This window comes from Strix uralensis, chromosome 2 (genome assembly GCF_047716275.1).
Source record: "Strix uralensis isolate ZFMK-TIS-50842 chromosome 2, bStrUra1, whole genome shotgun sequence".
Classification (NCBI taxonomy): Eukaryota; Metazoa; Chordata; class Aves; order Strigiformes; family Strigidae; genus Strix; species Strix uralensis.
Window position 1 is genome coordinate 39,659,733 of NC_133973.1, and position 70,832 is coordinate 39,730,564.

Below are 70,832 nucleotides of genomic sequence, written 5' to 3' on the forward strand. Positions count from 1 at the left end.
CACGCGCTGGCGCAGCAGCGGCTCGGGTGACCCCGGGACAGGCCCGCAGGGCTGCACGGGGTCAGGGTCGTCCCTGCAGAGCAGACGGCGTCGGGCATGAGCAGGGCGGCTGCTGCGGGGCCCGGCTGTGCCAGCGTGTCCCCGAGCCGCTGGGGGAGCTCACCTGGAGCCACGGCAGCAGTTCAGCTGGCCCATCCCGCCGAGGACACCAGAAGTCTCAGGTAGCACACACTCTGGGGCTCCAATGGCCCGAGAAAGGCTGTCGAGGGGGTCTTAGCGCTCTGCAATGCTGCTCGGCGAGACCCCACTACGACTCTGTGCTGCAGGCACACTGTCGCTGCAGCACTGGGGCCGTTGCCGGGGCAGCGCCGGGTCAACACAGTGGGGCATTGTGACCCCAACGGTGGTGCTGGGGGGTGCTGGGGGGGGCGGGGCACTGAGGGGCTCTCCCCAGGGTGCCCGTGCCCCTCTCGTCCCGGGGAGGCCACCTGGGCACAGCACCGCAGGCATGGCCTCACCAGCGCTGAGCAGAGGGAAGGCTCACCTCCCTCCAGCTGCCGGCAAGGCTTTGCCCAGTGCCGCCCAGGGTGCCGCTTGCTGCCGCCTTTGGGCAAGGGCACCTTGCTGGCTCCTGGTGAACTTGGTCTCCAGCAGGACCCCCAGGGCCTTTTCTGCCATGTTGCTTTCCAGCAGCTTTGTCCAGGTGCTTTTGGTCAAAGAGGGGTGTCGGAAGAAGGACGTATTGTATGGCTGGACAGCTAGGATGGGCCCGTCACAAATCTTTGCTGTAGGAGAGGAAGTGGTTTTGTCTGTGGCAAAAATCCCAGATTACTGATTAGGCCTAATTCCTCATTATTATTTAGTAGTAATTAGGCCGAGTTACGTGCACTCCTCGGCTTGGATCAGGACCTTTGGCCACACGCAGGTGGCCAGGTTTTCTCGTCAAAGTCCAAGAACCAGAAATAAATAAAGTGTTAGTGAGGCTCTTCATATGACTCTGTAGGCTCACAAATTTGAATGAGTTCTGAGGCAACTCTTTTATTTGTTGAGATTTCTGAAAATGGTCATGTGTGTTAAAGGAAATGACCTTCAGTCAGCTCATTGGGTTAACATCAGAGTGTACCAAGGCTGCCTGGGCACATATTTCTAGCTCTTCATTTGCTTCTGTTAAATGACATTAAATATCTGAAAATGCCTGGAATATGATGGGTTTTAAGTGTTATTCAAGCAGTCATCATAATGCTGCTGTAAGATGATAAATGATGAGAGCTTGTGTCCAAAAACTCCTGCAACATGCATGTTTGAAGACAACGGGTTTTATGATGTATAAACATTTCAGTAAAAATAAGAACTGTTTTAAAAAGGACGTGTTGAAAAACACTTAGTCTATGAGTGTTGGTACTGTGTACTATGCATAAAAAATGCTTCATCTCAGTATTTTGTAATTTAGACAGGCTGCAGTATCAGCTGCTAAAAGCAGGCACACTGCTACCCTTTTCTTGAAGGCAAGACCTTAACTGAATGAAAGTTAAATAAAACATGTGGTTCTTTACCATGAGCAGAGCACTTATCTTTTAATTTATTCTTTTCTTTCCTGACGTGAAAATAACCATTATAGGACTGGGATGCATTCCTGACATTGTTCTTAATGCTGCTGATATAAAACAGTATAATAAGCTTTTAGGTAATCAAGACAAATTTCATTATGCACAGGAAAGCCAATACAGTTTTTCAGTGTGTCCTTCCATATTCATAGGCAGAATAATGAAAACTAAATATCAGGTTTTAAGTCTGGTAGGTCTGAAGTTTGGCTTGATCCCTGTGCTTGTTGGCATTACCTGTGAGTTTGACAATTGCCCATGGGGGCTGGGGTGAGGCTCTGAAGCGGCATCATTTCCCTACTGTCCTCTGGTGCAGGCTGAGACCACATCTGCAAGCTTGCGTCTTGTCGTATTATATCTGATCATATATATATGTCTACAGGTATTTCTACAGGACTGCCTTTCTTTGATATAGCTTGTTTCTTTAATAGAGGATTTTTTTAAAAAAAGCTTTTTATCAGGGGAAGAAATTAAACAGCGCCAACTTTCATCACCGGTAAATGTTTCTTGTATCCTTCTCTTCTAAAAGCACTACACTATTTCACAACATCCTAGAAAGAAAGAAGGGAAGCCGTCCCTGTATGGTGGTTTGTTGATCCTATTAACGTGTAGTCTCAGTAGCCTCTTGGTGCTGAGCTGTGCCCCAGTGCTCGGGCTGTGCCCACCTTCTGAGTACCCCCTCTCACTTGCACAAGGAGCCTGGTGCTGCTAGGCTTATGTTCAAAATAAGTCCCAAGGATTTACTTCCATGCGCGTTTTACTTTTTTTACTGCTATTATCACTAAACCAAGGGCCTGTAGGCCGCAGCGCGGACGGGCGCTGCCCCTCCCCGCCTCCAGGGGGCGCTGCCACGGGCGCAGCGGCCTCACAGCACGGCGCGGCCTGCCCCCAGCGGCCCGCCCGGCCCCCCGCTCCGCCGCCGCCCCTTCGCTCCGCCGCCGGCTCCCCGCTCCGCCGCCGGCTCCCCGCTCCGCCGCCGGCTCCCCGCTCCGCCGCCGGCTCCCCGCGGCCATGCTGGCCTCCTGCGGGCCGGCCCTGCGCACCGCGCTGCGGCGGGCAGCGCCCGGCGGCCTCGCCTCCTTCCACTGCTCCGCTCGGCGCCTCCGCGCCGCCCGCGTCGCTGTGGTGAGTAACGGCCGCGCCAGGAGGAGGCCCCGGCAGCCGCGGGCTGGGAAGGGGGGGGCAGCAGTTCCCAGGAGAAAGGGGTTTTTGTACTGCCTGGCTGTTCCTCTCCACTGTAAGGGCGGCTCTGCAGCTGGGTTGGCTCCGGCGGTGGGGCTGGAGTGGGTGGGAGGGTTTGGCGTCGGACCGCGGAGAGACTCGGCCGGTGGCTGCGGCAGCTGGGAAGCCTTGGGAGAAGCTGAAACTGAGAAGATAAAGCTGTTTAGAATTGAGTAACTTGGAGCAAGCCAGAGCAGGAGTGGGAGACGCGTAAAAACTGGCTTCTCTATAGTTGTTTCTGGCCTAGAGTTGGCTGGAGTTATAAGGAGCTGAACTTGCAATAATTTAGAGTGCAAGTGGGGGACGTATGGGCAGAGTTCAGGTGTTGCGGTTTAACCTGGCAGGCAGCGGAACACCCCACAGCTGCTGCCTCACTTCCCCGCCCCCCCCCCCCCCCCCGCGGGACAGGGGAGAGAATCGGGAGAAAAAAGTAAGTAATGAATTGAGCTAAAAACAGTTTAATAGGACAGAAGAGGAAGGGAAAATAATAATGATAAAATAATTAGAATATATAAAACAAGCGATGCACAATGCAGTTGCTCACCACTCACTGACTGATGCCCAGCCAGTTCCCGAGCAGCAGTCCCTGGCCAGCTTTCCCCCCAGTTTATATACTGGGCATGATGTCCTATGGTATGGAGTATCCCTCTGGCCAGCTGGGGTTAGCTGTCCCAGCTGTGTCCCCTCCCAACTTCTTGTGCACCCCCAGCCTGCTTACTGGCAGGGCAGGATGAGAAGTTGAAGAGTCCTTGACTTAATGTAAGCACTGCTCAGCAGCAGCTAAAACACCTGTGTGTTATCAACATTATTCTCATCCTAAATCCAAAACAAAGCACTGTACCAGCTACTGGGAAGAAAATTAACTCTATCCCAGCCAAAACCAGGACAACAGGAAAATTTTTTAACTGGGTTATGCCCTTCTACACAAAGGAGGTAGAGCATGTTAAAAATATAAAAGAAGATGAGATGAAGGACCTACAGGTTGCGAAAGGAAAATTTAGGCTATATATAGCATCTCAAATGGATATACAGTTTTGGAGCTCAATGACAGTCTTTGAAGCTCAGGTTTTACATAATCTTGACAGCATAAAACGTGAATAAGAAGGCATTATCTGCATGAAGAAATTTGTTTGGGGCAGAGTTGGCTCAGGAATGGGCAGAATGCTGGTCCAGATGTCTAAACGGTAACTTACCGGGAATGCTGACATTTCAGCAAATCACAGCTTTTTAAATAGAGAGTGGAAAACAAATGTTACTGTTGACATTTGTGACATAAATTTCTGACTATGGTAAAAGACAGATTTGTCACCAAGTAGGTACTGAAATAAGAGGATAGTGTTTTAGTACTTCGGTTTCAGTGAGTTTCAAAAACATTTAAAAATGTTCTTCTGCTAACAGAAGATAACTTTAGCACAGTTGCTTCTATGTTTATTCAGACTGAATTAAAGATAAAATAAAAAATTGAAAGGTAGAAGGCCGTTTTTAAATATCAGAGCAGCAAAACTGTAGTTAGGGTTAACAATGGTCAGGAGAACATTCATGGATCTTACTAATTCGGTGAAGTGATGGTAGGATGTCATGTCTGTGAGAGCAGAGGACTGGGTGTTGTGATCTGAAAGGCCCTTTGAGTCCAGTGTTTCTAACTAAGACAGTTTCAGTTTTGAGTTTCTGTTCATGTGTCTGTGATTAAAAACTTTCAAGCTGCTAAAAACTGAGATAAAACCAGGAGGGAAGAGAGTAAAGTTAATAAATTGATCCTCTTTAACTGGATTTTTTTCTTTCAAAACAAACAACCAAAGAAGAAAAACCCACAGGAGTTCATATATATACTTTCAGGAACCAGATAATTCTTTGGATTTTTTTGGTTTTGTTTTGTTCTTATAATCACTTTTTTTTCTGGGTTTTTTAAAAATGTTATTTCTCCTTTCTTCTACTTTGTGAAAGACTCTCTCCACCCACATAAGGATAGCTGATTGTGCTTTTTATTCTCCAGTGTGTATAAACAAACTGAAAGTATTTTTACCATGGTGATAAGGCAAAGTATGGCTAGCATAACTGTATCAAAAGTGATTTAGCTATTGATGTCTGAGGTGGATCCTCAGACAAAACACAGCAGCAGGTAAGATAGTTTTATCTGAAGAGCCACCTCAAAGTGCACTTCTATCCTACTTCTGTTTGGTGTGTACCTGGATGAGAAAGTATTTCACATGGATATGGACACTTCATAAATAGACATATGACACCCATTGTGTGCACAGTAAAAACATACCTACAGATATCATGTCAGTTTATTAACTCTGAGGAAAACATGCAAAAGCAAATAAATAAATACTAGTTATTTCTGAGACCTGTCTGTGATGGATAGCTATAAATAGGAAATTCCAGTTCTGCAGTATGTCAAATGGCAACACCAGTGTTAATAGCATGATGTTGACTGGCTTAGCAAGGAGCTTGTTGCTAAGTTGTTTTTTGGGGGAGATGGAGGGAGGTTTGTTGTTTGGATTGTTGTTTGTTTTTTTTTAATCTTACAAGGCTTGTGAAAGATCCTGTAGGAAGTTTTATATCACCTGAAATATGTTCTTGATTTTCTTACTGCAGGTCCTGTCTGGTTGTGGTGTTTACGATGGCACAGAAGTCCATGAGGCCTCAGCGTAAGTTGCCTTAGGAAACTGTAGGCTCCAAAAAAGTCTCCTTTACATTACAGCAGTCTGCTGAACTCAGTTTTGCACTCTCTGGCCGTCAAAATTGCCCTGAAAGACGTATGATGAAGCTTCACAGTTTTCTCACAGCATAGTTGGGAGCTCAGGCCATGTTTTTGCAGTACTTAGTGATTGTCCAAAGATGCAGCACAGTGCACGCGATGCCAGAGCAGTGAGTTTGAGAGAGACTGTCTTTCCTTCAGAAACAGAATTTCAGAGTTCCAGAATCAAGAGAGTTAAGTAAAGACTTCATTTCATAGTCACTTTGAGTTTCTGTTCCTGGGGCTAAATCTAACATCAGAATTCTAATACTCAAGTTGAATTATTAAATTTCAGTGTTAATTGCTAAGAGATGTTTCACGTAGACCTAGATTAAATGTACACATAGGTAAGTTAATCGTGGGACTCTTCCATAACACCTGGGGACTTGCAATGAGAAAGGAAGTTTTTTATTGTTCCTGGTTATGGCATAATGCATAAGAGCACTGAACAAAGAAACTTGTCTCTAACTTACCTGACCCTGCCTCCAAACGGACTTTCTGTTCTGTGTTGCACATTGGTGTTACAAACAGGGATTTTGCTGCTGCGTGCTCATTATGCTTTGGTAGGATGTGTAGTTTTCTTCTTTCAAAATCAGGTGGTAGAATATTTGTAGCAAGAATTAGGGGCCAGATAAAGCCTCTCTTCTAAGGTTTTCAGCACATTTTGTCTCTGTTTTTACAGCATACTGGTACACCTTAGTCGTGGGGGTGCTGAGGTTCAGATGTATGCTCCAGATGTTCCTCAGATGCATGTCGTTGACCACAGTAAAGGGCAACCAGCTGAAGCTGAGTCAAGGTAAAGTCTGTGTTTAATGTGTTTTCCATGACTGCTGAGTCTCAGTCTCTTAGGCATTCTTCAGACACAGCAGCCTGTTACTGCACTTGTTGCACTTTACTGACTGGCTTTAGTAGCTTTATGCTGGCTGGTATTTAATTGGAGAGAAAATACTAAATGAGATTTCTGGACTTGATTGTATACAGTCTCTTAATGCCTGTGTTTCCCAGTAGTATTTCAGAAGCATCAACAGCTTCACTTATTGAGAACCACTGTTCTTCTTGCTTCCACCCTTCCTATCCCTCCTCTTCCTCTGCCAAAAACTTTCTTTAAACTCTTCTGTGTTCAAATGCTTAACTCATCTCTTTGTTTTATTTCTGGTTCTTCAAGGAACGTTTTAGTGGAATCTGCAAGGATTGCTCGTGGTAAAATTGCAAGCCTGGCTAAGCTTACTACAGCAGACCATGATGCTGTGATATTCCCTGGTGGATTTGGAGCTGCTAAGAATTTGTGAGTGGCAACTAAGCATTAGTTGATCATGACTAAGCATATTCATGTTCAACTATTCATAATCAACTGATTCACATAATAAAATCAGGAAGCAATAAATGGCCTTGTTTACTATGTATGTAGCCACTACTTAATAAGGAAAACTCCTTTCAAAGTGTTGTGCTGTTCTTGATGGTTTCCAGTCATAATTCTTAGTGGCATTGTCATGTTTTAAATTTTCCAAACTATGTTGGTGAGAATTCTGGAGTTTAGATAATGCACAAGAAATCCTTTTTCCCCCACCCTTGTGGTGACTCTTTCTGGGCCTGTGAAGGGGAAGTGAAATTAAAACTTCAATAGTTTTAGGCGTTCCTAGTGTTATTATTCTGTTTCTTTCTGTCTGCCTACCAAAAAGTCCCCTCTTGCATTAGAAACAATAAAACAACAGCTAGTTTAAAAAAAAAAGTTAAAAAAAAAAAAAGTGTTAGCCTTGTGGAATACTGATTATCTTGTTGACCTGGCATTTTGTTGGCTTTGAGAAACCTGAATGTTATTTCCCTTTTCTTCTTATGTATTTTTCTTCTTTGAAAACATTGTTGTTCCACTTCTTAGTAATCCTAGAAAGCTGATTTGATAATTCTTATTTCTAGATGTTTATATCAAGTAAGGAGCTTTGTGACATACCAAAGCCTTAAAAGTGAGGCATTTTGGCTAAAGCATTGATGGTGAACTACAGGCATTTTAAGTATATATAATAAGCTATTAAGTTTGTTATGACCCTTGAGAAGCAGTTTCAGGGGAGACAGGCATCTCTATTTGTAGGTTCATACTGAGGTACGTATAAAGTTTCTTGTTGTGGCAGATCTACCTTTGCTGTTGATGGGAAAGATTGCAAGGTGAACAGAGAAGTTGAACGTGTCTTGAAAGACTTCCACAAAGCAGGCAAACCTATTGGGTATGTATGTTAGTTGGAGGGGCATTTGTTTGATAGTGTGTGCATGGAGACAAAGTATGTTTTGTGGAAATGTGCAGCTGTTATTGTTGGAACTAGAAAAAGTGTCTTCTGTTTTGATCAGTTGTAGCTTATTTTTTTAAATGTGTTTTTTAAGATGTGTGTGTGTGTAGGTGTTTGTCAAAGAAGAGGCTAAGAAAATGCTGAGTGGAAGTTGCCTTGTGATGTCTTTTAGATTTGTAAGACCATGTCCATTTGAATCTTTTCAATTCTAACCAATTTTTGAAAGAGTGCCATTGTAGAATTGCTCTTATAATTCTTTTTGTTGCAGTCTTTGCTGCATTTCACCAGTGTTGGCAGCAAAGGTTCTCCCTGGTGCTGAAGTAACTGTGGGCCACGAAGAAGAGGAAGGTGGCAAGTGGCCTTATGCTGGGACTGCAGGTGCCATTAAAGAACTGGGAGGAAAGCACTGTGTGAAAGAAGTAACTATATCCTTTCCTGTTGATTTCCATGTTGAGAGACAATTTAGTAATATGTCATTACAGTAACGAATGCATGCAGGATCTGTGCTTTTCCACTTCCAGTTTAGTGGGAATATACAGTGTATCACGGGTGGCATGTAATACGGTGGGTGATTAGAAACATTGTCTTCTGTACTGTGAAGTTAGAAGCCATTCTCAGTCGTTGCCATAGAACTCCCTTGGACACCCAGTAATGCAGTAAATGCTGAGTGAATTTGCACATAAAACTGGCATTAGTTACAATTGGTCAGTTCTCTGAGATTTTTTTTCTTTTTGTGAAGTCTAATGCTATAATTAAACTGTACTCAGAGACATGTTATTATGGTCAGTAAATTTTGTAGGTTTTCTTGTGCTTCTGAGTATTCCCAGAGATTGCTCTTGCAGTGTTTGTATTGCTGGAAAAAATAGCTTCTAGTATCTTGGATTATAGGTTGCAGCTGTCTTTACAGCTGGATGGTATAATATATTTGGAGGTGTTTTCTTATAGGATAGTGAAATTGCGAGGTTTTGTCAATGGTGATTTATTTTGCAGACAGCATCTGCAAGTGAGACATAGGCTGTGTTTTCCTTAACTCCCTCCTACGAAGCTCATGTGGATACGAAAAACAAGGTCGTGACTACCCCAGCGTTTATGTGTGAAACAGAATTACATAATATCTTTGATGGCATTGGGGCCATGGTAAAGAATGTGCTAAAATTAACTGGCAAATAAAAAAAAAAAGAATTTTTAAATGTAGGATGTAGTATCAAATATAATATGGATCAATGGAAACATTTTTACCTGTGTGTCCTATTCGCACTCCAGTAAACGCTGATATGAAGCTGATTGATTCCCAGCTGCAGGGTTTTCCATGCCCTTTCTGAGAGAGGAGCCTGCAGAAGAGCTTACAGAGTGCAAGCAGTCTGACCTGAGATACAGAGCATTTTCTTGAGTTTTTTCAGTTGGAGAGAGCTATGCAGACATTTTCTGAAACCAGTCCTCCTAATGCACCAGTGTCAAATCATTTCTAGGGGAACAAAAAGAGACTAAAGGTCCTTTCAGAAGCTGAAGGCAGATGTGTTGTAGGGATAGCAGGTGCAGTGGCACTATATGTAGTGGACGAAGAATGGGAGCAAAGAGGAATTAGTGTGTAGTTCAAGGTTTATGTGCTCAGGCCTGTATCTGTGAACTAAAAGCCAGGATCAGCTGTCAAGGAAATAGGTATCTTCCACATCTTAATTTAGCTTGGTATTAATTAAAAGATTAAAATTTTGGTTTTGCATTTCAAAGAATCCTGTTTTCACAAAGGAGACATTCTGAGTATCAATCATCAGCAGGATACATCTTAACTGTCACAACAGTAGCACTTTGAAAAATTCATCCATTGGCCAATTATAGCTAAAAAGGTCTTGAAATGAAGGAGAAAATATCTGCTGATGTGACGCACAACTTTTAAGGATAATATCCATGTTAAAGTAGTTGCATGACTAGCAGTGGATGGAAAAAACAATCTCAAATTATCCTTACTTTCCCTGCCTTAGGGTAATAAAGCTTTCTCCAAAGAAATACTGAATGTCTGGAATAATGATGTATAAATAAATTAATTTCTGCCTTTAACTCATACTTGTCCCTTCACTTTTGTTTGACAGCTGTCTCTCGTAAGTTACACTAGTTGATATATTCTAGCAGTTTTTTTGCTTTTTGGTTCTCTTCACATCTGAGACATTTTTTCTATATAGAATCCATCAGAATCTCCTTCCCTCTTCCAAGTTATTTGTCAACTTTCTATTCAGCAGGAAGCAACATTTCTCAAATTAAACAAAATGACACCACTTACCTTGTATTAAAGTTCCTTTTACATGACAGACATGCTGAAGGGAACATGTATTTTTAAGGGGGAATTGTGTGTTTCATAAATGAAATCTACAAGCCTTAGATTGGGTTGGAGTATGGTAAATGCTGTCTGTGGCTGAAGACTTGCTAGGAATGTGGAATTACTTTTTTTTTTATTGGGGGTAGCAAAGGGGAGGAATGAAACTTGAATATGAGTGGTGAGCATGCTCATCTTGCTCAGTCAGTGTTCAGGGAATAACGTGGTTTTGCTTCTGGAGCCTCTTAGTATGTGATTTATTTTTTTTTTGTCACTAAAAATCATGTTAGGATTTGGAAGATCTGAATTTGTACTTCAAAGATGGCACTGTTTTCTTGGAGGATTTCATAGGGATCTCTTGTGCAGGTCATGAACTCTGGTGTAGGTACACAGAAATAATACACAGAAACTAAGTTATCATGGTAGCAGGCATGGTTCATAAAGTAGATTTTGGACATATTCTGCAACATTTTTCTCGGGCATCAAATTCTTCAGGAAATTTTCAGTATTATGTTGGTAGGAAAGAGAATTTCAAATACTGTCACTGTGTAATTCAGTGCAAATAAAGCCTTTCTTCCATGAACTTTTCTTGTACCTAAGTGGATGTTTTTCATATCAATTTTATACGCAGTTGTTCAGCAGATTATGGGAGGTCATTATTCATATAAAATCTAGCGACATTTTAAAAGTCTGTCTTTCCTACATCTGCAGGAATTTTTTAAAAAAATTGGTAACATAAGAAAGTATCACGAAACAGAGGTGGTATTGAAATCCCTGGAGCAGAGGGAGAACAGCTGCTGCCTGTGTTAGCAGTACCTTCCTCTGCTATTAGAATCATCTACTGAATTGAGCTCAACTCTTCCTGTCAGGGACTGCGAGTTAAATCTTTCCATTAGCTCCCCTCACCGCAGCAGGTTGTGTGTATGTGTTTAGGGTTTCTCATATCTACAGTTCCTAGTAGATGCAGCTGTGGTGGCATAAAGCTTTCTTAGATTCTGCATCTTAGATTCAGGTGTCCTGAGCAAAAAGATGATTTTTTGAAGAAGGATTGCTATTATCTTGCAGCGACCAGCTGTTGCAAGTTGGTTGGTAGATCATCCAGATGTTGCCTCTTTTCACAGTCCTCTGACATGCTTTCTTGAATCCAGATACCCAAATAATAAAGACCACTAATAATCTACTGTGTTCCTTTCTAAGCAGATGCAGTGGTGGTCGTGTGGATCCCTGACCTGGCGACTTCCCAGTTGGATTATCACAGTAGCACATGCTTAGAATCAAGTATGCAAATTAAAAATCTCCCTAATTTGACATGACATCTCATCTGCTAAATAACAGCAGTACTCTGAAATGATGGTCTCAATATCAGAGACTGTTTGAGAGCTAGGGCTGTGAGTTGTAACAAGAGTGAGTAAGGAACCAGCTCCTCCTCGGTGCCTGAAACGTTTTTCAAGGTAGTTACAAAAAGCAAGCTACCCATACGGTGTTGTCAGTGCTGGAAGCTTGGGCATTTAGTGGGGATGGGACAAACAGATATGCACTGAGGAAATCAAAGACAAAATTTTATTTTCAGAAATAATCACATTTTGGAGCATCTTTTTACCTTTTTTTCCATCATTCAGAGAACTTTTTTAAGAGAGAAGGAATCATGCACCAGAATTGCCTTTCATTTTTTTTAATTCTAATTTCACAGTAATGTGCTGAGTGCAAACCTTTGCTACACACATTTTAAAATATTTTTTTATTGATAAAAGATCTTTTAACTTTGGTGGAAGACGTAAGATTGTCATCTTGGCTTTTGGACAGTGTAAATTTGGAGGGAAATTCCATGTGCGTTTAGAGATTAATAGAGACATTTATCTGCCAAGCTGGGTTTTTCCTTTCCTTCCATAGGGCTGTTTGGAGCTGCTGAGGGGTTTGCTAGTTTCAGCCAAGTGGATGGAAGTTTATGATTGATGTGTTTTGCTAAACACTATCAGAAATAAGAAGTGAAAGAATGTGTATTCTTCAAGCCTCCGCAAGGAGGCATGCAGTATCTGGCTTATGGATCTTGCCGTTTTTAATCTTCAGAAAGCATTTAAGAACTTTGTCCTGCTGAAAGGAAGTGGTAATAAATGCCCCTCGTGCTTCTGTTGGTTTTCTAGTGATGTGATGGGGTTAACTTGTGGGGTGTGGGGAGGAGTTGTTACCTCAGTTGTGTTTCTGCCTGCCCCATTTTGCCCTCATTAATGCTTACACACAAAAACCATTTCATAGAACATTTCTCTACAGATTGTTGCAGTGTTCACAAATTTGACAGTGGTGCTTTTTTCTTCTGAAAGCAGAAATGAGAGTTACGGATTGAGATGCATTTTCCGTTTTTACCCTTCAGTTTGTGGCTACAACAGACAGGTTTTGGGTGAATAAAATGTCAGTAGGGGGCACTTTGTGAGCAATGTTCTGTGCAGGTTTTCACTTACCCAGGCACAATATTCTAGCTGTTGTTTTCTGTATGTCATTTTTATGGTGACATTTTGGGTGCATAGAGGGAACCAAATAAATACTGCTTCCTACTTGTTTAACAAAAATAAATAGGAAATCCCGTTCCATTGCAATGGATGCATTTGTCCCGCTGTCTTGTCAAGACTCATTTCTTCAACACGGTAACTTCTTATTTATCCCCCAGAAATTATAATAACAAATATACTTGCTTTAAGCTCTGAAGTCTTCCCATGATATAATTATCACTGAAAAATGAGGACAAGTGTATATAAAGTATTAAAAGTACACAGTGGAGAGTTTTTTGTTGATGGGTTTTTTGGGTTTAGTCTTTGTTTTGTTTCGGGTTTTTTAAAATAATAATGCTATTATAGCCAAGGTGACCTAAACCCGAGGTTTGTAGGGAGAGACTTTTATCAGGCCAAGAAATACTCCTAGTAGGAAACACACTGTTTCTTGAAGGATTTGTGTATTTGTAAGCTTGCAGTATCTTATGTGTGTGTGTGTATATGTACATATTACATTATTTTTTCACATGGGAGCTTAGATAGTCCCCCATCTGCAAATAATTGAGAGCTCTCTGCATTCCAGGGCTTGAATCTTTTGTTTGAACTTCCCCTTCCTTGGGCTTGCAGCGGCTGAGGGGAAGCTTGCTTGTTCTATGGGTCAGCCTTAGCCCTCAGAAAAATTAAGGAACTGATACTTGGTTATCTTTTCAAAGGTGATTTCAGTGGTGGTCAGAATCTCTGTGGAAAGAGATAGAGAAAGGAAGAGAAGAGGCTAAACTGGGACAATCCCAGAAGTTGAAACAGAAATTGCAGCGAGGATTTCATTACTGATAGCAACATGATTTTGTGGTGCATATGTAAAAATAATCATCTTCCATGCTTATTTTCACTATTTTTCAGTACCCTTTGTTCAGCTGCTGAGTATCACGCTATGTGAGTGACTGCCCTCAGGCTTAACTGAAATAACAGTGAAAATTCTGCATCAAATGTATTACATTCATTTCTTGCTAGTGATCGATAACGGACTATTTCTCCCACATCACATGGAACTGGAAGGAGCTCACCAGAAAGCATTAACCAGTTAAACTGGCCTCAGTATAAACTTAGATAAACCTCAAGATGCACAAACTTTTTGTCTCTTACTGGTGTCACTGTCAAACATGAAAAAATGAACTCACTTTTACAGTCATTCTTTTGCAAGAATAATGCACAAGGATCTCTTAAGAATTTCTGTAATGTAGCAGATTATCAGCTCTTGCCATATGAAATATGTAGATGTGGGCCACCAAGGTACTACAAGTGAGAGAAGTGGAGATTCCTCCTCCTTATATCTGTGAATTGTTACTGTGCTGCTTAGTTTTCAAAGCTATCCCTTCGTTTGCAATGAAACTCTGGAGAACACAAGCAGCATGCGCTGCTTGTGTTCTGCACATTGAGTGAACTTTAAGACATATGCTAGCTGTGTCATCACCCAGGCAAGGGAGGACAAATCAAGGTCTGCTAGTCATTCAAACCTTCCCTTGCAGTCTCCCGGGAAAACTGGGAGTAATAATATACTGGGAATGGCATTAAGTACAGCTCTGGGAAAATATAATGAATAGGCATGTTTAAATATCCCAAGTGCTGCTGCAAATCTGAGTCGTAAAAAAGTAGGGTTGTAAGCAACATTTAGAGGTCATCCAGCCTTCTTCCCCCCACCCTTCATTCCTCTTATCTGCTCATGTGCTTACTGTGATTCATGCCAAGTTTGCACAGGCAGGGAGAATCACTTCTGAGGGTGAAAGAGTCAGACAACTCAGAGGCACCAGCCAGCACGGTGCCCGCTCTTAGATGTACAACTGGGCTGTCCCTTCCCACAGCAGTGAGGCTCTGTTCTAGCCCTGCATGCCCACATAAAGGTATTTAAGTAATTATTCATTTGTTCACCCAAGAATTTTTTGCAGCTCTGTAGTCACGCAGCTTCCACTTGTGAGTGGAGGTGGTCATGTTGTTCATGTGCCTTGACACCTTTTCAAAAGTGGAGGGCTGCTTAAGTGGCTACTAGATTTTTAGAAGTCACATGGTCCTTGAGTCAAGGCCAAGCAGGTCAGACTTTTGGGACTGACAGACCCATACCTTTTGGACTTTCTGATTGTGCGGGTAGCCTAGCTAACTGGAATACAAATAAAGAACTCTTAGAGACCAACCAGTTGCTCTCATAATTTTTTTCAAAGTTTTTTTTTTTTTTGAGAAATACATGCAATCTGAGAAACATTTGGAGGGTAGGACACAAAAAGACAATCACAGTATATACAATTCTTATATTCAAATCTTTCTGTGAAGGGGGACCCCAGCTGTTACACTAAGCTGCTCTGTACCCAGGGTAACCTAAGTACCAACTGAGCTTCACTGCAGCAGCAGCAGCAGCACAGGCCATGCGTGGGATTTTGCTCTTTGCCCCACCAGGGGGAAAGGGCCCTTTGTTAAGAAAGTAAAAAGTAACCATCTCCTTTACCTCAATGGATACCATTTAAGCTCTATTTTATTCTGTTCCCTTCCTTGCAAAAACAATCTTGTCTTTCCTTTGGAAAGAGTGGCACTATTCCAAATCAAAACGACTTTATGTGAGTTGGTATGAGTCACTTCCCTCTGCCTGAGGGCTCAGCCAGAAGGAGTGCATTGCAGCCACCGCTGTTCACCAGCCCGGGTGAGCAGTTCTCCAGGTGCTTCTTGGTTCTGTAATAGGGCTGTTGCAGTAGCTCTGGCCTGAAATAAAACTTCTGCACTTTCTTGATATCATTGGTATACAGGATCCTTTCAATCTTAGTTTTACACACAACATCTATGCTATCTGAATTGAACATTTCCAGAACTAAACCAGTTTAATTTACATAGGTATCAGTTACAATTATTCTGACCAGTTTTTAATTCTTTTTTTCCTCCAAAGGTACCGTTTTTAAAGAAGTAACATTTTCACAGTAAAAATTTCTTAACGCACAGTTCTAGCTTAAGAATCCAGCTTTTCCATGATGATCACATTTACCTTGCTGAGTTTCATGACAAAAAGGGAAAATACTGAATTCAGCCTTCTAAAGCTTTTGGCTTATTTAGAAGTGGATCTTGTAGTAATATATCACTTCCTTCCTCTATGTTGATGTTTTATGAACTTCCATCATCTTTCTTGGTCAGCTTCACCCTTCTGCTGAGGAAATGCTACATTTCTTGTGGAAAAGAAGTTGTAACTGATAGCCCATGATGCTTAAGAGTAAAAATAGAAGCTAAAGTTCCACAGGCTCAAGTTTCACAAGGTTTCCATGCTTACATTTCACAAAATGCGGACATCTTCCTACTTCCAGTTTTTCTGACACAGAAGGTAATTACCCCTTCTACTCCTTTCAGTTCCGTTGAAGGACAGCAGATGACATCTTAGGCAAAAGATCTCACTAGGGTCAATTACAATGTGACCTTGTAGTTTTGTGAGTCTTTTATCCTGTCACAAAAGCAAAACCACAAAATCCAAAATAAAATGTTCATACTGACAGCACTAAAACTAAGCTCCAAGAAACAAATGAAGGAGCAGACTTGCCACCTCTGAGTTTTGCTGCCTTTGGTTTTGTGGAACACCAAAATGCGGGACATAAACACCTAGTGCTACATCTGATTTCAGCTAGTGGTGTTTCTTTCATGTGGCTCTGGAACAGTTGTCACACTAACCCTACAGAGCTGTTCTGCCCAGCGAGGTCCTCTGGTGAGGAGAACTTCCCAAGGAGAAGGTTGGCTTCCCCAGTTACAAGTACCAAACCCCCAGTGTGACCAGGAGGTGGAAAGAGAGGGGAAGCATAGCCAGACATGGCACATCAGCTGGGCTTCTGGAGGAAATCTGGCTGTGTCCTGAAAAAAAAGAGAAAGTTCGCATATAACTGGTGGCTTGACAAGAAGTGTATTTGAAGTTTGTGTGACATATTTTACATGAATGCATTGATGGATGATTGTTTATAGATTTTGGCTCATTTTCAAAATTCCCCCTTTTGTGTGTCTGTGTACCATCCAGGAAAAATAGTTTTGAGGTACTGTGACAGATCATTTTTTCTTCTTCGTAGAAAAGGCACAGACACTCAGCCACAATGAATACAACTTCCATTTCTGGATGACTGAGAATACTTGTTTAAAATTCTGGCAGAACAACAACAACTAAAAGAATATAAAATACAATATCATTCTACCTATTCAGGGCCTGAGGTAGGCTTTGTGATCAAGAATCCATAAATAGTGGTAATAAGTATTAAAAAGTCTAGGCCACAGATGCTTAGGTGGTAGTAGCATGGCGTACCACTATCGGTACGTAAGCCACACTGTGGACACAGGGCACAGACTACCCTTGCCACAGATGGTACCATGCTGGATGTAGTACAGTAAAAGTAAAAAAAGTAAAAAAAAAGATTTTGAACCCCTGACTTAAGCAGTAGAGAAATTTTTCCTGTAAATGTTTAGGTCTTAAGTCCTTCTCTGGGAAGATCAGGCTGTATATTGTTTTCTATACCAATTCTTAGGCTGTTCCTACTGCTGTGGTATCAGCTTTCAGTATGATGCTGCAGTTAACTTATCACTAGTAGGGGTACTTCCTCCCTCTCTTCCTAGAAGGAGTATGTGGTATTAACATGTAAAGAGCAAGTAAACATCGGACAGTCCTCAGTAGTGTTTTGAAATAAATGTAGGATTATAGCGAGTCTCCTGGCCTCTTGTGACCTCTTCCAGGCCTAGGCACTTCTCATTTTTCCCAGAAAAAATTTAAAATGAGTTTTGATTGACACAGAAGGAGTCTTGCAAGATAGTGGCAGTAAAATTAGGCTCTTTAAAATAATTCGGAAAAATAATCGATGTAGCAAGTAAACAGAAATGAAGCAGAAGTGAAACAGATCAAAGCTGTTTCTGTTTTATACAAAAATAATAAATATCTGCTGATCTGGCTATGGTGACCGTGAAGTATGAGAGCTATTTCTGCACAGAGTGTCTTTGTTCTCAGCAGCTCATTTAGCTTTTCTAAGTCCCTTCCAAAATAACAACTAATACAAACCAGATTCTTTTCCTCCCTTTCTTAAGAAATTGCTGAAAATTTTAAAAAATGGGAACTGCGGCTGATGATTTTCTTTAAAAGAAGTTGACAATGGGAAATATTTTTTCCTTTTTGCAAAAAATTATGTCTCTAAAGTTAGGCTTTTGTTCTTTCCTCTGTCCCCAAGCCCCCCAAAACCCAGAAGTACAAGAACCTTCAGGTGTCTAAAGTGTGTGATTCAGTTTGTTTATCTATAGCAAAGCTGAAACACTGCTGCTTGTCCCAGTCACTTTTTTTTTTTTTTCCCAATGTAAATACCTTTTCATGGTAAGAAATAGTTTATATTAAGGAAAAGTTGTCACAGTTTTTGGCCTGGTCAAACATATATACAATTATCTCCTTTAAATACAGCCTACTTACCTTTTGGTTTTGAAAAACTTCTACTGCTACTGAACTAAAAAGTTTGACCCTTAATAATTTCTTATTTCTTGTGGAAAGTAACAGCTAGAGATGCTCTAGCTCCTGTTCTGTTTGCTTTTATAATGTTATAATGTGGTGCTGTGTCACTGAAGGCACGTGATACCATCTTGAATTTAACTTCATATTTTTTAAAGACCTTTAAGCCAGCTAGTGGAGCTGTCTTAGGTCTAAAAAGGATATTTCTTGTAATTTTTCAAGCTTTATTGCTCATGAAATACAGAGCTGATTTTTTTATTGTGTGGTCATGAAATAAAACACTGGAACATTTCCTTAGTTTCTCTTTGAGTTTATTGCTGTTTAATCTGGCTGTAATGTTGTATTGTGGCTGAACTTAACATGTTAACTGTAATATAATTATTGTTATGTAATGGATTATATCATTCGGCTACACTGAATAAAACGCAAATTGCAGCTATTGGTTTTTATATGACAAAATGCTACATGTTTGATACCAGTTTAAGATTTTGTAGAGCTAATAAGAATAATTTGGCTTACAAGCAGGATTTTTATGGGAGAATTTACTGACAATGGCATGTCGGAGCAGGACAGCACTTCTGTATTGCGTCCGCTCCAGAAGTGTATACAAATGACCCTAATGTAATTCTCTGTAATTATTAAACCTAGACATTAGCATTTGCACTGTACTTTAGAATTGCCTTTGGATGAGGTCTACTTTAATTTTCGCAGAAGAGCTTATGTGGAGTCATTAATCATGTATTTTTAGAATATTAATTACCTTGTTTACCCAAAAGGACCCCCCCAGATCTCTTGATCTGGTAGTTCATTCATACCAAGGTAATTTACAAAGGTCTTAACTCCCAGAACCGAATGGCTTCCATGTGACTTGTTTTTTATTGATTTTTATGATGCCCATAATGGTGAGTAGCTTTATGGACTAGTAACCACTGACACTTCAGTGTTTTTCTTTCTGCAGTCTAGGTCTGTCTTAGTGGTGGAGATATTTCTCCCTGTCTGGGACAGCTATATTTTGCTAGATTTAGTAAGAGAGATAAAGCACCGTAAGTCTATTGGACTTTCTCTATTCAGCACATTTTACCATCTTGCTAATTCAAATTAAAGTACTGGATGATCACTTAGACACATAGCAGGTTAAGGAGTATTGCCTTACCAGAAGGGGAAGGTGCCTCATCAGTGATAGGTGGAGCTGGAAAAAAAACACAATAATCAAAATCATTTGTTTGAGTCTAGAACAGAAAAAGGGTACTGATAATTGATCTGAGGGTTAGTGTTTTTTTCTGAGAAAGAATACATTTGTCAAGCAAATTGAAAGCTTAAATATGATCACAGAATTAAATCAGAGTAAAAGACACCTTACTGCTCCCCAAAATTAGATGATGAAAACATTTTGATTCTGTATTTTCAAAACCTGTTTTTTTCATTTTGAAAATTGCAAAATATCTCACTTTGAAATTTTCTGAACAAAAGTATTTTGCTTTATATTTTAAAAACATTTTTCTCTTGAGAATGATATGAATTATAACAAAGATATTAAAGGGTTTATATTACTTGAAAACAAAATTTTTCTATTTTAAGCAGAATTAAATGTGTGTGGTTGACTATAATGAAAGCTTCCAGCTGATTTATTCAAGCAAGACACCTTAAAAAACTATGATTTGTTTTGATGTGTAACCCCCCTTTTTAATTTGCTTTTTCAGTTGGTCAACTGGTCAAACCCAGTGCCCCGTCATTCTGCTGGCCATGCTTGTAGGTAGTTCAAACATGTTAGCTCGGTTGTTTGACATTATTTGAGCATGTGTTATGGTCTCACTCATTTTCCTAAGGAAGAAAAATAATCATTCTTGTTGCATGTGTCCAGCCTTGCCACCAGATCCAGATCTTCCAGCTGCAAGGGAAAAGGTAATTAGCAGCTGCCTGTCTTTCATCTGAAAGGGTATATGGCCTGGACTTTGGATCCAATTGCCAGAGATGAAACTAATCCTGCTTCACAGACCCAAGTGCAAACAATGAAATAAACTCTTCCATTCCTCTGGGACAAGGTGGATCCAGGACAGTACAAACCCATAAATAACCAAATGCTTAGAAGTCGGGGAGACCTCATTATTCATTAATGTCTCCTGCGAAGGGAGAGGGAAGAAGTGGGTGGCTCGCCTTCAGGAGTCCTGCTGCTTCTGTGGATATGTTGTGCTGAAGCTTAACAAAGATGCAGGGTTTTCTTCCTTCTCACTTATTCTTCCAAGAAAAGCAAGGAACACAGTGAAACTGAGTGAAGATTTGCTTTAAAAATGGAAGTCATGCCAGTCAATGGCCATATATGGCTTGTCAACAAGAAATGCTGCCCTCAGCTCCCTCTGAACTAAGAATAAATCTTACCTGATACAATGAGTTTAATTTTAGATTTCTGTGTTTCATTGGGATGATCCCCAGTCTGTTTGTAGATGCAATTATATACAGCTGTGTCCAGTAATTGGACATTGGAGAGCTTTAAGGAAAAGTTACCATGCTTCATCTGGTCCAAAAAAAGACTAGTTCTGCCATGGTAATGCTTGTCCTGCAATGTCAGTGAATCCTGCCCATTGTGAAAAAAGTGCACTAAGACAGAGTCTATCTGCCAGTAGAGCTTTGAATGGGAAAGGATCAGCTCCCCAGGAGAGGTGGTGGTGCAAGGCAAAATGACAGTTTCTCCAACAAATGCATGGCACGTTGTGTCTGGTTGACCTGGAATAAAAAATAGACAACTCTCTCAGTGCACAGCAGAGCTAGGGACACCAGGTTTCCTATAATTTGGCTTCATTGCATCATTGTTGCCTCTCTTCCTCCCCCTTCTGCCCATGTCCTCCTGCTCCCGGCCAGGCAGGAGGCAGTATGTGCTGTGCCAGGACTGAGGGCCATGTATGCTCAGTGCCCAGCCAGCTGTGCAGCAGGACAGATGTTGGTGCATGCAAGTTGCCTTCACTTTGTCAGTGTGGGTGCTGCTTGAACTTGTCTCCTTAGCAGGTGATTTTTCTCCCAGCTTCTGGGGATCTTAGTCTTGGAGATCAAGTGTCTGATTTCATTTTAATTAATTGGTCAGTTCACAAAAGGAAAAGGGGATGCAAGGAAGTGAAGACGGGCAGACATGATGAAGCAAGTTTTGGTTTTGTAGGAATTCTGGCTGAAAAAATGAGAAGTGTGAAAAGGGTGTTGTATCAGCAAGAGAAAAGTCCTGGATAAGTTTGATCTCCCCCAACTCCTATTGCTCGTGGCTCCATTTGTAAATAATGTGCTGGAGGCCCCTGTCTCCCTTCCTCTGTGACGTCTTGCAGAGCATCTGACAGAACAGGGCTTTTTTCTGCAGGTCTCTCTTGGTGCACCTGTCCCGTGGCCTCTCATACTCTTTGGTATAGTTATTCTCTCAGTACCCTAGAAAGAAGGTCTGTCATTCCCACTGCAAGTAAATGACTTTTCCAAGGCCTCAGGGAGACAGGTACTTTGTACGGGTGGCCGGGACATCGGGCAGAGATGTTCCAACCTTACCAACCGATTCCAGCACAAGGTAAGAACCGAGTGAGGGTAGCCTGCTGGTGAACAAACAGGCAGACAGGCATGGCAGGAAGCCAGATACATCTCACTTACACACACTGTTCATTTAATAACTTTGATACTAATTATTTTTATAAATTCTTCCAAGTTAGCTGAAAGTATACTAAAACTTGCACAAGTGGGGGAGTCTGCCACTATCACATAGGACAACTCATACTAGGTTGTGGTTTTATATTTTCTGGGGGAAGACTGGGTTACAGAAGAAGGTTTCTATGTGTTTATAAAGCATAGACAACTAGGTGTTTTCAGCACAGAATGTGGGCTTAAATTAATACTTCGACCAAGACTGTTTCATCAAATGTTTTTATAAATTAAAATGCAGATGAATTAATTTGGATGGAAAACTGATCCCCAGCAGGGACCAGAGCAAAAGCAGCATGAGTCTGTGATTGTGCCAAGAAGAAAAGCTAAAATTCACTCTGAAACAACTCAATTTGTTTTCATGGCCAAAGTTCTGTGAAACATCAGGCTAAATAAAGAAATAAATGTTCTTGGTTGCAGTGTGGTCATTCCTGTGCTCTAGGCCTGTACCAGCTCTGCATATATTGGGCTACAACCAAAGGGAGTCCAAGTTCCCCCTTGACAGGCCTCAATTTGTTACATGCTTGGGCCTCTGTTTCCATATTAATCAGTGTCTGTTTTGAGGCTTGTTTGGTGTCACATGTGTCCATCCAGACAGACATAAAAGCAGAAGGAAAAGTATAATTCGGAAAGCTAAATGGCAGAGCCAAGTAAATGTCTTCAATTATAACTCTATCACCAAACATCTGCTTCCCTTAGGTTTTCAGATTTTTCAGCTGAAAATCCCAGTCCACTTTTGCCCATCAATGTAAACTTTTAGCTGAAAAAACCCACATACCCCCAGTGCTCTTTCTGGCTGTGCTCAGCAGAGTCCTTCTGAAGCAAGGCGGTGTCTGAAAGTGGACTGTGGTTATGGCTGACCGTGGTTAGCTAACCATAATGGTGAGGTGAGTGTGCCTGAGGCTGCTGCAGGTGTTTTGTAAGCCCTGGAAGATGTGAGCCTCCAGAAGAGCTTTCTGGTGGGAAGAGTCCTGTCCACAGGATGCCATTAGGAGAGAGAGTGCTTGCAACATATGATGTTGCACATGGATGAAGAAAAGATAATCCTGAAATCAATGGAACTTGTAGCTCTATTTAGAAAAAGGGATGATCAGCATTTGCTTAATGAGCAAAAGAGGGAGGAATAGCATTGGTCCTATCTCCTGATTGCAGTCACTTCTAAATTTGACGTTGGTTTTAGAAGTGTATCTGTCTACTTTTTGGCTCTATTCTTTTTCTGAAGATGGACAGCGGTGCCCAGCATATCTGAGCCTAGCATAATCATTCCTTTCCTGCATGATACCATGTTCAAAGCTTGTAACAATTGTGTTGACTGTATAAATGCCCATGGGGCTTAATCCTCCCTGTCCTACACTGCTTTCAGCTGGTGAAACCAGGGCAGCAGGGGGCAAAAAAGGAAGCACTGCTGAAGTTGCCTGGGACAAGAACAGGTGTCTGAAATCTGGCTGTAATGAGTTATTTAACAGAGCCTACAGCTTTGTGAGGTCTTTTGTGGATGGGAAGAACAGACTTCTGGATACAAGTGAAATAAGTGCCCTTATGTAAGCCAGTCTTGAGAAGGAGAGTAAAGTCATGCTGAAGACTTGGTTAAGCTTTTCATAAAGGCTATTGATGTACCAGGAGGTGCGAAAGCAGAGACCTTCCTGGCCAGGACACTGAAGCAGCCATTTAGTGAGCTGTGGTGATGGTGGCAGCCGCTGCTGGAGTGTGCGAAGCAGGGCAAGTAGCGCTCATCTGATCTATCGGGTAAGCTTTGCACCTGGAAGGTGCGGTTCTCTGCCTTGGAAAAAATGCGTGTTGGCACACAGCTTTCACATGCAGTTGTAAGATTCAAATGTAAAGTGAAATGAGTTTATTTTGTGGATTTTTTTTAATTGTGCATTTTAAATATCACCTAAATGTTTAAGTCTATCAAGGTGAAGTTGAGTGTGCTAATTTAACCAATCTGTAAGATTCCTATAATGAGAAAACACTGCTGCTTCAGTATCTGAATTGTAGTGTAGGGAAGCTCATAAAGACTGGGCTTTTTGTGTGTGTGTGTCCCTGCTGAAGATGATCTAGGGTAATCATCTTTGTTTATTAATTATATATTGCTTGTACAACAAGAATCTGGGATGCCAGTAGGCAGTCTAGAGTTTATGCCTTGTGGAAATGGGCCTGGAAGTGGAAAGTTCTTGAGCATCTCCCAAGTTCACTCTGGTGACGTTAATGCAGTTCTGACAGTAAAGTAGTTTAATATTGGGATTTAAGCAGAAAAATGTTCTAGCGTTAGAAACAAGGCAACAGGGAATTTCTTGTGTTATGAGCTTAAACAGAAATATGTTACCCTGACAAGGTACTGTTGTGTGATTCCTTACAGGCTCATGTCTCACCTACATGCAGAAATATTTTGGGGAGGGCAGGTGGCTGTTTGCAATTCCAGTTGCTTGCTCAGAAACACTGAACTTGAATCCCCTTATTGGGGGGGGGAGTCAAATGGTAGTTACTTAGGTGACTCCTCATGCTTGTAGGTGTGCTCAGCTACCTAAAGAGCACTTCTTGAGTGATAATGGACTTTTCACACTGCTCTGTGGAGACATATGAAAGCTTTCCCTGAAAATGTCAGTTGTGCTTCCAGAAGAGAGAGGGAGACTACTTCCAGATGAAGTGTAACCTCCTGAACCACTTAGTAAATGTGAGGTGCTTCTGGGCAAACAGAGGAGTCTTGACCACACACAGAGGTCTTAATATTGCTGAATTTAGGCCTCAGATATGGAAATTACAGGGAGTTGCCCCTGTAGCTTGTAGAAAACTCCCTCGCCAGCGCACACTAGTGTGTCTTTTTCATAGGGAAGATCATATCTAATCTATATAATGTCAGAAACCCAACTCTGCTAGAACTTGGAAGAGCATGTACAAAGATTCAGGGAGAGAGAGACTGCTGCTGGGCTCATGTCCTTTCACTTGCCTGGTTATGCTTGTGGCAAGCTCAGCAACTTAATGAGTTTAAATACAAAAGTAGATGCAAGGCAGTCAGGGGTTGTAAAGGATGAGATTCCAAGTCATCCTTAACATTATGGAAATGGCAGGGTGTTTTTAAGGATGTGGGCAAGATAAACTTTATAGGTAAAGTTTTGTGGGCCTGAAACACCTTAACCTTGAAACCACTTCTTTTAGGTATAGAGGTTTATCTGAAGGTTATTACCTGTATTTGCAAACCTTGGACTGTGATGAAATATATTCAAAGTGAAGGATGTGTTTGTTTTGTTTTGCTCCAAGGTTCTCAGTTTGCAATTTGTGTATTCACATATAAATACTTCTACAAACTCCTAGATGTGTATTATAATATATTTACCTCTGGGTAGAGATGCAAACAGTAAGCAGGCAACCATCCAGAGAGCAGTCTCCCTAATAAAGTGAGAGAGAGAAATGCCAAATGCTTTGTTAAAATGCTAGAGCAGAGATCAAAGACCTTTTCTCTGGCATAATTTATGCTCTGTTTCACAAGTCCCTCTTATGTGAAGATAATTTGGACACAAAGCTGGATGGGTTAGAAACCCTGTCTTGTTTTGTTGTCTAGTCTTGTTGTGGCTTGTAATGAGATGAGGATTCAGTCACAAACACCAGACCCATACTTCCCACTTGCACTCTCATGTGTGCAAAGTTAATTGCATATACATAGTCACAGTTTGCTCTTGAGATTATTTTCTATTGGCAATTAAATTAAATTTCCTCTGCCCCCAAACTTCAGCTGCTTTGCAGCACAAGAAAAGCTTACCATTTCATTTCTGTGCCTTCGCAGCCCTTAGGAATCCTTCCCTGTTGCAAGCTTCGTCAGGCACTCCAGCTGCTACTTTTGTCTCTGCAAAAGAGTGAAAGGCTCCTAATTTTTGTTGCCATAAGCATTTCTCCAGAAGGGGATAGATTATTTACTAGTACTTCATTTGCTTTGGTTCAGTCTGTTTTCTTTCACTCTGTGTATATAATACAGAGAGTGTATACAACAGTGTGTATTTATGCTCTGAATACACTCTTACAATACACAGAGTGTATTTATTTTCATGTGTAGGATGGATGTGAGTCACAAGCCATGCACTGACTAGCCCTGGGCTTTCAACCCAGTGAAGGGATTCTTGTTCTATAGCCAGCTGAGATCAAAGAAGGTGGTGAAACCTAATGGGTATCATATTTATCAAGAGATATAGACACCATCCCTCAGACTACCAAATACCACCCAAGCTGCATATCTACCAACAAAATATAAGCCTATAAGGAAAATGCTGTTTACAAGAGCTGCTTCTCTGAGGAGGCTGTTAAATCTGGTACTTTCTCAAAGAGGAAAAAAAAAAGGGTGGAGGGGGGAAGAATGTGGGTTTTGGGCTTCCTCTCCCCATCCTCATAGCATCTCATAGCTTAATGAGTACAAATATCTGAGTGATTGTTCCCCTGCAGTGGGGAGGGAATCTCTCCAAAGGTGGAAGTGGTGGAAGTAGTGGTTTAGCCAAGGTCCTCTTCCCACTGAGTCAGCTCTGTCTGGGGAAAGTGCTGGTGCTGTTCTTCTGCCTGTTCTGTTGCTTCTGGTGCAATGGTGCTTCCTGGGGTGAGCAAGGCCTGGGAGTTGGATTTCTGTGTTTCTCCCCCTCTCCTTGTGGCCAGGCCCTGGTTATGCTTCATTTACCAGCCCCTTTCTCATACTCAGTGCAAGCCATCTGCCATTTTTGGCTTTTTTGACATTAAAACAAGTGTGTCCTGAATGTTGATGAACTTCTCCTGTGGTTGCCTCCCTCCCCATTGTAATGGTTATTGTTTTAAGCAAGGGTATAAATTTATGCAAAGTGAGTTTTTCATATGTGTTTTCTGCCTGCCTGCCTTTTGTAAGTGAAACTGAGGCACTGATGGCCACTCTTATCTGTCTGACTAGTTCTCCATGGTGCCCCACAGAGTTTATCCTCCCTCTCAGCTTTGTACAGATGTTTCACTCCACAGAACACTGCTCTGTAAAAATACCAGGAGCAAACTTATTCTGTGCTCTTGCCTGGCACTGGGGCAAGAACGAGATGGATCTGAAGTGACCAGGGCTCCACACCAACGTGCTGTTAGGCAGCAGCAAGGTGTCTCGCCATGCTGAAGGAGGGCAACCTAGCAGCTGGTAGTCTGCAGTGGTACTGTGGCCTTGCCCACTCTCTCAGTAGGTAAAGGAGGTCCTTATGATATCTCCTCACACAGAAAGAACAACAGATTTGGTAGATGTGGCCAGCTAACAGGTTTGTGTAAAGGTGTAATAACAGCAGACAGGAATGACCCAAAAGTCAGAGCTCCTAGAAGTGATGTCATTCTTCTGAAGAGTCAGTCACTTTCTAACAGTTTTGATTCTGACTCAAGAGCCACATGAAGGTGGTTGTTCCAGCCCAGCCGGCTGGTTTGAGCCTCTGGCTTTGGCTGGCTTACTCCTACAGAATCCCTGTGGGGTTTCTGGTTCTCACAAATGTCTACAAAAGTCTTGGACTGAGGGGGAAGTGGGATCAGACCTGAAATACCAAATTACATCCAAATTGCATGTGAATGTTGAGCTGTCTTGCCATCCACGTGCTTTTGTTACTTCCCTACTGAAGTTTAAGCTTGTTCATAAAGAAGGAGCAAGGCAGGTCTTGTTTTAGGAAGCAGTATCTAACAGCAGGGATGCTTCAGACTGGTCTAGGTGGAGCACTTGACTCTTAATTTAGCTTAATCCAGTGCTGTTTAGTTGAAATTACATTTCTTTCTGGGTTGAGCTGACTCTACTTGGAACAGAAATGTTCACGCTAAGCCTCCAGAAAGACTGTTCTTGGTACGCTAAAGGGGAGATATGTTTCTGTCTGTGCAGTTCAGCTGGTGTAAGATGTTTCAGTCACCACATGGATCAGCATTTAAAATAATTAGTTTCTACTTGATAGTTCACATCTTTTTTCTCCTTATTTTTAAGTGCTAGTTTAAATGAAATGGAAGCTTGCAAAATTAACAAATTTTTTCTTTGTAATTTTTTTCAAATTTAAAAATTGATCCATTTACTGTTCACTTTAATCTGACAAATAAGTTAGGACTTATTTTTCACAGATTAAAACAGTTAACTGAGTAAGGTTTTGCAATGAAGAATGACTTCCTGAAGAATTAAGGTACTAATAGCTTTCTTAACGCACTAACCTACCTGAAATAACTAAGGCATGTGACATAATTAAAGCGTATGATTAAATTGCAAAACTCTGAACTTCTTGGCAACATCTCTGTCATCCAACTTTTGTGTTGCGTGTGTGAGGCCATTTACTGAACATGTTAGCTCAGCCTGCAATAAAATTAAATTAATCAAGTAGGCAAGTAACTGAATGTTCCCAGTGCCTGTAGAATAGAAGGACTTTTGTGTCCTGAAGTAAATTAATTCAAGTTGTCTCTTTCTAATGCAGGAGGGATGTGGGTGAGAAAGGGTCTAAATGCTATTGTTGAAGGACTTATGCTCTTGGAGCACTAAACATATTTAAAATAAGAAAATGGTATTTTCCATAAGTGCTCTGTTAACCCTGGAAGTAGTGTTGCTGTGGTATGTTAAGGACATTCCCCTGTGAACAGCTCTTCTGATCAGGACATCTGGGGCAGCAGGAGGGGAAAATGCTGTGAGTAGAGCTACTATTGATGAGCCAGGGGCCCATGTTGTGTGCAGATTTTCTTTTGTTATTGTTTTGTGTTGGTTTTTGTTCTATTGCCATAAACCTTGCTCTGAATTCTGTGGGAAGCTGTTTGATCATCAGGAATGACACAGCTGGAGCGTGACCCACCTGTGATCATACAGGGGGCAGTAGTTCTGGTGACAGAACAGCCAGGTTATGGTACCAGAAAAAACAGCTGGTTTCAGTGATCAGTGACTTGTAGCCACGGTGCACCTGTATACTTTCACTGCAAAGAAGAATCAGTTTGGGGTCTAGAACAGAAAGGACCTGGGAATTGAAAATCTAGAGGAGGATTGTGAGAGGCTGTTATGGGACGATGGGCTGAAGTAGGGTGCTGGCCAGGGCAGAGAGGGAGATGCTGAGCTGGAACCCTTTTGACACAGAGGAGGTACCTCTGAGCAGTGACCAAGTGTGACACTCATTTAAAAGTCATTGTGAGCTAAGTGGATATGATAATTTGGATATTATATTGAAGAGATTGATTTGCTTGCCAGCTCTTCCACTTCATTTGCCAACCTCCAGTACTGGCTAAGTAACATAAGTAATCCAACTGGGCACTGAATGAATGGTGATACAAGTTGGAACAGGCACCAGCTGGAGAAGACACCAGTAATTCTAAAAGGATTAGCCAGAATCACCTAGCAGATGAATGAAGGTCACTGCCAAGAAGGAAACTGCTTGTTATGCACCTGGCAAAGCTTTGTAGCTTAGTCACCAATAATTTCAAGTTCTTCCTCCCTGCCCCTGTATGCTTTTGACTTTTGAGAACAGATTTATGCAAGCTGACTGTTGGAGAATGGAGGACCTTTCTCTGTATCTTCATGAAATTCTGAGAGCACCCTGAGCAGAGAAGTCTTGCCTTACTATTCCTTATCCATATCAAGGCAATTTTCTGTCATTTTTTTTAAAATGCTGTCTACTCATGTAACCATGCAGTCCTTTTACCTTTAGGTAAAAGCTAACAGGTAGTAGAAAGCTAATGAGTGAGCTTGCAAGTGGAAATTACGGTCTGACTTCTGAGAGAAAGTTCTTATGATGCAACAACCTGTACCGAAACTGGGTGATTACTTCTGATATTATCTGAAAGCAATCTGTAAACAACATGAGGCATCATTTAGAAACCTGTCCTATAATTAGTTCAGGGAAAGATATTTAAGAGATCTCAGTGAGGGACGTGCTGGAATGTGTCTAGAAATGACAGTGGCTTTCTCTTTTAGCATTTTAGAATTTGAAATAAATTACGCTAATTTGAAAGCAATTTTCTGGGGATTTGTGAGCAGTGGCAGGTAGTGTTTCTGTAGCTAACCACTGTGTGATTCACCCTGTCAGCTCAAGGCAGTGGAAAGAAGTGCCCTTTGCCTCCCGAGGGGCTGTCTGGAGCTTCAGGCTGCAAAATGTGCTGTGGTGGCAACTGAGTCTTGGATTGGGATCCTTATCTTCAGGTGCACTGTAGCAAACTTCATGCATTTGTGAGGGTGGCTGGTCTGGTTTTTGTGTGTGTGTGTTTTAGCAGTTTATAGCTGTTTAAAACTCTCTGAACTTGTCCTTATCTGCTTTGCACTCGGGTGTTGTGTACTCTGTCCATGCTACCTCTCTTCTCTGCCTGTGCTCCAGTCATACCACCTACGCTGTGGAGGTGGGTGGAGTGCTGGCTTTGGGCTTCCTTATGTTTCCCCGTGCTGCTGGAACTTCCCACTGCCTATTTAAGGCTTATCATGGGACACAGTCAGGCTCTGGGGACTGAAGGATTGTTACCAAATGCATATTTAATCTGAAAAGTTACTCCTTTTCAGGGATAAAGAATAAATGGGTGATGGTGCATGACTTGCTCCCAGTGGAAAGCTGTACCTCATACAGAGTACTGCAGCAGGAACTTACACACCTTCTCCTGGCTTTGAATAAATAGTTTTGGTAAGAAGGAATTTATCCACACATGTGGGAGAAATGGAAATTACAGTGTATATCTGATCAGAGTTTCCAGGATTCAAACACACAAACATCTTCCTGAAGGTCTGGAGAAAAACAACAAAGCTCTGGATGTGTCTGGCCAAAAAGGGGGTGTGTATGAGCTAACATGCTTGCTTAACTGAAATACTTGGGAAGTTGGACTGTATTCTTGATTTCAGAATAACCTTTCTAAATAGCTCTCAGACTAAACTGAAGTCACTGGCTTTGCAAAATGGGAAGGGTTTGGGTGGCTCAGGACTGATGCTAAATGTGGTATGTTTCATTTCAAGTTTCAGAAGGAAGGAAGAATGTTCCCGATATGCAAGTGAGCAGAATTCAGTGCTGATCAAATGCTACAGTCTTGTAGGTATTTAATGGTTTTATGTTACGTTTGGTCTGATTGAATTCTCAGGCAGTCATGATCCATGCCATCCATATTTCCACCTGTCATTTTTGAGGAATTTCATATCTGTCATCTGCTTGATTCTCTTGGGTGAAGGTCAATCCAGAGACTAGAAAAATGTCTGTATGCAGATCCCAGAGGGACATTGTGTCACTGCTGCTGGTGGGATTTGCGTTGGGTAGTTTGGCATGGAAACTGACTGTAATTTTCAGTAGTGGGCTCTCATCCCATTCTCTTAAAACATGCTTTATCCTCTATGTAACATAACATTTTTGCTAGATTTAGCAGTTAGGTTTTCATTTGCTTTCTTTCTGTTGGAAAGACTCTTGACTTGGGGAGCAATTCTGCCCTCTAAATCCCTAGCAACTGTTCCCAGCCTCACCTATCCCTGTCTTGCATGTCATAAGTCCTCCTGGGTTTGAGTGCTGCAGATTTGATGCTGTCTGGGTGAAAGCTCAGGAAGAACAGCCTAAGCAGCATGTGGTGTATTCCACCCTTTGCCCAGCCTTGTGCTTACTGAGTGAGACTTATTCCCTGTGACTAGTGGTGTGCGGTGGTCTCATGTCCTTTTATGAAACTTCTGAAGAGAAACCAAAAAGTCACTGTTCCTTTTTGTAATGTCTTTCTGACAACTCCCTGCAAAGTTCCTCTTTTTCTCAATTCCTTTTTGCTCTTCTGAGAGTTTCCACTGCTCTTTATCTGCCAGTTCCAACAAAATGTTTTTTGTCCTTGGATGAATAAATTGTTCTCAAGAATAAAAAGCTGGTCTTTCAAGATATTTCAGTTACATGAAAATGACATAGGTGTGTGGGGTTTTTTGTTTTGTCTCTTAGAAACCTGTAGCCTTAAAGAAGCAGCTCACAAGTGACAATGTAGAAAGAGGCAAGGGTTCATTCAGCTGAAACAATATTGTGTATATTTTTTTTCTGACTTTAGAGGCAGTTCCTGTCTGAATATCTGCTTCTAGTACTCTGGATGATGTTTTGCTTTACTGTTTAACCTCTGAAGATAGAGGTATTGTAGAGTAAAATGTTAAAGTGGAAATAAGGACGTTTTAAACTTTCATTCTTCGCTGTGGGTTTTTGCCTCTGGCATCTGTTCAAACTGACCCTTAAATCAGTGGTGTTACCTGATTCTGGAGCATTCTATTCAACAACCAAACAGCTAAGCTGATGCTTAGATTCACTTATGTGAAGAGTGGTGGAGACACTATTAAGTTAACTCAAGTCAGTAAAAATGTTTTTTGGATTAATATAACACTGACCAATACTAATATTTCTGAAGTGGATAATCTGAAGCTAGTTGTGAAAATGAGAACTGATTTTGAAGAAAGGGATGATCCAGTTTGGGTTACTATTATCACTTTGGAGTAGAGTGCTCAACTTCTGTGAAAGTGGCCCTCAGTGGGTGCCCGCTTATTGCCATAACCTCTAAAAAGCTTAGTTATCCCTCTTACTGCCTGTGAGTGTGTGTGAGGTTCTTGCTGGCCATAAGCTGAGGAGAAACTTTTGTAGGCTGTATTGGGGTAGAAGAGAAGATAGGTGACATAGTTATCTCACTGCCCTTCCTCTGGCCCTCTCAAGTACCTAAACACTTATTTATTTATTTTATTTTCTTTAGCAAGTATGTCAAGTGATATGAATCCCTGTATAGAGTTCCTCATAAACCAGATACAGGCAAGAAGAACTAAAATGGATTGAAATACATAGGAAGTTCTTGCAAGTTATGGGTATGGCTGATAGGTATTTCTCCTTGCTCTTCTATGTCTGTCTCATGGCCTTTCTCTCCCACTGTAGTTATGATTTGTTTTAAAGGGTTTTGTGCTATCTGGATTAGATATTCCCTATGTGAAATAATTCTTTCTCATTGAAGGACTGGGTTGTCTAATGCTGCTGTTAATCTGTTACTTGTAGAAACATCCCTACACTGAAATGTCTCCACCTAGATTACATTTCTGCAAAGAGTTTGCAGCTCCATTGTTCATTGGGCTAAGCTCTTCAGCTTGCATCTACTTTGGAAATCTCTTCCTTTGAACTCTTCCTTTGTTACTAAGCCCCTGCAGTGGGACAAGGACTCCTTGGTATATGCACAGCTACAGATGTACAGAGCTGGTTCAGGCTTCTTGGAAAAGCAGGGTAAAGAGGGTATTGCTGCCAGAAGTTGTGGGAAGGACAGAGCAGGGCTAGTGGTTGGTGAAGAGATGGGTGACATGGGGTGCTGCCTCCTGCTACAGAAGGATGGGAATCGCAGGAGAGGCAGCAGCTGCCTTGTGCTTCCCAGGTCCAGCCAGCCACCAGCCCTCAGGTTCAGCAGGGCTCCTCGTGATTTAAGAGACAGCATGTTCTCCCTGTGTCTCAAGCTGGGCCTGCTGTCCTGCAAATGCTGAAGCTGGCATGTGGTCTGATCTTGGCTCTCTGCCTAGCACTAGGTTATCACAGCACTCTTTGATTTCTTCCACTGCTTACAGCTGATAAGTCTCTAAAAGCTCATGAATGTGAATCCTTTTATCTTTGTTCTCCATCCTATCTGTACAGTGTCTTGACAGAGTGCAGCTGAAGGGCCATAAAACTTGAGGATGTAACTCAACAACAGTTGAGTTACTGAACACAGAGTAAGAACAGTATTGAGCTATTTATATTGTAAAGCTCCAATGCAAAAAAACATTCTTTTTTTTTAAAACTGACAAACTGTCAGCATTTAGTGTAATAATATTATAAATTTTTGTGGGTGATGGCTTTAGCTGTGTCTTGATCAATATATTATGCATTTTACAAGTGTGCTTTTCCTCTTCAGTCAGCAGTTATCTTTCACACCGAGCCAGGATTATAAAACCCCCTTGGTAAATGTCATCAGTCCAAAGAAGGAAAGAGGAAAACTCCCTCCCTTTGAACTTTCAAATTCATATAATGGATAAAGGCTGGTCACAAGGGAAAGGGAGAAAGGGAAATTCTGGGGGACTTTCCTAGGAAGCAGAAGGGAAACTATTTCAGGCTCAAGAGACTGCTTTGAGCTGATGGGATAGTCAATAAAATTTCTTTATTACTTTTGTTCAACGTCTTGTCTAGGAGGAAATATAACACACTAGTGCTGGAGAATTTCCATTCTCCAAAATTCCTTTTCAGTACTGTGAGAGTAGGGAAAATCCTGGCCTGCAGATACTTATTTTTGCTGGCAACTGTTGCCAGCAACAGGCTCAGGAACTACCAGTTGCTTTTCTAGATTGTGATTCCTCTCTCCTCTTAGCTATTTTTAATTTGCATATTGTAGAAACCACCTGTCTTCAAGACAAGGTGATGTTTAGTGATACATATGCACAATTTCACTAAGATACAATAGTCAGGCCTGTTACCAGACAATACCTCTCCTCCCTGACTTGTAACCCTACAATCAGCCGGATCTGTATTTCCTGACTGATGAGAAAAGGAAGAAAGTTGGATGAAGGGTGAAGTTCAGAAAATATTTATTATTGTCCTCTAGGAAAGTGTTAAGTATTCATCAACAAAGTGGTGAGCTTCACATGTGAATGAGGCTAATTAGTAGCCAACACTGTTGTAGTTTCTGCATTGGACATGAGAACACTGGGAATGGCAGGTCTGAAAATGGAAGCTCAGGATGCCAGGGTGGAAGGAGAAAAAGAAACTGAGCTTAACCAAAGTTGGAGTAACTTGTCTTGGCTCTTCCCCAGGGAATGATGTTAACTTATGACTGAATTGACTGAGTGCCATGCTGGGCACCTTGTGGAGGGTTTGTACACCTAGATGGCAAACTCCATGGCAACGACTCCTCTGAGTGAGAGGAACCACTTGAATCACATTCTGGGCTTTTCTACTAAGCTACAAAATGCAGTCGTCTGAACATGCTTATAAGTAACTCTTCATTATAAAGTCTTCATAGTCCTGGAACAAATCCTGGGGCCAATCAATGGTATTAATTAACTCACTGATGTCAGAGCTATTGAACCGAAAGGAGCTGGTCTCTCTAGGAGCATTGCTGTGTTAAAGCAAAAGTGAAGTGTCTGGGTTTTATTTGTGGTTTGTTTTCCTTTAATTGTTGCAAAAAGACCTGCAGCTGCAGTTCATGAGAACTTTTTGAGGAGGGAGGAACTGTTTAAAGAACAAGTTTCCCTGAGAGTAATTCACAGCACGTAACCAGTACCACCTGTGTCCTAACAAAGTATCTCTATTTCTGCGTGATCTGGTGGCACCTTTTCTTAAGTGAGGAAAAACAGGTAAGTGCAGTGAATGTAAATAACTAAGAAAAGGAAGAGCTATTCCCTTCTCCAGAAGCCGGTGTTGGCCTTCTCCATAGTTTTACCCAGTGAAGAGCACAAAATACTCATGGAATACTCTGGACTAGTAAAAGGATTAAGTCCAAGTGGTTCAAGGACTCTTAAACCAGTGACAAAAATAAGGCTGACAGTTGCCAAATATTGCAGGCTTAAACTCACCCCCTCCTCCCAATGGAATTAAGTTCACAGCCCCTGCTTTTTGAAAATATTTACAAAGCTGAAGCCTATGCAGTCTTTAAACCTAGCTGCTCTAGTATCAGAGCAGAAAGTTTCTAGTTATATGGCTGTTACAACCATGAGAATGTTAATGTCCATCAGAGATGGACACAAATAAGATCCTAAATGGGGGCCCCTAAAAATGCCTCTAAGCACTTGATGCTAAGATGTAAATAATTGTTTTAAGTGGAGAACAGTCATACACAGAGTTAATGGGATGTACATACAATACACAACATAGAGTTGTTGAGGGACTGTAGACTATTGGCTTGATAGCTTGGTAGATGTATTTATTGTCTGAAGGACATATCTTGAACAATCAATTTGTTTAAGTAGGAGAAAAAGAGTGGGGATCATAAGAGTTTCCTGCAGGTCCTCTACTCTGGAATGCTTCTCAATCTTCTTAAAGCTTTCAGATTTTGTTGTTAATGCTTGGTTCTGGTGTAGTTCAGACAAATAATTTTATAATCTGAAGCACCCGTCTCTCAAGCATTGTAAGCACAATTAGATCTTGTCTCATTCTTGTCCCACTAGCAGAAGTGCTTTTTCTGTTATCAGTACAATACTATTCCATTTTTTTTACCCCCATCTGTAATCATGACCATACAGGGAGGTGATATCTTCTTTTCAGAGTAGCAAGCTTGGGGTTTGGAAGAAAAAAAAAAGTAACTCCTTTCTTTCAAAGCACTCTGAAAGACCACTTGTGTTTGCTTCCTATAGATGTGTTTCTATTCTGAACTGTGGCACAGGAAAAGGTGGCATCCTCCCCGTTACCCTTTTCTGACAACAGTACCTTATTCTTCCTATGGCTATGTGGGTGTATGATTAATTTTTGTATGTTGCTTGCTCTCTCCTTTAGGTATATGTGGGGAACATCCTGCAAGTTGTTTCATTATCATTCGCTGTGCCTGTGTATTGGTAGGGGGAGGTGTGTGTGTGTTTGTTTCCCTTTTTCTGTGGTGGTTCAGTGTCTTGACTTTCTTGTTGGAAACTGTAGGGCTTCAGCAGTGTTTCTTGTGAATGATTTTTAGATGAGGGCTGTACTTGGCTGAAGTGCTGCTCTTCCAGAATTGGAAGATGACTCGGCTTGCTCTGTGGTATGCTTTTTTAAAAAAAATCCAAACCCACCTCCTCCCATTCCTTCTTTCCCCTTTCCCCCAGTGAACTACTTTGCAGTAGAAGGGTCTCTTCCCCTGGAAGTAAGCAGAGGAACAGTGTAAGATGGAAGCCCCAATTTCTTTTGTCTGTCACATTTCTTACTCCAATGTCTTTTTGCAACTTCATTTTCCTGTTGCAAATTAGCACTGGCAGTCTTGCAAGCCCTCATCTTCACAGGGCACAACTGATCTATTTTTTTCCTCCTTTTTTTCTCCTTTAATACTCTGCTTCATAGCAGTCTGGTTCCTGGCTTGTGCATTAACATGTTTTGAACTGATAACGAGTTAAATTCATATACTTCTCAACAGTGACTCTAACAGCTCTATTGCAGCTGAGGTAGTGAGAAAACAAGCTTAAGTTTTTGGACCTAAACTCTGGATCCAGTTTTTGTTTTGAAGCAACTTCTGATGTGCTTTGGGGCAGTAATGTTGCCCCAGACAGGTTTGGAGCTGTTAGAGGCAAAAGCCAGCAGAAACCACTGTCCCAAGCTAGGAAAATCTGGAGAAACCACTTCTCAACTGTTGGGCTAGACCACATGGTTTGTCTTCTCCCCTGTAGCACAGAGGTGACTGTAGTGCCAGAGATGGTGGGGTGATTTAGCCATGCAATGTGGTGATGGAGTTGAGGCAATGCAACCGAACAAATAACTCCAGGACCATGAGAGATGTAGCTAAGGATGACCTGGGCTAGTCTGCAGTGGCAACCCAATGCTAGGAAAGGCATGAGGTGGAGCTATAGGAGGTGATTCTGAAAAGCAGGTACATTTAACTTATGTACCCCTCACACCTCTGATCCTTAAAGTTAGCAAATACTAATTGCTACTGTGACTTGGGCAATGTTTGTGTCCCTGCTCTGGCTTTGCTCCGAATTAGCTCATGTAGGCAGTAACTTTGCTTTGTGCAGGACTACGTGAATTGTGGATGCTGGGGGAATAAAAGCGCAATGTAAGCCTGGAAGGTATCTGAGACACCCGTTATGTCCCTCAATAGTGTTTCCTGTTGTTATTGCTGGAGATGAAGAACTAGGTTAGACTTGTTTGATCTAGTGGGGCACTTCTTATTTGGGCAAGACCTGCAGAGTGTAACTCTCATGTTTGTCTTAAACGCAAGGAAAGAAGTAACTAGGACAGAGCAACTAGGAAGTCTAGCTGGTGTTACTACAACAGCAAAACAAGTGATATTAAAAAGGATGCTTGAAGAACAGAGTTAACAGCAGTGAAGTTGGAAATGCTTTGTATTGGATGTTTTATTCCCTAGTAGAATGGCTGTGTTGAGGGAGGACAAACTGTTGTTCCATAACTGCTGGAAGAAAACTGCCCAAAAGTGGATCAGGTAAATGAATTCTGGCATAGCTTCTCTGATGTCTCCTGCTGTTAATGGTTTTGCTCTCTAACACAAATTATCTGGACTCTTACAAAAGCTGACTTTACAGAGCTGTCTTGGTTTTGTCTTTTCTCTTGCCTTGAGAACAGTGCTAACAGTATCTCCTCTGGGTGTGTTTGGGTTTTTTTGTTTGTGGTTTTTTGGGGTTTTTTTCTGCTTATTTTTGAAAGACTTGTGAAAGGGCTACAAGAGATGTTGAGGAGAAGAGGGAGGAATTAGACAGGTGCTTTGCTTGATCTCACAAGCCTTACTTTGCTTAAGAAACCATGTTGTGAACTGTTAATTGCATCTTCATGCAATTGGCTGATACTGATCTTTCTGGATTGTGAGATAACAGAAAATATAAGCCAGTCTTTGAACTTAAATAAAGATGACAACCCAATATGCAAATTACTTATAGCTCTCAAGAACTATGTGGGTGATATAAGTCCTAAAAGTTGCTGGTTTCCAAGTGGTCTTTAGTTTGCTTTTCTAAGGTGATATAGTTCAGTGATTGTTTCATTTCCTCAAAGGGAGCTTACTTCAGTTGTAGCCATGTAACACTTTCACCAGTTACTACGTTTAATACCACAGAACTTAACACTTGTCATTTGAAGTAAGACATAGCTGAAAGTAAGCTGGAGAATTAATATATGAAAGCAACCAGATGGTGTCAAAGTTATGAATGCTACAGAGATGTCTGGTGTTGTAATAGCATCTGATGGTCACTTGGTAGCTGACAATAGGATCATCTTGAGGGTTGTGGTGGAAGTCACTTTAGATATGGCCCTGGGCCCAAAGTACCATAGCAATGAGTCCACTGGATCAACTTTGTACAACTCTCCTATAAAGGTAACTTGACAGCTAGGTAGACGGGCTACACCTATGCTAGGATAGCAGTGCATGGGTAGCTGTTGTCATCTCTTTTCTGTAATCAACAGTCCACAACCAACAGTTCTTGGTGTCAGCAATGCTGAATGGAACTTTTATATGTTTATGCTGTTTCAAACTTGTTGGTAAGTAATGACTTAAAAAGAAAGAGGAGCAGCTTGTGCAAAACCACAAGCTTTCATACTGTGAAAGATCAGCCTGACCTCTCTGTGGTTCTACACTTTCAATATAGGAAACCCCCTGTGAAAGTTTAGGTAAACTTAGTTTTACATTATATTTTCAACTAGAACTAAACAGGAAGTTGAAGGTGTGAAATGCACATCCCAAATATGGCTTGGAAATTCAGCAGTGCATTGCACTGACCTACAGTTTGATCTCTAGGTCTCACCTTTCCCCATTGAAGAGGTAAGATTTGTGAATGGATTAGGTTTTCAGCCTCAGGAATGATAGGTACAGTCAAACATCTTTACGATCAATGAACTGATCAAAAGCAAAATCATCTGAAGTTTTGTAGGGACTTAGTCCTGCATGATGGCGCTCTCACTGAGCCCCTGGTTCTGCAAATAGCAGTCTCCTTCAGGCCAAGGAGGCAGCTGCCTTAGGGTACTGGTCTGCAAGGAGCAGCTAGAGTCTGAGGAAGCAGCAGCCACCAAGGTGGAAGGATTGGCAGCTGCTGTTTGGGGAGAGGGTCGTAGAAGATGGAGATGGCTTCTCTGCAATCTTAGTTTACCCCTTCCCATCCTTTCCTCCTCCCCTTCACTCTGTAGTGGCAGGGGTGACTAAGCCCTTTCCTTTCCAAAACAGCAATATTTTGCTTCACTAGTGTTGTTAAGTCTTTACAGTGTTCTAGCTGAAGCACCTTTTGTGTGACATCTCCCTACTCCCACCACACACACACTTATTTCCCTTGAATGCCTGATTTTTCCCTTTCATTGACTAAGACCTGTGAAATACTTTCTGATGGCATCTCACACCAGGGTTTTTTTCCCTAGGATGATCCAGGCCCAGTAGGTGCTTCTGCAAGGGCTGCACAGGCTGCAGCTCCACTGGTTGTGATCTAGTCGCTCTGGGTAGCTGAAGGAGCTAGTTCTGTTTATACAGTGTCATAGCAAAGATATGAGCTCTTCTGCAGAGTAGCAGGTGCCAGTGGCATATCTGTTTTGGCACCTTTCAAGCTCTTGGCTGGAGTTGTGCACAAGTGATGAAGCTTTGCATCACCTAGATAATAACTGTTCTTTGGAAATCCAGGAATATATGGGTTGGAGTATTACAGTAATTAGGTCGGTGCCACTGATTTTGGAAATGCTATTAAATACGTGTGTCGTACAGCAGCAAACAGTTAGTTGGGCAGATGATGTGCCTTGGAGTATAAAGGGCACAAAGATGTGCTGTATTGTTCCAGCAATATCAAAAATCAAGATGTGCGTGAGTGGAAGTCTCTGATAATATCAACTCACAATTTTGTATCCTTGGGTATCTTCTCAAAGAATGTCAGAGAACCAATATAATTTGGGAGGCCACCCATAACTGAGCAGATGATTATGACTATGCAGTTGTAGGGCCAGATTTCTCAAATGTTTCTCTGTCCATGTATCCTACAGCCATGACATAAATATTGGGCATCTTAGTTGTGATAATTCTTAAAAACTGTTTACTCTTAAGCTCTTCTGATAGTCTCTGCTTTAGTGATCTCTTAAGGTGCATATTTAACTAAATCAGAGACCAGATTTTAGCTTTCTATCATATACACATCCTGACAAGTGTAAACACCAGTGAATAATCCTGCTTTTTGTAAGTGAGATCAAGACATATAAAATACCAGCTGAAGGGATTGTAAGTGTTTCTGTATATGTGAGAGAGATTTTTTTGTCTTTGGGTTTCTCTAAAAATTCCTGATACACTTTTTTTTAAAAAAGACTACTTTCCTTTATTCTGTTCTTGCAGAAGATCCATTTAAAATCATAGGCCAAATACTTTAAAGTAGTATTTATCCATGTGCAGAATATAGAGACAGGACCATACCTGGCTAGGTTCTCTGACACCTTGTAGTATGCTGTGGATATTTTGTTAGGATTGAAGTGTTGTCCAGTCTTGCATGTTTCAAAATACTTAAGAGTGGTTTTGCAATACACTCAGGCCCTCCTAAAACATAGTATTATTCAATGCACAGCTGTTACTGCTAGAGTAAATGATTCATTTTTCTGCTTTGCAATCAGATTCTAGGGAAGTAGACTCTTATAATGAGATGTCTAACAAAGCTGTAACCAGGAGGAATTTTGTCACTCTAATATGCCACTTGCTTTTAGTCTTGACAGATGTAGCAACTGAGAGAGTCTTCCTACTGCTGTTGGGAAGAGATATGCTCCCTGAGCCACCCTGGTTTTCTGCAGCTGGGCTGCCTGAATCCACATCCTCTCTTGCTACTAATATGTCATGAAAACCCATCTTTTGGAGGTGGACAAAGCCCAAGTTCTAAGTATTTGTGGTAACATATGACAAGACTTGGGGCCTCAGAAATTACTAAGCTTGGAGTCAAAACTATACAGAAACTTTGATTTGAAAGGACAGGATTCCTTCTCCCATTTCTATTTGCTTACTATTAAAAAGAGCTGATGCATTCAGTGAGAACACAAATTGATTGGTCTTTGATGGGAATGTGGGGATTACTACTGCTTACCCAAATTGCATCTTGTAATTTCAGGGGGAGAAGTGAGGACAAGAGTGTTTAATAGGCCTTGTATGCAGTAGATTGCAGAGCCTAACTCTCGCAGGAAAAGGGATGTGATTCCTCAGATAGGAAAGTACAATGTGCTAATTGATTCGATATGGCATTGTACTTAGTATACTGGCAGCTGCCAAACATCTTGAGGACTCATTGTCATGCAGGCAAACAAAATATTTTGTCTGGATCTTTAGAGCAATATTAAATGGCATTAAACGTTACAGCTGCCCTTTTTGTAGGCACACATGTCTGTTCTTTTTGAGACTGTGCAGTGGACCAAGCTCTTTTTTTTTTTTTTTTCCCTCCCCTTGCTAACATGTTTGTGGAGCGTTAACTAGCAATTATTAGGTGTGATTGATACTGTGCATTTACTGATAACTGTTAAACAAAGGAGAAGCTTGTGGCTTGAACACAAGGGATAGAAATTATAGGTAGAAAGCATTCAAACTATGTAAACTTTAAATGGCCTAGTTTTGAAGTGCTTCCTCTGAGCACTCATGGAAATATCTAGATGCTGATCTCATGCCTGCATTCCAAAGCCTTTACATCTCTGTCCTGCTACCAGATGGGATTTGAAGAGCCTAATTATTTATGTATCTTACAGTGTCTCAGATTTTGAGGACCTCAAAGATGACCTTGGCACTTCTAAGACTGTTTATTTAGAGGACTGAACTAAGAGTGCTACGTGTTGGTCTTTCATAATCCTTCATTCAAGCTGTAAATAGTCATTTGAGAAATGAAGTTGAAGTGACAGCTGGAGAAGGACAGTGAAGTCCTTAGAGCATCTCTGCAGTGGAACACAGGTTTTAGGAACTGAAGCAAACCTATTTCTAAGCAGTTGTTCAGGGGAGGCAAAATGTCTGAGGATTAGCTTTGCAGCCCCCCAAGTTCTGGAGCCACTCGAGATGGAAATATTTGGCCTGGCCTAAACAGAGTAAGTCACAGGGTATCTCTGATGTACACCTTGCTGGTAGTGAGCTGATTGTGGTCTTAGCCATGACTTGTCTTACCTCAGCTATGCCCTATTTCTTCTAGCTACTCCACCCCAAAATCTCCTGTACCATGGGCTACAAATGCAAGGAGGTTTGGAGCTGAAGTAGCATTTTTACACTCCCTGGAGATGACCCTTGACACAAGGACTATTTCTGGATAGAAACTTTTTTATGCCTCTCTCAACACAGAAGAAAAGTAAGGGAAAAGAGGAACCAAGATGACAGAAATGAATTTTAATCATGGCTATCAACTTATCCTTCTCTTCCTTCTTCTGAGGTATGGAACAGATCTGTAATTGGTGTGAAGTAGGGATACACTGCCAATCATGTCAAGCCAGGAGAGTTGCACTGACTTAGATCTGCTTGTGCATGTCACTTTGCATCTGAATCAAGATGCTGGACTTCTGGATAATGCTTACATAGCTGAAGACACCTGTAAATTAATATAGTGGCTTCATACCATGAGCAGCATGAAACTTGCAGCTACAGTGAGGTACTCAAAGGGTGAAATTAATTGTGTGGACAATAATCTTTGTGTACAAAAGTTCCCCATGAGGAAATTCAAAGATCCCCCAGGCAGACCTGCCATATAACCCTGCTAGCTCTTTAATTGGATATTTTGCTTTTGGTTTGAGAGTGTTAAGGCTTCATCCAGACTGTAGCTGCAGCCACATCCCGGTGCCATAAAAGGAGTCTGTGCTCAGCAACATGCTGCTGCTCTCTTTGGCCTTAATGGACAGTAACTGTGGGCCCAAGAAGAGTTTATGGAGTTAGGTTTCCCCAGAGTGTACTTACTGGCTGGATGTCAATGCTCTAGTACAAATGAACACACTCTTTTCCACTTCATGCCTCTGTGAGGAGCAAAGAAATGGGAGGGGAGGTAGTAAAATGAGTATTATACTACAGGAACTTACATGAGTTTTAGTCACAGATGAAATGCTGACCCCTGACTCTAGCTTGGCACAGCTATTTCTCAGCCTGTCTTGCAGAGGAGACCTTTCCAGGGAAACCTTTTAGCCTCAAAATTTTAAAATCTTTGTTCTTTCTCTCTCTCCCAGTAGAGGACTTGAAAAATATGAGATGCAGTGTAACACAGGTACCTCAGAGAGCTCTCATTCCCATCATCTCAACTGCATGTTGTTGCAATCTTTCTTGCTAGGAAAGATTCCTTCCTCATCTCAAAAAAACAAAAAACAAACAAAAAAATCACTCTGTAAAAGAATATAAATTTTGTTATAGGAGACAGTAGAAGTTCTAATAGCTTCTACTCTATAGATCCTAACACAAAGGTGCCTCAAATTCATACATGGTCACATGTTGTTTTCAAAAATCTCTTGGAAATATAACTCCAATATAGTTGCTGCAGGATGTGCAGATGTCTGAGCCAGCTTTTAAGCCACACTTTGCTAACAGATGAGCAGTGTGTGGTGGTGCAGGAATCGGAGTAGACAGCAGTTAGAGTGTGGTTAGCCTGTGCCAAACATTGCACTGCCCTGGGCAGCTGGCTGCAGCACTGCTCACTAGCTGTAATTCTGCCAGCTGCAAGGAAATCTTAGCTTGCAGCGTGAGTAGTTGGAAGCATTGCTATGGGTGATTGAGGAGTGCATGGGAGTAAATTAACTGTGGAATGGCCCTTGCTGAACATGCTGTAGAGCTGGAAATGTGGTGACACTCCCTGTTGTCATCTCCTCTCACCTCGGGTTTCACAAATGCTTCTGGGCATCTTTTTTTTTTTTCTTCTTTGGAAGTCCTAAATATGTATTTCTGGTGTGTGTGGGGGGAAACATGGCTATTGGGCAGGTTCCTTCATCATAGCTATTTAAGAGATATGTCCCATGGACACTAAAGTGCATTTGGGTAAGAGGAAATTGTCACCTTTCAGGAAGTAAGAGTTCAGGGTAACTGTAAGATACAGTTACTGCAAGATAAGTGTGTTTTGGGTGCAGTTCAGCATTGTTTGCACTGTTTGCAGTAATGAGGAAGGAAAAGACAATGCCAGCTCCTCCAAAGCTGGGTAGCTGGAACACGTTGAGTCTGCAGATGTACACGATAGTCAGTCTGCATGCATGCAAGGATGCAGAAGGAAAATGCAGCAATTCTCTATCGACCCTGTAAGACTACTCTAAAAAGAACAATCAAGTTTAAGCTGGGCTGCCTCAGCAAGGGAAATGTAGAGAGTTCTGGATGTTCTTCCCTTTCCTGATGTCAAAATAATCCTCTTTTCAGAAATGATGGCAAGGATCTGCTTGGCTTTAGCTCACATAGCTGTCAGCGTAGTTAGAGAGCTGACCTTGCTCTGGCAAGACTACTGAGAAAGGAGCTGAAAGCAAGTTTGCTTTTACAGAAACCTTCTGGTTCAGAACTTAAACACATGGCAATGTAGAACACAGAGAAACTTGGATGTTAGGAAATGACATCTGGGAAGCCAGAGGTGAAGAGATTATACTTCAAATGCACTTAGTTGAGAAATACATTTGGACTCTATGACTAACTAACTTTTATGAATAAACTGAAGGGAAAAAAAAAATCAAGTAAATAGCAGTTTCGTTCATCTCATTGTGCCTAGTTTTTCCAGCATCCTTGAAGGAAATTGTAAGTGAAGTAATATAATACAGAAAACTGCACAATAATATACACACAAGGAGGCATGAGAGGATGAAACCTGGATACAAAACTAAGTTGTAGAAGTAATTTTAAAAATTAAAAAAACCCTGGTGTTCTCTGGATGAATAATTTGCCCGTTTTCTCCATCTTCCTTACTCTTCATTAAAGTTACACTCTGCAACTATACCAAGCAGAAGCTAAATTACACCAGTCACCAGCACTCTTTTATAGAACAAAAGTGAGTTTGGAGTGAAACTTTGGTAAACTGCAGTAACTGAAAATAAAAACTTGAAATGAATCCTTGGAAATGACAGTGAGTCTTGTGGTTTCATCCACTGCAGGTATTCTCTCTCAGGATGCTACTGAGTGCTCTTACTGTTACACTGCCTTAATGCCTGCTGCTCAGTAGGTGGGCTGGATGCCTGGGTGGGTTGAATAATTCTGCTTTCCAGGGGTAGATTGCTATATTCCTGTAGGTTTTGCTGTTAGGTCTTGATACCTTTGTAGATCTGTGAAAATGACATTTTACTATTCTTGAAGTCTTGCTTGCACATTGTCCTCTCTGCTAACAGAGCAAGTCTCTCACTGAAAGAGCACAGTTGAGCCACCTCCACTTACACTAGGAGTAAAGGGTCCAGAGGATGTGGTAAAGCAAATCATATTTGGGCAACATTTGTTGGAGTTTAAGCACAAGGCTGAAAACATGGGTTCAAGGCATTCCCTCCCACACATACCTGTAAGGAGATGGATGCTCTGAGGTAGTGGTTGAACTGTAGTATCTGTTGCCAAAGGTGCTGTTATGTTGTAACTAGAAAAGCTGTAGTGAATTGAGCTTTTCTGCTGTGCATGAGGGAATTTTTTTTTTCTGTGGTTGCTTTAAAAGCAAAACCAAAAAGTGGTAACCCACAGATGAGGGATTAAAAAAAGACAGCTTTAAGACAGTTGCCTCTGAGCTGTTAGGAAATCTTAAGTGAAGTTAGAGTGCAATCACATCCCTTGTAAGAAGTTACATGCACAAACTCAAAGCAAGTCTTCCATGACTGGAAATTGTTTAGCTTGGAGTCCTTGAGCTAGCTATGTGTATGTATTGTTCTTAAACCATTTGTGCTGGGGAGGCAGTTGTTTTGAGCAATCTGCATTCCTAGGGACTGATCGGCACATGGAAATCTCTGCATTTTAAGACTTGTACAAATATTCTAGCCCTTCTAGAATAGATTACATTTTCTCCAATTTGTGATTTTTCTTTTTTAACTTTCTTTACCCCTCCTCCCTTACTCAGCAGGCATCTTGAAACAGATAATGACTAAGGGATACACACTTTCTTCCTTTAGTCTTATTGGACACCTCCTTGAAGATGATGTCCTAGCACCAGCAATTTATTTTATTCTGTCACAGATGACTTTAGCAATTAGCATAGCGAAGGACTGATGGAAAAGTCTGGTGGTTGAAATTGGAGTTTAGAAAAAAGAAAATGCAGAGACGGTAGAGGCAAAGGCAGCTGAGAGAACAACCAAATCTCAAATTAGTTACAGCCATAAAATGGAGATTTCCTTTAGTGATGCTGAAGGTGGCTGTAGTTTTATTTAAGTACTCCATGTGAGCAGGAAGGTAAGCATAAAGAGAAAAATACCCAAACAGAAAAGACAAAACCAAAAACCCCACCATCAAAACCAACCTCTCCAGCAATAAACCCAATTAAAAACCCAAGCCAATGTGAGTTCTGGTATGCCTCTGCTATACACCATAGGTGGTATGGATGTTCTGGGCCAGGGCTGAGCAGTCGCAGGTGCTCACACAGCCTTTTGCCACGCTGATCTGAGCTTGTGTCCCAGGCCAGGAGCAGTAGAGCACTGGGAAGTGTGGTGGGGAGCTGCAATTAGTAACTCCCCATCAGCACAGGGAATTCATGCTAGTGCCATGCTACATGGAGACAGCACACTTCTCCAGACCCTGTTAGCACCGACACCTCCACATCATGCCTTGTGGTGCAGTTAAGATGTGCCTGAAGGTGTTGAGGTGCCATTCTAAGACATATGGGCAGATGTGAACTGAAATCAATGACTGGAAGCCTCTGAGGCTCAGGATGCTTTGAAAAATCTGACTGCAGGTATATTTGCAGTGTATATACATCCCCCCCCATGCCTCTGAAAATTGTCAGTGTTCAGTGAGATATTTCACTGAGTATATATTCACATTCAGTGTGTGTGCCTGTGTATACTTAATGGACTGTGGCAGAAAAGTATCTCATTGTTCAGAGGATATTTTTTCCTCTCCTCCCCTCCTTTCTCTCACCTGTTGAAGCAAATCTCTGTCCATTGACATGTGCCTGCAGGGTACTCTCGCCTGGACTGGACTGCCACCTTCTGTGTATGTTTAGGAATGCTCAGCTTCCATAGGGGCAGTTGGCTCTATAGGTTCCTCATCCTGAGTGGGAGGGAAGGCTGTAACACAGTTCAGAAAAGGAATGTAACTAGGAGTGTGAGAGACCAACTAGCTCAACTTTTTCAATATTCTTTAGTGCTAATCATAGAATAGTTTGAGTTGGAAGGGACATTAAAGACCATCTAGTCCCAACCCCCCTGCCATGGGTACGGACACCTTCCGCTAGACCACATTGCTCAAAGCCCCGTCCAACCTGGCCTTGAACACTGCCAGGGAGGGGGCAGCCACAGCTTCTCTGGGCAACCTATTCCAGTGTTTCACCACCCTCATAGTGAATAATTTCTTTCTTACATCTAAACTAAATCTACCCCCTTTCAGTTTAAAACCATTGCCCCTTGTCCTGTTACTACAGGCCTGGTAAAAGTCTCCTTCCATTTTTCTTATAAGTGCACTTTAAGTGTTGAAAATGTGCAATAAGGTGTCTTCGGAGTCTTCTCTTTCTATGCTGAATAACACCAACTCTCTCAGGCTTTATTCAGAGGAACAGTGTTCCAGCACTAACTGTTTTTATGGTCCTGCTCTGGACCTGCTCCAACAGGTCTGTGTCTGTCATGTGCTAGCAGGAAGCTGTAGATGCCATCTACAATGATAAGGTGGGAAAAAGCCAACAAGCCCACTAAAGAGTTGACTGCATTGTTGTGTGTGTGGTGGTTTTTTATTTTTTATTTTTTAATTTTTTTTTTTCTTTTAAAGGGTAAAATGTTCGTCCCCACCTGGAGTGGTTTCTCTAACAGCCAAAATCTCAAGAAATGGTGACTGTTCCACCAAAACTTCAGTCTCTTGAATGTAGTACATACATCCATGCACTTTTATTTTAGGAATTTCGTAACAGGACACAGCATATTTGAGACATTTTTGTAGTGCTTATCTTGGTAAATATTTCAGTAGCCTGGTCTGCATTACAAGAAGAGGGCTTAGAGATGAAAGTTTCCTACTACCCCCTCTTCCTTGGTAGAAATAACTAATTTCTTTAGAAGGAAAAATCTGTGCTGATCTCTGCCTTTACATTGCTTATACTTGTATTATCAAGTTAAACTCAAAACAATAGCAAGTTTTTTGATTTAATGAGAAATGAAATCTATAGCTGTGTGGTTTCAGTGCTCACTAAGGATTCAGTTTTAGTCAACTGGTGAAATTCTTCTGTCAATTTAGTCTTTAAAAAGGCAAAGCAGACACAAGCTGGCTCTTGAAGGGCCTGAGTTCCAAGTTCATGCAAACATATGAGAAATTTGGCTTCGTGACATCAGTTGCTTTGTGCTTTTCCGAGGTGTGGCTCTTCTACTTACCTCTCTCCCTGCATTACCTTCGTGGGTACGGTTCCTTCTGAAGAAGGGACAAGCTATCAAGAGTAAAAGTACTTGGGGGTGTTGGTTGATGAGAAGCTCGATGTGAGCCAGCAATGTGCATTTGCAGCCCAGAAAGCCAACTGTACCCTGGGCTGCATCAAGAGAAGTGCAGCCAGCAATTCAAGGGAGGTGATTCTCCCCCTCTACTCTGCTCTCATGAGACCCCACCTGCAGTGCTCTGTCCAGCTCTGGGGCCCCCAGCTTAGAAGGACATGGACCTGCTTGAGCGGGTCTAGAGGAGACCATGAAGATGATCGGGGGCTGGAGCACCTCCCCTGTGAGGACAGGCTGAGAGAGTTGGGGTGGTTCAGCCTGGAGAAGAGAAGGCTCTGGGGTGACATTATAGCAGCCTTCCAGTACTTAAAGGGGGCTACAGGAAAGATCTTTATCAGGGAGTGTAGGCATAGGACGAGTGGTAACAGTTTTAAACTGAAAGAGGGAAGATTTAGATTAGATATAAGGAAGAAATTCTTTACTGTGAGAGTGATGAGACACAGGAACAGGCTGCCCAGAGAAGCTGTGGCTGCCCCCTCCCTGGCAGTGTTCAAGGCCAGGTTGGACGGGGCTGTGAGCAACCTGGTCTATTGGAAGGTGTCCCTACCCATGGCAGGGGGGCTGGGACTAGATGATCTTTAAGGTCCCTTCCAACCCAAACCATTCTGTGATTCTGTGAAATGCCCTGCTGTAGGGACTGGTATGTACATCTGTGGCTGTGTGTGGTGGTTTTTTATTCATCTAATATAAACCTTTCATCAAAACTCAAAGGCAACAACTTCGTCTGAAACCCACTTGCACAACATTATCTTGTTATCTTTTTCAAAGTCCACAAACACCTGTAACATAAACCCTGGTGACTCACAACTTGGACAAATTCTCCTATGCAGTTGCTTGCCCTCTTTCTTTTCACTCTTGGACTCGATTTCTTCACTAGCTGCAAGCTGAGACCTTGGGTTATGTGTGACACTAATGTTGTGACAGTGTGTGTGCTGCTCAACACAATGGGACTCCTTACCTTCCTTGTACAGGGGTGTTTTAGCTGTTATTACACACTATCAGTCTGTAAACAGTGACCATTCAGAACCTGAGAAGTTACATAGGGTTTCATTTTTGGTGAGACGAATATGCTGAATGTTTTGTCTGAGCCTTTTCTCTTACTCAGCTGACAATTTGAGGCAGTAAGTGTGATTATTTTCAGCTTAGTGTTCATTCTCTGAACTTCACTCAACTGAAACTTCCTGTTCAGTCACTTCTGTCGGTGTGTCAGTTTAATAACTAAAGAAAAGCAAAAAGATAAAGAGCAGAAATAAAGACAAAACTGTAGTCGGTGAATAAATTAGTCGGAGGTTCCTTTTGGGGTGTCAGGTTAAAGCTGCCTTTTGTTTTACTGGTAGCCTTAGCCTCACTTCTCATTTTGTAGTCTAAGTGCATCCCAGCTGGCAGTCAGCAAAGGCGAGTGGAGTTAAGAGTCAAAACGTTTTAACTGGGAAACCCCTGAATCTGTATCTTTTCCTCTCCAGCAAGCTGCAATTTATAACAAAGGAAAAACATCAAACCCAGATTGTTTCTTTTTCACTTTTCCTGTGTCCACATCATCTGAAGCAGTTGTAAAAGACCCTAACCAAAAAGCTGTAGCCCAGATACTGCAGTTTTAGCACTTTCTAGTATAAGACAGAAAACTTGATCTCTTACCTCTGTGGAATCTCTCAGTATACTGTCTGAATATGCTGAAATTCAGATACACTGCTGCGAGGAGCCTCTGCCTTGGATGAGGAAGTGCTGAAGCAGGGCAGGATGTGGAGCAATGACTCATATCAAGGGCTGTGTTTCTTAACTAGCTGAGAAATAAGAGGAATTATTGATGGCAGTCACTGTAGTGTTCTCAGATGACGTAAGGACTTGCTACTAGTTACCACTTTACCAATAGTAAAAGTTCAGGAACATCCAATATTTCACCTTTCATCTTTTCCAAAACTTTAGCTGCTTATGATAATGTAATGTTCTGGTGTTGCAGTGCTTTCTAGGAGGACTATCTATCTTTTTCCCAAAAAAATATACATCTCTATTGAGAAGCATTTCTTTGTATGAATGTGATGCTTGAAGATGTTCAGAATAAGGATTTTGGTAATACTTCTGCAACAACGCTTGCCTCTTAGCTCAAACAGGCATTTTTGAGACTTTACTTGGTTCTTTCCATTAGGAAATGGAAATGACTTTTAAAAACCCACAAAACCACCATGTTTCTTCTTACAATTAGTTTTAACTGGTGTTCATGTATTTAGTGTCCTATACACCTGAACACAGAGGCTACTAGTTGCAGTTTCTAAGCATGCCTTTCCAAACTGCATTGTCAAAAAAGCTCTGTCTCTTTTAATTTGCTCTGCCATCAATCATTGTTGTTTCACTGACTTTCCACTTTTGATGTGCAGGTACTGAGCAATTTTTTCAGCCAGCCATAGTAGAAGCCTTTCTCTTTCTCCTTGAGAGAGTTCTTGCTTGCATCTTGCTGAGCTGTCAACGTGGGTGTGGGTGCCTGGCATGCTCTGCTATGTCACTTCATAAAGGAATTTAAGTTTTCTTTCTATGGGCATTTGCTAGCATGGCCATTGCTTCACCAAGGTTTTGTTGCACATAGTTGCATAATTGCACAATTCATCACTCACACATCAAAATGGAGAAATATATTAGGCGGATTCTGTTCAACTCTCATCTTTAAACTACCAGTTTCTGTTGCATTACAAGTCTCTCTTGCATTGAATTGAATCCTTTTGTCATCTTCTTTTGTTTAAGTTAGTGTGTGTGTGTATACACCTATAATGCACTGTTAGTGTTGAACTTTTCATTATATAAACATGCCATAAAAGGCATACCAATTGATTTAAAATAATTAGTATTCCAAACACTGCTCCCATTCATCTCAACTCCTTTTCTGCTTGGGTTAAGCAGAGAGCTTATTTAATCTTGTTGAATGAAATAAAGCCATTTACTCATGCTGAATGAATATTTGTATTTAACACTCATATACAAAAAAATACTTAAGCTTTAGAGGAAGTCTAAATTTTTTAGTATTAAGCCAGAAGCCAAATAATGAAACATTATTTCATAGGGTTTCTTTAATTATGCTAGAAAACAAACAAAACTCCCATACTCAATGTTTTGAGAGGTAACAATAAATTAGTCAGCTTCATGGTAGTATTTCAGCAATATGCAGTTTCTCATTTAAACAATGCTGTAATGAAACTGCTCATTCACTCCTGTGACAGTGATCCTGAGTATTCCCTGAGGTGCTTCACTTTTGGAAAACTTTGAATGCCTGATGCAACTTGCAATAGATGAGTGGTAAAAGAGCGCAGAGGAAAACACTTCTGAGTTCATATAAGTTATTTTCTGTCTGGCACTGAAGCACAAAAGTGAAAGACTTCCCAGACTAAAATTCCTGATGAAGTACCAAAAACATCTGTGGCTGCACAATGTAATAAGAAATATGTACTGGTTTTTCCCCATGCTCTTCTGAAAGGTCATTTCTTGATAGCATACTACTCAGAGAGCTCCTCTTGCATCAAAGCAGAAGTATTGTCCAAGTTAACACCACTGTTGGAATCTAACTCACAGATGCTATGTCCAACTCCAAGCAAAAGAAAACTGCTCCATAAAATAGTTCAAGAATTTGAAGGTGTATTCTTAATGCTTCATATGTTAATTCCTTCTTTATGTGCTTGGAACAGGTCTCAAAGGTATTATGTAGCCCAGTCTAAATTTAAACCACCAGCTGAGATAATTCCTCAGTGTGTCCAGTGATTTGAATAGCTTTTCTCAGTACATACCTTTAAAGTTCTATGTCACTAAATATTCTGCATTTTGTCTTTGAAGTGCACTGGCATGGTGATTTAAGTACCATCTAGCAAAAAAATCATGAGAACTGAAAGGCTGCTGTACTCCAGCTTTGTGCCGAGGTATTCTCTGTGTCTTGCCTTCCATCCTTATTTTCACCTTATTGCTGTACTCCCATCTTGCAGGAGGGGGTAGCAGATCTGGATTACTAATGCATTCTTCCAAAACTGCTCAGTGTACAAAGATGCAGGAGTGAGACATGGGTCTTCTAATAGTCTGAAGTGAAGGTTGTGCATCTGGAGGGCATGGCCATGGAGCTATTACTCAATTCAATTTTCAGTGATAAAGACAAAGAAATCATTCTCATCTGTGATGATGGCTCACCAGGATAAGCCACACCAATACGTACAGGGTGTGTGGCTGGTTTTTTGGTTTGGGGTTGGTTTTTGATTATTTTTTTTTTCCCAAGCTCGCAAATTGCTCATGTGACTGAAGTGAGGTACTGTTACTGCTTAGTGTTCCACTGCACTACATTGGTTGTAGTTAAATATAAAATAAAATGAGGACCTGGCAGCAGTGCAAAACTGGCTTATAATTGTTTATTTTGACAGGCAAAAGACTGAATGACTTTTTTTCTTTCTACCTTTCCTGTTTTTCCAACTTAGGCCTGCTAAACTTAGCATGGGTTGAGTGACCTGAAGGTGATTGCTGCTGTTATGGCTATACAATTTGTTCATGTTCTCTCAAAATCCAGCCATAACTTTCCCAGAATCACAGAATGGTTGAGGTTAGAAGGGACCTCTGGAGGTCATCTGGTCCAATCCCCCTGCTCAAGCAGGGCCATCTGCTTGATCTTCAGACAGAGCATCCTGTGTGTGTGTTTGTGCCCATTGCCTCTAGTCCTGCCAGTGGGCACTACTGAAGAGAGCCTGGATCCATCCTCTTTGCACCCTCCCTTCAGGTATTTACATACATTGATGAGATCCCACCTGAACTTTCTCTTCTCCAGGCTGAACAGTCCCAGCTCTCCCAGCCTTTCCTCACAGGAGAGATACTCCAGTCCCCTCATCATCTTAGCTGCGTTTCTCTGGACAGTCCCCACTAGACTTATATTTCTCCTGTACTGGAGAGCCCAGAACTGGACCCAGCATGCCAGCTGTGGCCTTACCAGTGCTAAGTAGAGGGGAAGGATCACCTCCTTTCACTTGTTGGCAATACTTTGCCTAATGCAAAGTTCGCATGGATTGAACAGAGAAAACAAATATGTTGAGACAAGCTACCAAGCTGACATCAAATCCTTAGGATGATTCATGTACTAAAGATCATTGCCTAATTGGTTTTTTTGCCCTTTTTTATTATTATTTAAATGTATATTATTTATTATTATATAATTCATTTTTACCCTTATTGGTTTTCAGTCTCTGGGGCTGCTCACTTCAGTGTTTGGAGGTGTTCAAATGATCAGTAGCTTTTTCATGCTGCTTTTTTTGTTATATAACTGTGGTGGGTTTTTTTTTTTCCTCTCCCACCCCTCAATTTTGTTTCACATATTTGCTAAAAGTCTTCCAACAGAAGAAAAATACAGTCTCCTTTTCCACAAAATACAGCAATCCACTTTAGGCAACTTCCTAGTGTTGTGCAAAACACAGTTGCCTACACATCTGCTAATTCAAACACTGAATCAAATGCCGGACTGTTTTCACCACATATAGGTGAATGCATGGAAGAAAGGAGGGTTTATATAGTTTAATCTCCAGTATCTGGAATATAAATTGTCATAGTTGGGGCAAGGGACCTGTGTAACTTCCTTTGCTGCTACGTTAGCATGTTGTAACCTTGTGATGTTCTTTTGGTTGTATTTTTCCCTCTGCTTGTGTTTATAGTGAGAATGGCTTCTGACCTTGCTGGCAGAGTAGTCCAAAAAAGTCAGTCTAATGACTGACTTTTAATTAATGATAACTGATATGTTAATAAATAACTGATGGCGTTACCTGGTGTTATCAATAAACTTGAATTTTTCTCTTACTCCCACTTCCCTTTCATTATCAGATGAACCAAATAATGCAAACAGGCTTAATCAGGCTCACTTCAGAAGGAAAGTGCAAACTCCACTTTATTTGTCATTCTGAGCAGAATATTGTTTTGTGGGTAAGGTAGTATAGACTAGCTGTAGCTTGCCATGCTCATCTTCTCTACTTTGTTTTGCTAAAACTTATTCCTTTTTCAGTCCAGGTGGAAAGAAAAAGACTATTTACACCAGGCTGGTAAGCACTTGAGATCTGTGTACTTTAATGGCCATTTTGGTTTTGGATGTAGACAGGCTTTCTAGCCTGTGGGAAGCATTTCCAGTTGTGACTGGTTTCACTCATTTGAGGTAACATGGTAACATATTACGTGGCTAGGACTCTTACCCCAGAATGAGGGCAGACAGAGATACAAAGAAATAATGAGTGCTCATGCTGGCTTTTGAACCATTTAAGCAACTGCTGAGGCCTTTTCATGGTACAACTAGTGTAGCAAAAAATTGAATAAACATGTTAATTTGCAAATGAAGAGATGATAGTCAGCAGTGTTGCCATCCAAGATGAGAAATGTTCTTTTAAGTTCTGGCAATAAGAGATACTTGGCAAGAAATATGCATATATGGCTGAGGCCTAATGACCTGAATGTGCAAGCAGAAATTGGAACAAAAATTCAGCTTGACTGTGAGAAAGGAATGAGAGCTAAGCTGGTCTCTTGCTACTTTTGTCAGTCTTATCCCTTAAGTGACAAAGCTTCCAGGCTGATCAATTAGCTACTTTTGTCTCTCTGAAGCTACTTTTCCCCTTTTTTCAGAATACCCTGAAGTGGGTGGCTGCCCGAGTGCTCAGAATCTCAGATACTCAAGAGGGAAGATTCATTCTTTTTCTGCAAAGGTGTTCATGATTGTATTTCCCATGAGGCTTCTGGGCTTTCCTAGGGAATAGCAGCAAGCACTGGGCAGTGTTGAAAGCATAAGTTGCTCCATATATCTCTGCTTTCCTCCCAGCATAAGTGAATAGACTCGTTCAATCGGAAGGGACCTGGAGTGGTCATCTAGTCCAACTGCCTGACTACTTTGGGGCTGATCAAAAGTCAGAGCATGTTATTAAGGGCATTGTCCAGATGGCTCTTAAACACTGACTGGTTTGGGTCATCGGCCACCTCTCTAGGAAGCCTGTTCCAGTGTTTGAGCACCCTCCCAGTAAGGAAATGTTTCCTTGTGTCAAGTCTGAACCTCCCCTAGAATTGTAGAATATCTCAAGTTGGAAGAGACTAATAAGGATCATTGAGTCCACCTCCCTGCTCCTTGCAGGACTGTTCCCTGGCACAGCTTTGAACCATTCCCATGCGTCCTGTCACAGGATCCCAGGGAAAAGAGCTCAGCCCCTCTAACTCCAACTTCCCACCATTAGGAAGCTGTAGGGACCAACAAGGTCACCCCTCAGTCTCCTTTTCTCCAAACTAGACAAAATGACATGAGCTGACCTGCCTGGTTAGCTGAGCAGGTCAGGGGCTGAGTAAGCTAGGCAAGGATGCCTGCCCTTGCTGCAACAAGGGGAGCCTGGCTGGTGCTTGGCAGATCCTCATAGTGAGCAAACTGTAATCACGGGCTTGACCCACACCTCAGTTGTATATTGACCTTCCCAGCTTTCCTGATGTTGTCCCAGCTTTCCAGTCTTCTGAGCAATTCAGTGAAAAAAGCATTTTGTTGCATTTCATCTCTGTGCTGGACTCTGAAAGGATGCAAGTTTCTGATATTTATCTCTTTCTCAGCCACTTCTTTCTTTCTTTCCTCCATTACAGCCACTGTTATACTGCCCTACCCTGTGCTGACCAGAACAGGGCTCACAAGCCTGCTTGGGGTGGAAAGCTGAACTTATTGGTGATGGGGAGTCTGGTCTTGTGCATGGAGCTGGCTCAGTAATGGTAGGGAGAGAGTTCTGCTCTACCTAGAAATGCATGGGGAGCACACCCACCTTCTGACAGGTATTTCACATTCCAAACAGCTTATTTGCAACTATAGTAAAATATTTTAAGATGTAACTATTTCTCTCTGACCCTGGAAACTGTATAAGTCAAGTACTGAGTGCCCACCCTTTGCTCTCTGTCAGTGGTACATATTTTGGAGGTTCAGCATAGTCACAGTGATACTGTCTGCAATCCCTCAGAGATGCAACTGGTCAGACTATTGCTAACTATAGGAGTGGTTCTTTCATTTAGGCATGGCAGGGAAACCATGAAATCCAAGATCAAAAAACCCTACAGCTTGATTTATGCAACACTAAGTATGCTGTGTGGTATCTCGTGCGAGTTTTGCCAAGCCTAACACGTATGTTTCTAAACACAAGCAATGAAATTGTTGCACCCAAGAACATAACCCTCCATGAGTGATGCTTCCTCTAGACCTCACTTTTGGGTTGCTACAGTGCATGTATTTAGTTTGCCACTCTCGAGGAGGAAAGAAGAGCTGTCTGGGGCATTCCTATGGTTCATGTTTTACGCTGCTTTCCAGGAAGACTGTCAGCTGTTATTTCTTCTGAATCTGTTTTGTGCCCTGCCCAATGATCTAAGTCTGCGTGCCAATCTTAAGACCTGTCTGCCATCTGTGTCTTACACAACTGCCGACAGCCACAGCGGCTTGAGTGTCCTCGAGCCCTGCTTCCCTTTTGCAAGGCAGGCGTAAATGAATCATAATGCTTTTCTTAAGGATGTAAACCTTTTTTCCTTTGATTTCTGTGATAGCTTGGTTCCCACCCTCTCTAAAGGAGAGATGTCTTACAGGGTTGACTGAACTATTAGCGTGTGTTAAGACAAAACGTCCTGGTTTAGCTCCTTACCCAATACGACTCCTGCTCTCGCAGCAGCTGTGGTGGCCACAGTGGGACCGCTTCCCCCCTCTGCAGGGTGCTCCAATCCTGAGGGCAAAGGAATTCCTGTTTCCAGTCTTGATGAAATTAGAGCTTTTCTGAATGTGGTACTGCGGCTTCAGCCACTCTTGCTGTTTTTTTGCAGAGGGGTTTTTGTTTCTGGAAGGTTATACTCTGTAAATACTAGCAGCAATTAAAGTGTCCATTTTGCAGATGTGATCTGCAGTCCTTTACCACTGACCTATCAGAAATTGGTCTAATAGTGGGAAAACTGTTTAGTTTGGCAACAGCTGCTATGCTGTGACTGTCCAAAGGCCCTTATAGCCCAATACTCTCTGTGACTGTAACCCACACAGAGAGCAGGGTGAGCAGGGACTCTGTGAACAGGGAGGCATGTAGCAGTTAACTCTCCAGATCTCTCCCTGGCCTTCACCTAGAAACAAAGTATTGATTTTTGGCTAAGTTTGATGAGAGGAAGCATGCTTTTTCCCAGTGTGAAAGTTCAGGCATGCTCTAAAAACTGCCTGTGTAATTAAGTTGCTGGTGTTCTGCCAACCTGTAAGGCGCAGCATCTCAAGAGGGCAGAACAAATATGTGTTGTCTTGGCAGTAAACAGTGACACTAGGTATGACATGTTGGGGGGGGAGGGGAGGGGAGCGGGGAGATTAGGGTACCAATCTTCCTCCCTGGAAAGTAAATAGTCTGAACGAAAGCAGTGACGTTGGGATTGTGTTAGCATTCAGTCTGTGGCAGTCCTGCCACTCAGACAGGGATGGGTGTTCATTGTGAGAGCCACATGCTTTCTCACTCATCTCCTTGCAAAATCTGACCTGCATTTGGCATGCTGCTCCATTGCACTTTATCTATTTAAATAGACTTTGGTATGCTGCACCATTGTGCTCACCTCTGTGCAATTACACTGCTTACACAGAGTTCCCAGTTGGCAGACATACGTTGTACAATTATTTATCTCCAGGTAGAGTGCTTTGTCCCATCCCGGCATCCAGGTATGAAATGGTTAAGATTATAGCATATTTTGTAAAATGTGTAGTGAGTGTGTATAAAAGCACTGGGCTGTAAAATCAGACCTTCACCTTTTAAAGCAAACTTCTTGCCTTTCTTCTGCCTAGGTGCATAAGTTCAGTGGTTTCCTCATAACTGTCTGGAGCAGCATTTCCTAGAGACTAAAACAAAACTCCTTTCAACCCCACCCCAAAGACTTCTGAAAAGTATGCAGGCAGGAGCACACCTCTGTGCCTGGGATCCCACACAGCTGTGGGGTGATCAAGCCTCAGCACCTGTGACCTGGGGACATTAAAACCAGTTTTAATGCAGGAACTGGTTCTTACCAGCAGACATATTTGATATGTGGAATAGCTGCTACTGCTTCCCAAGACTTGAAGGCCTACTGATGCAGTAAATGCAGTTACAGAAATTGGTGGATTTCTTTTGCCAAGTTTTCTGTTTCTGAGGAAATGTTTGTTTGATTTTGTTTGTTTGTTTAGAAATAATTTTCCATCCAGATATGTTGTGATGCAATAGGAATTGCTCAAATGTGAAGCCTGTTAGCAGCTGCTGCATTGCCAAAAACACTAACAAAAGGCACTGGCTCACTGTGTGCATGCCTGGTTTTGTGGTTGATAATTCTAGCTAACCAGTGTATACTCTGTTAATAACAGCTCTTCTTAAGGCTACTTTATTAAAAAAAAAAAAACAAAAAAAAAACCAAAACAAAGCAACTAAAAATTAACATTTCCCCCACAGAGCTTCATCTCCAGAGGACTGATGAAGTGTCACTGGGCTGGAGAAGATTAAAATACTTTTTTTTTTCTTTTCTTCTTTCTACTCTCAGCTGGATAAAACTGTTCCATGAGAAATATCTTGACAGGCAGCTGTCTGCCTCATGGTAGGCATGAAAAATTCAACTTTAAATAAATAAATAAAATAATCTGAAGTTAAACAGAGCACATATGTAAAGTTTGGTGGTTTTTTTAATTATTTACTCTTCTGCTTCTTTCTGCTCAACAGCACTTACTCCCCAGAGCTGAGCTGTGCCCTGGCGTGCCAGGACTCCTGATGGGGTGACCTCCTGCTGAGCAGAGACCTGGCATGGCAGCTTACCCTGGCTGGTGCTCCCTGGAGACTCGCCTGTCTCCACAGCCACTTCCTCTGCTTCTCCAGTCCTTCGTTTTTTGGGCACACTTCTTACGTGAGCTGGTGCCAGGAGTCCAGGAGACCTTCCTGGGGTGCTGAATCCCTGCCTTTCCCTGTATAGAAACAGTCAATAAATTGCCCTGGAAAAGATGGTCATTACCTGGCCAGCCCTGTTGCCTGGTTCAGTAGATCAGGAACCAACACAGGGCTGGATTTTTCCCATTATTCTGATAAGATAATTCAGTAATGTTTCCCAAATAATAGAGTAACTTTCTGTACTGCAGATAGTGCCAGATAAATATGGAAATGTGAGCCTACGTATGGAAAACCGAAGGAAGGGCTTTAAAACACTGGGTTTATGATAGGACTTCTGGTACTTTGCTGACACAGAGTTTAATGTCACTGGCAGTTTATCAAACTGATCTGAGCTGGCTAATAAGATTTCCAATAAGGTGATAAAGACACTTTGTGTTTGCCTTGCGTTATAAAAGCAGCTACAGTGCTTCAGCAATAGTTCAGACATTTTATACCTTTATCCCTTGACCTCTTTTTAGTTACTGTGACTGCAATAGTGATGTATTTCAGAAGCTAGGTAAAATTATAATGGTAAGTCTGACTGATAGAGAGATGAATCAACGTGAATAGAATTACCTCTAGTCCAGCATGATACTGTGAAAAATAAGTTTTTGCAAGCAAACCTGATTTTGTTTCAAAACTATGAACTCAGCCTCATAAGAAGAATGACATTTGACAGCACAGATCTCCTGGCAGAAGAAATAAAGAAGGAATTGTTAGCACTCACCCTCTGTCCACATTATGGCTGCATTAGTGTTGCTTGTTACTGACACATTCATAAAAGTTTTCCGGTCTCAACTGAAAGACATTTTGTCATCTTCTTTCCAATTTCTTTAAGGACAGACATTTTTGTGCAACAGATACGAAAGTGTAGTCTGGCAGTTTATGTGCAATCTTATTCAAAAATAGCAAACTGCTTTTATGGACTTATGACGTCTACTGGGGTAAATGCTGCAAAGAAGTAGACTTTCCAGTCCAGCAAGTGAAAGGAGAGAAGAAGGTCTCTGCATGCTGGAAATGTGAGTTCAAGCACCAAGTCAGCTACAGCCTTGTGTGATACACTGCTTATGCTTATAGGTGTCCAAGTTTTTCAATTATAAAATAGCCCTAACCAGCACTTACTGGAATCACAGGAAAACAAATTGGTGTTTTAATACTAAATTGTTAGGACCTATTTTGGGCAAGTTGGAAAGTCAGCCTAAATCTCTCTTGGTTATAAGAGCATCAGTCTCTACACAGCAATTTTCTGTGGAGACTAAAATGGGAGACATGCTCTTTCCTAACAAAGTACTTGAGTTTGTGATTAATGGTAAGGTCATGAGTAGTTCCCAAGGACTTGTGTTTGCAGCATGGGGCGCTGGTTCAAAAATACTACTTACGCTTATTAGCGGTGCTGGTAACTTATGAAGTGTTGGAAGCATTTTTCTTGTGTTGGAAGGTAATTGTACAAATCAGCATGTTGTCACGTAAGTGTGTCTTGAAAGATGGAGACAGAGGCTACTGGTCTGTGGCCTGTAATTCCCTGGGCTGCCAGATGCAGAGGAGATCACCTCAAGGAACGTGTGGGGTGCCTTTCATAATCCTCAAATGGGGACCAGTTTGCAATGATTTCATCCTGTATCATCCAATGAATGTGGTGAAGATCCTAACGCCACATCACACATGGAGAGGAAAAGTTCCAAGAGCTTAGTTAACTGCTGTGGGGGGTCCTCTCCCTGTGGAGTTGGACTGTACTCAATTATTCTTTAGAGCAGTTTCTCTTGTCCTGGAAAAGAGAGAGGTTAGAGAGATTACCCTCATGGGGTAATGTGAAATTCTGTGTGTATTTGCTACAAATATGAAAAGGATTCACCTTCTAATTTGGAAAAGCAACTAATAAAGTTTCATTGACACAGCGCAAGGGGCTATTGAAAAAAGTGTTTGGAGTCAGGGTTGTTGAAGTGGAAAAAGGGAATGCATTTTTGAGCAAAAGAGATATTTTGGCTCTCACAGGTGAAAAGATTTAAATAATGAATTTGACTACAGGATGGATGGACTCAGACTACTAAGTATCATCACATGTTCTCTCTCAGGGCTTTCCATCTGTGGTTTACCAGCCATGCCACAATGAAAGCCTTTCGCTTTTCTGTGAAAGTAAGTCCCTTTCTTAGAGTATTCCCACAAAGCTGCCTCAGGCGGTGCTTTCCTGTGCATGTGTTTAAGTTGCTTCGGATGTAGCTTATGTGAGCTGCTATCTAACAAAGGGAAACAGAGGGATGCTGGTGCCCTAGTGCAGCACTAACCTGGGACAGTGCAATGAGCTGGTTTCAGTTCTGGAAATGGGAGGGTGTGTTGCACCTTTGCTCTGTATCTTTGCAGTTAAGTTGGGTGAGAAAAGGATGTATCAGCCTAGGCTTAGTGCTGCCTTCAGGCTACCGCATGGTTTTCATTGCATTTGTGCAAGATATTTTGTTGGGAAAGCCAAAATAGAGCAAAGATTGTCAAGTCTGTGTGTTGCATTGGTGTCTCCTCATCTGAGGGCTTTGGAAAGGAGTGCTTGTATGTCCTAAGGATTGTGGCTGAAAGTAAAACTGCCGCTTTGGTTGGGGGCAATGGTTTGGAGTGACTTGGCTTTGTGTGCTGATAGATTTAGTCAAACATCCAGAAGAATGAATGGATTTTATTTAAAATACAAACATGGTATGTGATGACAAGAACTCTGTTACTACAAAATTCTTAAGTCCTTTGAATGGTAACAAACTGCCATTTAGGATTTACTTGCCTCTAAAAATAGCTGGAAACTTAAACCAATTGAAAGTATGGGTTTTGCAGGAGCAGACTATTGCATTTAGATGTATTCACTATGTACTGTGAAGTAGCCCAGAAGTAAGAAAATCCAACCAGTCTAAATTAGCTTAATAACATACTGCGAAGTGACTGCTAGGTCACTTCTTGCATCTCTAAACTGTTACAGCTTCTTGCAGTGGCAGAACATGAACATGGAAAACTGTTTTTAGAAAAGGCTTCTGTCAGTTACAGCAGTACTAGAGAGGCTGTGCAAAACAACTTCATGTGATATATAGCAAGGAAATGTCTGCAGGACTTCTTACTGAACCACTAGGAAATGGTTACCCTTCACATCCGCACAGATGTTGTTCACACTTTTACAGTGTCTGCAAGCTTGCATGCTTTCTTCAAGCAAATTCCCTTTAGGGTTCACTGAAGACTAGATATGGACTCAGACAATATCTAACACGTGTATACGAGAGAAGACAAGAAAAGGCTGACATTTAAAGTAACTTATGGTACCTCAGTAATCTTATTTGAAAATGCCCTGCTTGATAGGGTATGTTACCATTGTAGATTGGAAGGCAACAGATGACAAAAGTGAAATTAATAAATAAAACAGAGTATTTTTCACAGACATTGAAGATTAGCAAATATGCGATATACTTTTTTTGATGTTACTAGATAAAATGTCTTTAAAAAAACCACAGTTGTACATAGTTACAACCTAAACAGGAGATGGGAGCTTAATTATTTAATTGCAGCTTGGCTTTTTTTTTTTTTAAACCAATTTCTCTATCCTGTTCAAATTGGTAAGCTCTCACTTGATGAAATTTAGGCTAAACTGCCCCTTCTCTTAAATGCCATGAAGGCTGAGCCTGTGCAGCCCTCCCACAAGATACTGGCACAGTGGTGGTACACAGCTACACAACTCGGAGCCTCCTTGGGGGGTAGTGCTTCAACAAAAGCTAACTGTACTATTTCCAAATGGTTCTGGATTCCTCATGATGGGACAACAGGACAACAAAATTTATTTTCACTTGGCTGGGATTTGAAAGCTGATGTTGATATAAAAAAATCAATGTCCTATCTCACAGTTGACACTGGATTGCCTCCCCTACACAGAGCTAGGACAAACAAGTCTGTGACTTATTCACAAAAATGGTAGAATTTTAGTCTAGCAACTGTGCAGGAGAAGCCAAGTGTTTCCAGGGCTCAGTTTAAAATCATCATCTCCATCCCACTGTGACAAGATGGGGAAACTGCCCTGCTTAGGCAAGAGAGCTAGTATAGATTCCTCCTCCTTCAAAACCTCATACCATCAGCAAAGTTTACTGCTTTGCTATTTTCAACCAGTTTCTCCTGGCTGACTTGGGGTTGAAACAGCAAGACACGTGCACTGGCACAAGGAAACTGCAGTTCTTGGCTTTCTGGACATTCACGGACAACACAGTGGTATAGTCTGCACTCTTTTTTTTTTTTTTTCCCTCTCCTCTTTTGCGTGGAGGGAGGGGACACAAGGAGAGGTTCAGTTTAAAAATTGCAGTTTAAAATCCTCCCTGGAAGCCACAGGGGAGTGCTTAAATAAAGATCAGCTACCAGCTTAATCAAGCAGAGCTTGACCACAGTTTTTGTTCCATCCTGAAAAGGGTAAGTCCAGGTAACCCTACATTAACGTAGCAGAGAGCACTATTTTTAATTAGATTTCCACAGCCTGTTCTTTCACACAGTACGCACCGGCTTCTGTCAAAAGTGGAAGTCCCCTTTTCGGTGGAATATTAGGTAAAAAACCAAAACATTGATATCAAATGCATTTAAAGAACACACATTCCCTTATGTTAACACATTCAGTGCTTAACCCTGTCAGAGCAATTCCCATTTTTGGAGGACTGGGTCAAAGTGTTCTACCTAGTTCTGTACACAATAACATGCTGCTGGTGAAGACATTGCAAGGATGTACTGTAGAGAGAAAGGTGGAAAGGGTCACAAATCTCACTTTGCAGAGCGTCCTTCAGTTTTTGGTTTTTTTTTTAGCTGCCTTTCTTCACATTCAGTAGTCACTGTCAGGGTAAGGAGACACAGCAAGAACTTTCCACACTCCTGAAATGCAGTTGCTTCTGCTACTAAGTCCTCAAAGGTGATGATGAGAGACCAGGCACTCACCAGCTTTCAGTGGTCTGGCACAGAGTAGTAGCTAAGTCCCAGACTGCCTTCCCCAGTGCAGGAGCTCAAAACATTGACAGACTATCACAGAGGACTGTCCAAAGTGGTTAGCTGGTGTGATGACACAAGCGTTGTGTGGACGCAGCCAGCAGTCGGAACAGAAATCCAGTGGATTTTGCTGTCTCTTGTGTTGGAGAAGCTTTTTTTTGCCATCTCTCTTGGCACACTCTGCAGAAATCTGTCACTTGTATTACAAACAATGCTGCCACTGAGATAGGGGGTGATGCTTCTCCTGACGCATCTTCAGCTGCCCAAATTGTTGGCAGACTTCCCCTTTAGACAGGTGCTGTAAAAACAAAACAACTTTTTTAGAAAAGAATCGAAAAAAATCCCCCAGAAATAATCATGTCATAGAGTTGTTTTTCCTACGTAACCAGTGGAACAAGCTGAAAAACTATTGAAAAGATGTATTTATGCTGCTGAGAGAGAATCAGCTGGGGTGCAGCCCTGCCTCTGCCTGGATACCTGAGACACTGGGGGCCCTCTGCCCTTATGCCACAGACTGAAAGTGCCTCTCTCTGTGCAAATGCAAGAAGTGCTCTCCTGCTAACATTCCCCTCCCTTCTGAAGGGATGTCAGTATCACCTTTAGTTAATTTTAAACTACTTCAGAGAACAAGATGAGCAAAGTCTATCTATGGTCAAGGGAAACCAGCTTCCTGAGGCTTCTCTGCAGGCAGTGAAGGGGTCCCCCCAGAGAGCAACTCAGAATTGCTTCAGCTCTGAATTGCTCCTCACTTGGAGCATCCTGCCCCACCAACTGTAATGGGTGTCTGGAGAGACCAACCCCACCTAGGATGAAGTTGTTATTCTTTGCAATTTGCCTTCCCTGCAGTTTCCAAAACTTTTTTCATTGTAACAGCAAAGCTAGTCTGAGTAGGCTCTTTTTGGTTTGCAGTATTCAGGTTTCCCACCCCCTATGAAACAATCTGACCTTCTTCATAAAGTGAAACTGCTAAAAGCAGAAACATACTTACATCGGTATTGATAAGCAAAATGCTGTGGCAGGGTGTCCCCGTGGGTGCACCTCTGCAGTGCCTTACTCCCTGTCTACAATATCCACCTTGCTTGAAAATATCAAATGACTGAATTAGGCTAAAGCCCATCTTTTGCCCCAAGGTAGTACCAGCTATTTCTAAATCATTTCTGACCAATACTGGTTTCCTCTTCCATTAACAAAAAACCAGAACAGCCACAAACCTGGACTGATGGAGATTTGACAGCCTGCACAAACTCTCTGCCTCAGTGCTCAACTACCATTACCCTTAGAAAGGCATTTTTTCCTTAAATCTCCTTTGTTCAAGCCTGTTGTGCCTTAAGTGCTGTGTCTGCTGGGTTAGGAAAATAAACAACTTATCCCATCCTCTTTAAGGTCCCTCTGAAGAGGGTTGTTATTGTGTCCTTAATTAGCCTTGCCTTCTCCAGCCTAAACAAACATAACCAATCTGTCATCAGAGATCACATTCCCTAGATCATTCTCATTTCTCTGGTATTGGTCCAAGTTGCCCTCAAATTGGGATGCTCTAAAGATACTGCCTTCTGTGCCTTACATGGCTCTGTTGGCAGAAAACAGCCTTCAGAGGTGGGACAATTTCTGATAGCAGTGACCCACCCAAGCTGCTGTCCCACCTTGTCTTCCACAAATGGTGTAGAGGCATGCCAAGGAAAAGATGGTGTCTGGAAAGCAAGTGTCTTTGTTTTGTTGTTAATGAACAAATTGTGCTAGAGCAGCCTTCAATATAAGATAAATATTTACTCCTATTTAAGTTACAGAGGTTTTTAAACTTATGACCTAAGTACAAGGATCTAATCAAACAGGGTTTGGTATAAGTAAGTCCAGAGAAGAAAAAGTTGACCTTAAATGAACTGCTTGTGTTATGTTAATGCAGCTCACAGGAATGGAAGGAGAAAATGTCTCTATCTTAAGGAGAAAATCCATCCTCCCTTCTGCATTATACTCTACAGGAAGTAGTGTAATGCCTTTTGACGTTTATCAAACACAAATGTTGTGGATCAGGCTGGGGTTGCACAATGGGTCTGGAAAATAACTGACCATTAACCCAGTTTGCAAGACCAAGAAAGAAGTTCCAAAAAAAGTTCTTTAATTTAAGAATTATTTTGCTTCTGCTTCATATTATGAATTGGGTACATTCACAGCATCTGCTACAATAAACTATGCTTTAACTATTACAGTTTTGGTGAAACCACAGTATTTTCTGCCTATTCTGCAGAGACACCCAGGCAACAGTCATTTTGCTTCAGTAGAAACTACCAAATGAGGTATAAAATAGGCAGATATTTCACCCTCTCTGTAGTCTTGCAAGTCCCTTGTGCTGAGTGTGTTTTTCCAAATGTGTCTTGGATTTGTTTGCCCTGTTTTTATTTTTCCCCATTGTAAGTGAATCTGTAAACTAGCTGGCCTGAAATATTGCATTCTTGCTTACAAAAAATGTGAACATGTTGAAGGGCATGAATATGCGTGAACTGCATATTTTTTTCTAGGAAAGGAGAGGTTTTTTTTAAAAATTGGGTGTATATAGGTTCAGGTTCATAGACATGAATGAAGCAAATGATGTTCCTGTATCCCAGCTAAAGATCTTCTAGGATGTAGTGCCTAAAAAGGAAGGGAGCAACCATTTGATGACAGGTACTGATGTGATATGATGAAGTGATAAATGGTCAGTGTTGTCCAGACTTGAAAATCAGCATTTAAAACAGATTTTCCAAGTTTGGCTCTGTCTTGATGGCAACAGGAGCTTCAACATAGCTGTAGAACAGGAGGGGAGGGTGGCTTCAGCCACCTGTGTTCCCTGTTGATTTGTCATGTCCTTTGACCTGAATTGTTGAAGGAACTTCTGAGAACTAAAACTCTCAGGCTGCCTTTGGCAACACTTACGGAGCTCAAGGAAAGGGCTGAGAGAAGAATTCGGGCTGCCACATTACATGCTTGAGTTTGTAACAGCTGCCAAGTCTAATCTGAAGGCTTTGTGCTGAACTTGAGCACTGAAGCTATGAAGTTCAGTCACTCTTGAGACAAATACGGTAATATATATTTAATACTTACAGTTGAGTTCTCCCTTGTCTTCATTTGGTTGGACATCTGTTGAAACAAACGCACTATTTTAAGCATGAGGTATAGATAACTATAGTCTTTAGCCAAATGGGATCAGTATTAAGTAACATCCACCAAGTTGAGGATTCAATGTGTTAAATGCTCTTTGGACAGCAAAATGCAGACCATACTCTATTTGCTTACAACCTAGGTCACCATTTCAGCAAGGATAGATTTTGGGCTTGAAGCAACAGCCCTGCTCCATGTTCTGGGACAGAGTCCTGGCACCACTCTTGGGTTGTTTCTGAAAGAAGGACATGGCTCCTAGCACAGCTACTGGAAATGCTGGGCAAGATCACTACCCTGCTTTCTCCTGCTCTTTTCTGAAGCACCTGGGCTTGCTAGCCATGAGGAAGAGGGCATGGATTGAAAATGTGGTTTGTCCTTGTCCATGAAAAGTGTGATTGCCCCTGCTCCCTTTCCTTTGCAGGCATACAAGAGCTAACATCTAAGTGGCTTACAACAAGTACTCAGACACATCAGCAGACTCAGTCTGGTGCACAAGACGTCTTTCAGAGCTACCTTGTGTTCTGTCATGCCAAGCATTGAAAAGTCCCACACATGGGCAAATACAGCAAAATGAGGGTATGCCTGTATAACATGGAGTGACAGTGAGACATGCTTTATTTCTAACTTGTAGAAAGCTGCTTGATCCCAGGGGGATCTTGAACCCTTAATTGTCCAGCCAGTGACTCTAAAGCTCTCAGGATTGATTTATCCTCTAATTTCTGCGTTGGATTGTGCTAAGTAGAGCAAGCTACTGACCCCAGTCCTGTTCCGTGGAGGAGTATCCCCTCCATCTGTCCAGAAATGGCCTGCAGGGATCACAGCTGGGAAACTATGGCCCAAACAGGCACAAAGTCTGAGTTATTATTGCATCCAGCAGTTAACTCCTGTGAGACTCAGACGCAATAGCAGAAAACCATAAAGAATAGCATGTCCTGGGGCACAACATGTCCTCCCCAGCACACCCCAGGTTTTTGATAACAGTATGATTTCCTGCTGTTGCATGCAGACAGCTTGCTTGTACCTTCTACCAATGTGCTGGATGACATTAAATATTCTGGCAAATGAAAAGAAATTCTTCACATTTGATCAGGTAAATAAAGGGCCTCATTACCTGTGTAGGACACTAGTTTAGAGGATCTCCTCCTCCGCAGCCAACAGGTTAAAACAGCTAGAAGACCTATCAGAATGACAACAGAAATGATGCCAGCTGCTTGAGCACCTCGTCCATTTTTTTCCAGGTTTTTGTGACTTTCAATGCTAGAACCATTGTTTTGCTTCTGCTGTGTGTCTAGAATAAAATAGAAAAAGAATGTAATAAGGTGTAAATTTTCATATTTCTTACCAGGCAAATATTTGACCACATTTTACATGCACAAAAAAATTCTGAAGGACTAAGTATTTGTGCTATTCATATCACTGTGATTCTGGTGGTATTCCTTCTTGGCAAGGCACATCTCCAGCTTACACTGTCTAATAATACAATGCCAGTTTATTCTTCCCTGTCATCATACTGCACGCACCTGTCTGTTTTCCCCTTTATTCTTCCCTGCCAGCCTTGGGAGACTGTATGTTTGAGCTTGTATCTAGATTCAGCTGAAAATAAATCTATAGAGAATCTATAAGGTAAATCTGATGGTATTCAGAAAAGTGGGTGAAAACCTGTTACTCTGAAGTTAATGATGAATGTCCACTGTCTGCTGCAAACTGAAGGTTTCAGATCAACCTCTTACTATTTCAAGTGTGGTAATGCTTTTAGAAACCAGCAAAAGATAGTAAGATGAAGGTCTTTTCCCCCAGAATACAATATGACAGAATGCCATTAGGAAACTAATGACAAGGTTACTTTGTTTATATGATAGCGTACCCTTGCTGTCATCCCAAATTAAACTTTCTGCTGTGCAACTCTTGTTGGTGTGCACAATTTTTGTTCCTGGAAATAGTTTATATCATTTGGCTATGTTTGTGGGATCAGTGTCATTAAGTCCAGAGTATGTGATTCCTTGGCGTGTTTAGGTAAACTAACTGTGAGCATCTAGCTACATCCAAACAATCAAACCTCCTTGCACCAGGGTGTAGAAACCTGTGAGAGAAAGGTGTGGAGGGAGGCAGGACCAGGAATAGCAATGCAACTGAACAGCCACCTCCAGATGAGCTCTCCCACTTCAGCTAGCTTCTCTACACAGCTGTCTGGAAATCATGAAATACACTATTGGTACTATAACTTTTTAATTTTTTTTTTAAACAGCTTTCTGTTTTTGTGAAGAGTTGAGTGGCTAAATACTTGTTTTTACTATTGATCACTCATCAGCAGTAAATAGCATATTATACTTGTGCTATTAGGTGTATTGTTCTATTGGGCTAATATTACCTGTTTGCTATAGGCCTACTTTAAAGAGTGCACTGTATTAAATTGAGTTTTGGAGACTGAAAACAGAACTTTGAAACTAGGCAGAGCAAAAAGCAAATGTCAGTGCTGCAAAGCAGTTGGGTAGGGGTTCAGGAATCGTGGATCTGCTCTATGGTGTCCCCTGAAAAATAACCTGACTCCCCAAGTCATCATGCTCCCGAGGAACAAAAGGGTAAAGCTCAGTGACTGCCTCAGATGCAAGAGCTGCTCAGTGCCATTGTCATAATATGCTTGATGGGCTGTTGACTTCAGTGTGGAAGAAGTAAACATAAAGTCCATGGCTAAGCATAACTAGCTTGAAACAAAACCTGAGCTCTTCTCAGCACTTTTTGGAACTACTGAATTAATGCGTATGCCTCGTTAGTGTGTATCTACAGACAAAGGAACACTGGTTGATATTCCTGCTATCTAGAAAACATGAAGTAGCATGAAGGGACTTACAGTTGGCTGATAGATTTTCCTGCAGTATTTTATTTTCTACGGAGCACTCTATTTGCATGTTAGAAGTGGCTTTAACCTTCAGCGTGCTAAAAACAC

General features: G+C 41.6%; 3 protein-coding genes across 3 annotated transcripts in view; 1 reads left to right on the top strand and 2 right to left on the bottom strand.

Moving 5' to 3' along the window:
- The first annotated feature begins 2,530 nt into the window (after positions 1 to 2,530).
- On the top strand, positions 2,531 to 9,896 carry GATD3 (glutamine amidotransferase class 1 domain containing 3). Its single transcript, XM_074858485.1, has 7 exons — positions 2,531 to 2,726; positions 5,421 to 5,473; positions 6,245 to 6,358; positions 6,728 to 6,847; positions 7,689 to 7,781; positions 8,110 to 8,266; positions 8,883 to 9,896. The coding sequence occupies exons 1-7, from the start codon at positions 2,613 to 2,615 to the stop codon at positions 9,009 to 9,011; spliced, it is 780 nt and encodes a 259-aa protein (XP_074714586.1). The 5' UTR covers positions 2,531 to 2,612; the 3' UTR covers positions 9,012 to 9,896.
- Positions 9,897 to 14,821: 4,925 nt separating this feature from the next.
- Positions 14,822 to 59,805, bottom strand: LOC141939203 (V-set domain containing T-cell activation inhibitor 1-like). The gene is made up of 8 exons (XM_074858484.1): positions 59,672 to 59,805; positions 50,523 to 50,668; positions 47,338 to 47,486; positions 25,544 to 25,627; positions 25,121 to 25,173; positions 20,497 to 20,841; positions 19,274 to 19,309; positions 14,822 to 16,502 (listed from the first exon to the last, which is right to left on the bottom strand). Exons 4-8 carry the CDS (start codon positions 25,549 to 25,551, stop codon positions 16,399 to 16,401), a joined length of 546 nt encoding a protein of 181 aa, XP_074714585.1. The 5' UTR covers positions 25,552 to 25,627; positions 47,338 to 47,486; positions 50,523 to 50,668; positions 59,672 to 59,805; the 3' UTR covers positions 14,822 to 16,398.
- Positions 59,806 to 62,418: 2,613 nt separating this feature from the next.
- Positions 62,419 to 70,832, bottom strand: part of ICOSLG (inducible T cell costimulator ligand) — a 14,933-nt gene continuing 6,519 nt past the window's right edge. Inside the window, exons 4-7 of the mRNA XM_074858483.1 lie at positions 70,737 to 70,832; positions 69,000 to 69,176; positions 67,832 to 67,867; positions 62,419 to 65,054 (exon numbers count right to left, since the gene is read on the bottom strand). The exon at positions 70,737 to 70,832 is cut by the window's right edge and continues 189 nt beyond it. Of these exons, the coding sequence (XP_074714584.1) occupies positions 65,044 to 65,054; positions 67,832 to 67,867; positions 69,000 to 69,176; positions 70,737 to 70,832 (320 nt within the window). The 3' untranslated portion in view covers positions 62,419 to 65,043. The remainder of the gene's footprint in view (positions 65,055 to 67,831; positions 67,868 to 68,999; positions 69,177 to 70,736) is intronic.

Excerpts from the sequence above, each read along its gene's own strand:
- GATD3 (XM_074858485.1), top strand. The coding sequence starts at position 2,613 with ATGCTGGCCTCCTGCGGGCCGGCCCTGCGCACCGCGCTGCGGCGGGCA. Across the intron at positions 5,474-6,244 it reads GAAGTCCATGAGGCCTCAGC|CATACTGGTACACCTTAGTC; the intron begins GTAAGTTGCCTT and ends CTGTTTTTACAG. Across the intron at positions 6,848-7,688 it reads TTTGGAGCTGCTAAGAATTT|ATCTACCTTTGCTGTTGATG; the intron begins GTGAGTGGCAAC and ends TTGTTGTGGCAG.
- LOC141939203 (XM_074858484.1), bottom strand. Across the intron at positions 19,310-20,496 it reads AATTAAACTCATTGTATCAG|CTCCACCTATCACTGATGAG; the intron begins GTAAGATTTATT and ends TTTTTTTTCCAG. Across the intron at positions 16,503-19,273 it reads TGAGGCACCTTCCCCTTCTG|GACACAGCCAGATTTCCTCC; the intron begins GTAAGGCAATAC and ends CTTTTTTTTCAG.